Below are 72,089 nucleotides of genomic sequence, written 5' to 3'. Positions count from 1 at the left end.
TATTTCCATTATAATTGTCTTCAAAACTTTGTTCCCCATAAGTCGAATAAATTCTTCGCACGTTGTTGAAGAAAGATAACTCGTAAATCCTGAGCCTGGATTTCCATAACGTGTAATGTGTTTTGCTAAGAACGGATCGAATTCAGCGATAAGCTCTAAGGACATCAAATAATTTCCATTGTGGATTGATCCAAATTTTTCATCGTGTCCTCTGAAAGGCAAACCACGTGATGCAAGTGCTTTTACGCATGCAACTACTCTTTTCAGAATGTTTTTCCAGTAATTTATTTCTTCATCTAATTGCATTGTTAATGCGTGGTCAATGCGACCTAACACGTTACTTCGTTCTTTCATTTGCAGAACAGATAATTTGTGATTAGGCGAATTCTCATGAGATGAAACTCGATGATATGAATTTTTCCAGTCATTGAAACCTTCTTTTTTGTCGAACTGACTCTCCCCGCCATTAAAAAGTAGACAAGGACCACAATAAACACATCCAGTACTTTTGGAATAAATTAGCCACTTTCGCGGAACTTTTTCGCCATTTAGAAGCTGACGTTCGAATAAATGTCTCGACAACTGTCGCACTTTATCTTTGTAAATGCGCTCACTATTAGGAAAATCATTTTGGATGTTTTGATTGGCTCCATTCTTACAAATGTGATCACGCGTGAACTCGTCGATTGTCCATTTAGCTGGATCGTCGCTGATTTCGTAGAGCTCCTTATCCGGAGGACTGGGCTGCACTCCTACTCCTGGTACTAGTGGGACATCTTCGGCTTGTTTTTTTGATATACTTGCCACATCGACCAAAGTATTTTCACTTGAAGACACTGCAGAATCATCAGTTGACGGAGCTCCGCTACTGCTATGAACGTCGAGTGTTGGTTCAATAGTAGGATCTTTAATATCTGTAGACGGTTTTCCAAAGAAATCGTCTAATTTCCGCGTTTTTTTAATCGTATCCTTTTGCTTATCATCTTTTTCTTTAGCCCGCTTGCGATACTCTGCCCCACTTAACCTTACCCTCTTCTTTCCGTCCATATTTAACCATGCAACACAAAGTTTTTACGTAAGCGTTTACTAATTAGTATAAAACTGAATCCGTCCGCTCACTGCTATTGCTATACGCACACTGTTGACATAACTCGCAGGCGCGAGCGGGCAAGCGAGTAAGCGTGGGTGGGGGGAGAGTAGCGCGACGCACCGCACTTGACTACACGCCGTACACGCGCGTAATAACAATCGATACCTATACTTCCTAGAACACTTATATTAAACTAAAGTACAAACTATTTTATATGTATCTACGATGTATGAAAATATTTATACTTTGATATGTAAAAATAGTAATTTAGGAAAATTTTAATCATACGGTACGTGATCCATATGCAAAAACATATTACGATACTTTGCATTTGAGTTATTTCTTGTTAATCTTATTATAATGAGTGATTTATTTTGCTACGATTTGCCGCCCTTAATACCTGGCCGCCCTAGGCCCGGGCCTATTGGGCCTTAGGGCAAATCCGCCACTGGTCACCGACACTCGGCGGTCTACTGTAGTACTACGCCACTACGCGCCACAGACGCCGATTGACTACTTAACAAAACTTGTCATAACCCAACCGCTTACGCATAGGGTGAACGCAAAATACAGTATCTACGTTCACACTAGAGCTGAAATATCCTGTTTACAGTCTGACGGTAGACGACTTTACGTTAGTTGTCTACGCTTGCTAAACTTATATAATTAATTTTATGGTTAAGTCCTTTTGTTCTTGTTACCATCAATTTGACGCGGGACAGATTGTAATCTGTCAGTCAGAGAGTCTGTCTTGTCAGATTGTAATGTAACGAATTTTGTAATCTTACGGTAACATATATATGTACATCCTGTTTCCGCCAGCGACATCACCGGCGTTTAAGAGAGAGCCAGGTTAGATACAATAATAATGTATTTTTTTAATAGGTACTATAGTATGGAAATATGCCCACGATACTATTTGTCATTTGTAATGATAAGAGATTCGAACATGTATGTAGTTGAAATTTATTTAGGTATCAATAAAAATATAAAAACAATAAATAACTTAGAAATTTTATTTAATTATATATCACGATACAATGTTATTCAATATCCATTTGAGATAATAGGGGATAGAAGTATAGACACCAGGTTTTTTAATACCGCAGATGGTTGGCCCGAACGACACAACGCCCAACAAAAAGTTTTTCGGTCCATCAGGCGTGTCAAAAACCTGAAAATATTAATATCTGTAAATTTATCTTATCTTAAAGTTGAAAACGTCGAAATTTTTTGGTCTCACTCATGACAAATTTTATTGACAAAGAGCAATATTTAGGAGATATTGTTGTCTTCAGGTTTGAAGAGTAAGGAATGATAAGTATTACTGACAGTTACAATGGGGATTACCAGTAACTATAAAACGGTCAATTTGCCAGTTAGTATGAACAATTTAAACATTTAAAGCTGATCTGTATAGGACATAGATAGTCCAATACAAGAAAAAGTTACGTTTAAAGTCGGTTAATTATTTATAATATCATCCAACTTTCGGCGATGAAGAAAAACCTCGTAAGGAAACCTATATGTTAGATGACGTTATTAATATTTACTAAGCCGTACTGGAACGGCATTTTGGTGAGTTCCTAACCTTCTTTCGTATGGAGAGACATTTGTCCAGCATTGCACAATTAGAACTTTATAGTAAAGCAACATAATTGCAATATCATGTAAAACCTAATGAAGCCGATTGCGACATGTCTGGGTAACTTGTATAAGTTTCAATTTATAATGCATTACTCTCATTAAAGGTCCTCCTGAGTCACCGACGCAAGCGTCCTTGTTTCGCTCTCCTCCGGCACAGATTTGCGAAACACCCAATTTGAATCCTTTTCCGAAAAAGTCGCAAAACTCAGGTTTCACTATTGGTAACTAAAAAAGAAAAAAACAATAATTACAAAAATAGCAATGAATTGTTTATAATTTATAATAATAATAATCATAAGCAACAAATTAATAAAGATGAGCATTTTCTATTGATAATAGTCGTATTACAACTGTTCTTTAAATTGAAATTTCGGAAATAGGAGGAGGGAGATTTAATAAACCAATAGTTTCACCAAAAACTAGTATTTTGCCAAAGTAAGTTACATTTTTATCTGATTGGTGCATCTGTAAGTGATAGAAAACCACAAATAACAATAATTTGACCGATTGATTTCTTGATTGATGTTCAAATTACACATAATCATGATCAAGTATGCTCGTAGGCACTTGATCCGTTTTACATGATTAAATCAAATTTACAGTAGCTGTTCGGAATTGAAGTTTAGTTTATTTTAGTTCTAGTCTTTTATCGATTAATACGCCTTAATAACAAAGGATTTTTAACATAAAGGTATAAATTTATTAAATTAATTAATTATTATGTCCGTTTCCTATATTTTGCTACTAATATATATAAATACGGAATTTCAAAGATTGATATTTTAATATGATCTAAAATAAATAAATAGTGTCATTAGGTTAGGTCATAATACTAGAGCACAATTATCAATGATCGGGTATTACTACTGCACATTCAGATTATAAATGGGAAAACATAACGCGTAGTTTAATGAACGATGATACTTTATAAATAAACACGCTTATCAGATTCATATTGAACATGGTTTTTTTCGTTACGCATGCGTCCCTGTTTTTTTATTCGTAAAACGTAATACATTTACGTAGTTTAAATTTACCACATACCACATATGCACGAAGGTTTATAGGTAAGATTTGGGTACAATACTTCTTTATCGAATTGGAAAATAACATTAATCTTGGTTTCCCGAAAGAATGTCGATTAGTCTGTCGATTAGTCTGATGTCTTTACAATAATTTCAAGTTAAGTATGACTGTCATAAAAAACAAAATAAATGTATTTATAAAAAAAAATGTTGAAGCTCACACAGACTGGCCATTTTTATCACTCGTGTATGACCAATGATTAATGGAATTATATCGGGATCAGATTGGCACTCCAAATAATTAAAGAAAGTGTACGAATGATTCATGTTTGGACAAAATCTTTAGTGACAATTTACTCAAAATGAGTAATACGATATTACTTGATAATGAAATCAAATCAAACAATTCATTCAAGTAGGTTTTAGACAAGCAATTTGGGTTAGTCATACTACCACTGTTTTAGAATGTAGATTCTATCGATAAATACCACCAAGAACCAAGTACAAGTTACAACAAAGTTGTATTAGTTAAATACAATTAGGTATATATGTATATTATATATTCTACCTGGAAGTCAACGGTGCAATAAATGACGCGAATAATCTCTTAACAAATATTTATCACCAAATTTCAAGAGAAAATCATTCAGTCATCGCATTAGACGTGCATCATCCATCAGTCACAAGCGCTATCGCATACCATTAGCGTCGTTTTATCGTCGCAAGACAGCCTTTGAATGATAATGCACAATTCAGGAGCGTGTAATGACATTTAAGGTTGATACGATTATGGGAATTTTAGAAATCGATTAATTTTTATATATGGAACTTCAAATCTTGAGAGATTGTAAAAAATCGGATAATTTTAAATTAATAGCAAATATTAAATTAAATTTATTTATGTTAAAATTTAAAACTTTGTTATTCTAAAGGAAGACAAGCAGGCACTGCGAATCCTGATAAATTAAATAATTTAAATTAAAATAAATTAAATGAAAAGTAAAGTTATAACAGAAGATTTGCAATTACACTCTCTTTATAGACATTATTACATCCAACTATTTTTTTATATAAAACTATAAGGCATCGTTTTAGATGTTTATACCGAAACTTTTTTGGTACAGATTTGAATAGTACAAATGAATCGGCTCGGTCGATGATTTCTTACCAAAACATTGCTTAACGTAGCCAATAATATAATCATTGTATCAACTAAATAATGCCTAGTGTCTGAATATCCGCCCAATCGACGAAGTTCTTTCAGTGCCATGATCAGACTCACCAAAAATTATAACATAGATAAAAGTGTAATTATTTGCTGTGCTCTTGTATATGTCAGTAAAAAGATTTAATAATTTTCAATCCGATTACTTTATTTAAGGAATAGAATGGACATTTGGGAATTAAATGACCAGCTCATCAGTCTAATTTGTGACCTAAATGACCGTGATGGTCTGACCTAAAACAATCGCTTACTGATGCACAATAACGATTTGGCTATTATAGGAACTGGGTATGGATTAATAAATGACTAAATAACTAATCAAAGTCAATATAGATCTCAATGTACAATTACTTACCGAGACATACTGTAATATTCTAGCTTTTGCTTCCGTTGTCATGTTCGTTTTACCCCAGCCAGCTACGGTCACAAATTCACTCAACTCAGCTTTACAATGTTGGTGACTACGAGGCAAGCAAATTGGTAAAACGTAATCTACAAACAAACTTCCTTATTTCATAAAAAAAAATCATGACATGTTAAAAAACCGTTGAGTTTTCATTTACATCATCGAAGGGGCTATTTCTTCTTAACTCGTCAGCATTATTGACGGAATCTCAAATTAACGAGTTGAAGAGGATGAACTAAATATTAACGTAAGCGGGTTTTTTCTCGTAACAAAACATTTGGTACTTATTTTTCCTATACTGAATTTTTATTATTCTTCTAGCGTAATTACATGCATATTTTTCTCATTTTAATAATTTTTAATTAAATTCAAATTGGATATTAAATGAAATCATAAATGTTTTACATAATCACCATTTATCTCAACAGGAGTATCTAGCAAAATTATGGCCAGATCATTGTGGAAGGGCGGTTTGTCGTAACTCGGATGTGTTATAACTTTCTTTATCTTCCTGTCTTGTACTGGAGGTGCACATAGATACAATTGACAATCTGGATTTGTCGACGTGTCATATTCTCCTATTCGAACTAATGCCCTGCACACAAATTATCTGATTAATAAAGCCGATGTTTAATTTAAACCCAAAAGATGAAAATGAATACATTTAAGTTTTAATTAAATACTTAATTAAAGGGAAAGTAAATCAGTTGACAATTTGGACGGACATCTTGAAATTAGTTTTATTTTTTTACTTTATTATGCTTTCGCTTTCTTTTTTGCACAAATGGCTTTGCAACGCATAGATAGAAGAAGGTTTGCCGTGCATTGAAATAACCAAAAATTGTATATAGCAACAATAATTAGTTGAAAATTGTATAAATTTTGAATAAAAATCATTAATGAGCTAAATTTTCGTCTTGAAACGGCGAAGTTTGCGAGAAAAATACACAAAAATCGATACTTTAATTTTTTGACCTTGAATATTTTTTGGCAGACCTGTGGTCGTTGATATTACATTTGTAAAAGCATAAGCACCTAATATCTGTCATCAATCAATTAAGTATCAATAACTTTTAATAGCAAATAATCATTTCCAATTCAATAATTGGGTCATTTGAATAGTGGATACAATGAATCATTACATTTCAATGCACATATCAATTCATTTAAATATATTTGAATATGCCTATCAGTAGCAACCAGGATGTAGATTGTAGACACGACGATATAGCTAATATGAATTCCATGAAACTTGCTGTGACGAATTGCTAAATGTTTAATAACTCAATGAAAAGAGCTGAAGGGCACTTTTTTTGCACCGTCATCCACCTGCTGTATCTACAGTTGCCTCATTCAATAATCGTGATGCAATATTTGAAGTATTTCTGAGCATTGGGTAGTTCCATCAATCAAGAGTGAGTGTGCTTCATAATTGCTTTATGATCTGACTCAAGTAACCTCGACGGGATATACATCGCGTAAGCATGATATAGAGTCTTCTCACTTACAATTCAGAATCTTCTGCGATGTTATTAACGCAGTGAGCTGCTGTGAGCACGTAGCGGTCGGTTATGAGAGCGCCACCACATAACCATTCCGGTTCCTTCTCATCAGACACTTGAAAATATGGTATGGTAAAGTCACTTATTAAAAAAAATTATAAAGTTTTTTTTTGTTAAAGTTACGAGTATATAAAAATATGCAAATGTTTAGATACCTATATAAAAATAAATTTGATTTCATAGGTAAGATGTTTCTTGGAAATTTTGTGTTTACATAGATAAGAGACGAGTTAGCCTAGTAGTTAAAGTGCTTACACTTAACCGATGATTGCGGGTTCAAACCCAGGCAGGCACCACTGAATATTCATGTGCTTAATTTGTTTTGATAACTCATTTTGTGCTCAGCGGTGAAGGAAAACATCATGAGAAAACCTATATGTCTAATTTCATAGAAATTCTTTCACGTGTATATTGCACCAACCCACATTGGAACAGCGTGGTAGAATATGTCCCAAAATCTTCTCCTCAAAATGGAGAGGAGGCCTTAGCCCGGTGGGGTGGGCCTTAGTCAGTGGGAAGTTGAAAGACTGTTCTTGTTGTATTTTCATGGACCCCTCTCAAGTGAAAGCATCTTCCAAGGCTTTCCATTTGCCTCTGTTCTTTACTGTTATTAGCCAGTTTGTTCCCGCGATCTTTTCGTCCCCCCATGTGGAATAGGCATCGATAAACCAACACTTATTCTGGTCTTGATTTAACTCGTACCTAACTTGTTTTTTAATTTTAGAGATTCTTTAATGTTTTTTTTTGTTTTTGTTTAGTTGGAGCTGAGTAAATAATGCTCTATTTAATTTTTAACCGACTTCAAAAAAAGGAGGAGGTTCTCAATTCGTCGGGGACTTTTTTTTTTTTTTATTTTTTTTTATTTTTTATGTATGTTACCGAATTACTCGAAGATGGCTGGGCCGATTTTGACAATTCTTTTTTTGTTTGAAAGGGCATGTTTTACAGGTGGTCCCATTGTCAGGAGATCAGGATCTGATGATGGGATCCTGGAGAAATCGAGGGAACTCCTCAAATTTTATAGGCACACCTATAGTGATTTCGGTTTTATTCAAAGTGCCTTGGTCATATGCTCACGAAAAGTGACATTTGATGAAGTGGAACTGATGATGAAGACCACAACTAGTAATCAGAACCTATTAGTAAGTAACTATTTTACGGGCTTAGTTCTATTTCTTTAAGATAGTCGTCAAGCAATTGATGTTAGTAAACATGCCTATCATGAAGTCTAGCTGATGGTGGACTACCAGGAGAACTCCTCAATGATTAACGGCATTAAAGTGAATGACAAACACTACCAATTGTAATTATAAATAACAAAACAACACTGACAACACTGAAAAGCAGTAAATAAATTTTTATAAATAAAAAAAAACCGCCTTCAAAAATGAACTAAAAAGAAAAAAATAATCAGTTACATCCATATCCAATTTACGATTTTTTAATCACCTTTTGAAGGCGGTGCCAACAAAGTAAATAAATTCCTATATTGAAATCATTTGATTTGTATCGATAGTAAGGTTTGTCTAATGGTGTCATCTATACAATAAATAGATTTAGTTTTTGTATGTATGTATTATGTACCTATATGCATATATAGCAATGTTGGCACCGACTTTGAGAGGTGATTAAAAAATCGTAAATTGGATATGGATGTAACTGATTATTTTTTTCTTTTTAGTTCATTTTTGAAGGCGGTTTTTTTTTATTTATAAAAATTTATATATTCATTTTTATGTACTGTGTTAAGGTTAGTAACAATGATTGTATTGACTTCCAATATGATTCACTGATAAAGTTTTGCGCATCTGTTAACAATTTGTAATAAAATAAATATTATTTTTGCAATAACTGGTTTTTGTAATGTATTCTGTGTATATGGCGTTTTCTTTTATTAAATTTACTTATATTATCTTCGCTTTAAATATTTTTTAAGGTGTTTTATGCAACTAACAACAAAATTTAGATTGAATCAACGTTCTGCCAATGGTCATTCAATCAATGTTTGCACAAAGCCCTACCACTAATTTACTTGGTGGTAGGGCTTTGTGCAAGCCCGTCCGGGTAGGTACCACCCACTCATCAGTTATTCTACCGCCAAATAACAGTATTTAGTATTGTTGTGTTCCGGTTTGAAGGGTGAGTGAGCCAGTGTACCTACAGGCACACCGCACAAGGGTTGGTGGCACATTGACGATATAAGGAAGAGTTAATATTTCTTACAGCTTCATTGTTCATGGCTGATAGTGACCACTTACCATCAGGTGGCCTATATGCTCGTCCGCCAACCTCTACCATAAAAAAAAGGAAAATGGTCGTTGTAGCATCGTGTTTTAAAATACTTAAGTATATTTGTGTTTAGCTCAAGTATAATTGCCAATATTTGGTAGATTCGTAGACAAATTTTTATTCGATATTACGTTTTAAAGAATGAGGTAAATTAATGAGTAAAATTTATAATCATATATAATAAAAATATTTGCTTGCTTTAGCATCTAATTCTTTAGATGATAACGTCAGAAATAGAAGTCAATAGGCAAAGAAAAATCATTTATCATCGAATTCAGGCGATACCATTGATTGAGAGAGTCAATAAGTAATCCATGATATTTATTACGGATTTGAGAAGAAATGGCGAAGCGATTATAGTCACTTAGGAAGTAACATTGAAATGGATATAACTTAACAATTATTTTATACATATATTAATTATAAATAAAGATATATTAATAAAAAACTGTTAGTAGTACATAATACAGCTGATCTATAACAAATTGCATGTAATACATAAATATAGGGTACGTTTATCTTTATATCTTCTTCGATTGTAATAAGCTATAGGTATATTTACTTATTTTGAAAGTAAGAAGTGTAATTACCATTGTGTAAAGAAAATTCTATCTTCTAAAACCAAAAGATACTTTATCACGATAAGGAAAATCTGAAATAAATCGTTTTGTAATATGTTTAAAAATAGTTAGTTTAATGCGAGTTGGATACCACGCTGACGCAGACGTTGGCACGTACGCATCGGGAGATTTCATTTTTCACGAGTACCTTCCAATCTTGTGTAAGCTCTTCCTAAATAATATTATAAATTTAAAAGTAAGTTTGTTTGTTATGTTTTCACCTGATCATGAAATTGCATATACGTTGTCTGCAGTGCGGTATAATCGTTGCATATTGATAAATGTTGCAATCGATTAATCAGTATTAGTAGACCTATGCAGTAGCATAATACTCCATGTATTATGCTACTACACAGGTCCAACCTTAGTCCATGCAACCGGGAAATAGAAACTATACTAAAAATTATATAAATAATTATAATTGACTAGTTTTCGCCTGCGGCTGCACTCGCGTTTTAGTTTGTTGGTTGTCCCTTTGTCCTTCTTTGCAATTAAAATTTGCTTTATGCCAATCATAAAATTCGCTTCATTGGTGTAGCGAAGTTTTGTTAGGAGCAATTGGAAAATGGAAATATTGTTGAAACATATTTATGTATTTATTTTATAAAAGTAATATGCGGTTTTAATGCGCACAAAACGTCCTAAAAATAATAAAAACATCCCAAATTGTCGTGTTCACTGACAACTTATCGCTGTTAATGAATGTACCAGATGCCACATCTGGCTATTTGTCACATTATTATTTATAAGTTTAGAAGAAACATTCTGTTGGGTGGATTGGTATTGGTCACCTGATAGTAAGTAAGAAAGGTCACACCATCACTGGATATTAATCATCCGTACATGACATGCAACACATCACTAACCTTGGGAAGTAATATATTATGTCATATTACACTTAATTAAACTGGATCACTGACCCAACTCCGAACACAAAAATTCGTTTGGAGGCAGAGTAAATGCATAGTACAAACCCACGTGCACTAGACTAGACTTACAATTATTTTAAATATATTTTTAAAATAATTCGATCATCGTTGCCTTAAATTCGTGTGATGCGTAGAATGCAATCGTAATTCATCTTAATCTTAATTAACAAGTTCAATTCTACGAATCAATTGTTACTTGTTCGCAACCGAACGAAATCGTAGTCGCTGCCAAAAAAACGTTTTGTGTTTACTCGACCAAAAAAAGAGCGTCACGTCAAATTCTCATTAAATATATTTGAAAGTCGAACAACAGATGTTGGTTTTCCCGATTAACAAAACTGATATACATGGGAAATCCTAACTTTCACGTGGTCATAAAAACTCTTTGGTTCAGTTATTTATTTTCTGAAATATTTCTGTAAAATTCCAATTACATTTAAATAATATAAGAAATATTAACCGAAAGATCGATCCCCTTGGGCTGTTGTCATACCCACTCCTAAAACAAGTAATAACTTTAAAAGGAGGTGTAAATAGGAAAATTTCTTTATTAATTTGGCGCTTTCATTGTATTCCTTTTAAAAGAAAAATAAAATTCAAGTCAAAATGCGAGTCTGAGAATTTTATATATTTAGAGACTTGGATTCCGATTGATGCTGAGATATCTTATTATGGATTTTGTAATAAGAGTATATAATAATAAAGGTATATAATAATAATGATCAATACGGTCTCAGAGATAATTCAAGCATAGGAACAAATTTACGTGCTTTTTGAGGGACGGGAATGTAACCACGAAATTTTCCAAACTCTGGGCGGTTACTGAGTATTTCTTGAGTGAATATTTAACATATATTACTGGGTTGGCCCCGAGCTACAACTCGAGATTCCGGGCATGCTGGCTTTCAGTTGAAACTGTAATACACACACAGTACAGGCAGTCCTCGACCTACGTCACGATACGTTCAAAAATGTTTTGACACTATTGCTCAAACATACGTCAATTGTTTCGATTTCTGACATAGGAGAATTTAGTTGTCGTGAGGTCAATGCAAGAGGGAAAAAAACGAAGCAATTTAGTATGTCTCAAATTACGCCGTTTCGATTTACGTACTGTACTTTTCTAGACTCTAAAATGCCGTAAGTACGAAGAATGTCCGTAAATATCGTTGTTATATAATCCGTGTGTAAAAACACATATGGGTAATTACACTTCTCATATATCTTTAATCATTTTATTGTTTTCATATTACATAGAACATTTGCTCTATATATAAGATAACAGAATCAATTTTACACATTCGGGTTTTTCTGGCGTGTCTATTTCGTTTCAAGGAACATATGGTGGTGAAAACCCAAGATCAGCTTTATTAAAAAGCAATGTTTGAACCTGAGCCCGCATAATTTGTAACCTTATCAGTTAGTTAATCACAACACCGATGAAACCTTTAATTCGGAGTAACTATTTTTCAAACAATCGTATCTATTGGTAATTTCTCATCGGAGAAGTGTAAACATGTGCAAGTACTGGACTAAAATGTCGGTAAATTATCAAATCTTGCCAGGTATTGGTAAATATAGCGAGTTAAGTCAAGCGCCTAGCGTTCGGGGCGGGGCACGAATCAAAGTCAGAAAATTTTCACACGTATAGTATATTATGTAGGCGCTCGTAGCGTTGGGCGTTTGTTATATTCAGAACTTTAGTTATGTGAACGCTTTATATGTTACTAAAAGTCGCCCACGGCTTTGCTCATGTTTTAGGGTGTTGGTTGTCTTGTGTTAGGCAAAAAAAGTAACCTAATGTTTCCTTAGATTTCTAATTGGCTTCATACCAAATTTTATCAAATTCACTTCATTGGTTTGGTCGTGAAAGAGCGACTGATAGAGATAGACAAATAGATAGAGTTACTTTCACATTTATAATATTAATATAGAATAGATAACATTGGAATTAAATGACTTACTGTAATATCCCAACCGCGTTATCCATGGAAACTGCCCTAGAGCTGCATTCATACCTCCGATGATTCGATCAGATGCACTGAAGCCGCACTCGAATTTGTCTATTATATTCCACGCTGGATGTTGATCTACGTTACACAAGGTATCATCTGTAAATAAAGAAAAAACAATCTGACTAAACTTTGGATAGATTTTATGTGACTTGAAACAAAACGGAATTAATAGCTAGTTGAGTGCGCGTGTCATGAATAATTTCTCTGATATTACATTAAATAAGCCATTATAAATTCGTTGCGCTAGATTATCACATATTGAGATCTAGCAAATAAGTGTAAAATAAATTATAGATTAAAGTGGAACTAATAAGGTCTTATACCTTTCTATGTTAATAAGTACAACACGTGAATGGTATTTTTTTAAAATTACTAATAACTCTGCGTAAGTTCAGAACTAAAAATCACTAGATTTTATAAAGCAATCAGCAGTCCATTAACCAAGGGATAAAAGACTGATGAAAGTGTAGCTCGAGGATGTTGATACAGACATTTACAACAACATATATCATGGTGACCCATTAGTGTGACTGGAGACTGTCAAAAAAAGTGACAGAAGAAAGTTGAACAATGCTCCTTTCAAAACCTAAGAGTAGCAGTAGGAGTAGTCGGATCATTTCATTTCACTTTGGGAGTTGGAAATTTCACAGGGGATCTATGCAGAAGATCTTCTTCGGCGCTGTGGAACTCACTTTCACATCTTGTGTGGCAGACAGGACTAAGTGAATTGGATTTGACAAAGAAGGTTTAATGTCAAACTCTTTATTCTCGAGACTTGTTGGAAACATTTTCTTCCTATTAAAATAAATTAACAACATACACGACATTTTTTCTAGACCTCGTAAATGGAATATGCGGGTACTTTGCCTATCATTATCGATACCAGGGTGTTGAAATGCAAATGTCTAACAAAATTCAAATCAACGGGCTCAATGGAAGTATATTTAATAAATCAGCATATTCCATTTCATTTTCATTTCATTTATGAATTGTAGATATTTCTTATTGTGCCGATGTTGGCTATGCTCATAAACAGCCTTTGCCGATTGGATAATGATTTTTCCTTCCTTGAATATTACAATAGAAAAGAAGAATATCCTTTCTATTGTAAAATCGAAGAAGAAAAAACCCTTAACATTGGTGATAAGTATATTTTACGTCAAGCATGCTTACTCATTAAGCCAAGAATAGTTATTATTTGTATTATTATTAACCATTGTGTTCCAAGTGATAATATGATGCTAAAGGTTGGCTTGCATAACCAACAGAGTTACTACACTATTGTGGTCGCATGGTGTACTATCTTTGTTTTTGAAAACCCGCTGACGTCATAAATTTAGAACTATAAATCATCACAGTTCTAGCTCTGATAGGTATCTACAAAAAGGGGTGTAAATAGACAAGTTTGTATTAATTCATAATGAGGTTTATAACCCGAGAAGGCTAGCAGAGTAGAAGGTATGGAAATAGATCTGTGGTCTATCAAACGTAATGAGTACTAATCAGCTCGGCGCTATAGAGAGCCATAACCGTAGGCATGTTTGAATAGCCTAACTCCCCAAAAATATATTGTGCTAATTAAACAATACGACAACTGAACTATACTGAATCAGTCTAAGAAGGGACTATAAATGGCAATAATAGTTTAATGTAGGGATACAACTCGTACTGTAACGTTTTTTTAATTTAATACATAAATTATACTGAGCGACAGACAGTCATACTGTCTAAATCCGCATGATTATCATCAACAGCCTATAAATTTCCCACTGCTGGGCTAAGGGCCTCCTCTTCCCTTAAAGAGAAAGGTTTGAAACATGTGCCAACACGCTGCTCCAATGCGGGTTGGTCGAATTCACATGTAGCAGTATTTTTATGAAATTAGACATGCAGGTTTCCTCACGATCTTATCATTCACCGCCGAGCACGAGATGATAAACACAAATTAAGCACAAATATTCAGTGGTGCTTGCCTGAGTTTGAACCCGCAGTCATTGTTAACCGCTACAACTGGTCCTTGTCATCATTTGTCGTTTTTGTGTATGATTAATATAATCTGTTCCAGCATGTTATAAAGAATACTATGGTTCCTAGATACGTTAAAACTAAAGAAATAGGTACTTGTTTAGAAGTAGTACAATATTTGTATTCATATCATAGACAAAATCAACATAATATTCAAATCTCTTACCCTTATTTGTTAAAATAGTTTGTAAAATGATTATTCCATAGTGGTAGTAAAGCTTACTTGATAAAAGTATATTTTGATTTTAATTTTGATAGCTTCCTTAATCGTATTTTTTTTTAAATTAATCAAATTGTTTTTATTTTGCTATAAGTATATTGGTATTGTTAGAAATATTAATCTTTCCTCATATCACTTCTGCGCCACCAATTGTGGTAACTGGGATGTTTTATGCCCACACACCAGTGTGTGGGCATAAAACATCCCTCATTACGAATGACGAATAAGATTAGTGGCATTTACCCGGATGGGTTTTTACAAATACCTACCAGTAAGTAATACGATAAATAACTGAATTTAGACTCTTTCTCTGAAGGAAACTCTTTGAATATCCTAATCTGAATACGGGCAAGATTTTCGTATTGTAATCCTTAAATTAGGATAGTGATGGTGTTATGAAACTAAAAACTTAACTAAGGTTAATCTTGAGGCTCAAGCTAATAATTTGGAGGCAAATATCATAAATATAATTTATATACACGTGTACTCATATAACAACGAAATATCACTTGTCGATTAATCACAAAATCCTAGTTACTACTGAATAACTCGAAATTTGGCAGGATTTTCATCCGTCCCTCAGGGGCTAAGAGGGGGTTTTAAGTTTGTGTTTTATACATTTTACGCGGGTGTAGCTGCACTTTCAGCTAGTTACTATTACGATACACAATGGCAGTCTATGTCCGTAGAGATATCAAAATAAAATAAAAAAGGCTGGAACAATTCAACCATTATAAAGACAGAATACCCTCAAAATTATACCTGCTTAGTAAATAAAACTTATTCCATTAAAAAATATAAATATTCCGTAATTAAATTCTACATAATCTTGCTATTTTTATATAATTGTTTTTAGGAAACCTAACTGGTAAAATTTAATTATATACAGTGTATTATTAATTTATTGTTTTCCCCAACTAATTATTTTAAGGTACAAAAATTAAATTAATTAATATATTATTTTCATTAATATACGTATGTTATTGATCAATGAAAATATGTATTAATGGTTTAATTCGTTGTGTGACTATTTTTCAGAAGTCAAAGCATTTACTTAGTTTTTTTTTTAACTTAAAAGGCTTGTAAATCAAGCGTCTAAAACGTTCTAAGCCGGAGAAAAATAATAACATATTATAATCTCTTATGATTTTAGCACCATATGTTTGTCTGATCCAATAATTGTTTTCATAAAATTCCTATCTCGATAAACAATAATAAACGAATAAATTTAACGCCCACCTAAAACATAATATCGCATTATTTTTAATTTTCATAATGTAAGAACATTATTTTACTTACTTTATTTAATGTAAATTTTTAACCATAAATCTTTTTTTTTCCTTTTATTGGGTTGATTTGCATTGCACGTGGAACTTTTGGGGCTGTGTATATGACACGAAGTATATATTCATAATTACTCATTACATTTGATTACTATTTATACATATTATGTTTCGTCAATGCATATAGGTACATGCATATTATTAGTAGTTTGAAGACTACTTAGAACAACCTCATCCATCACTAAAATGCGACGTATTTATTTTAAAATAAATTAATTTTATTCCTATTAATGCATATTAAAAATTAATCAGGCATGAAAATTTTACAATTGTAATTATGCAACTAAATGTTATTATCGTTTCATTAATTGTTCATTGCATTCTTAGTACTGCATACAAAACATACACCTAATATAGGTGTATGTTTTGTATGCAGTACTAAGCACGCAATGAATATTAAAAAAATGCTTAAGTTTATACTCTTACATTTCATGGTACATAATATTCAATCATAAATGTCTGTCAAAAGTAAATGTAGCATTTAACAAATAATATAATAGTGCAATGAAATTAGTTTCATATGCGGTTCTAATATGTATTTGTTGGCTGTAATCATTATTATCAGAAAGTAAGTGTTCAGCGTATCGGTTATATATATATATATATACAGGGTTATTTGTAACTCGACGTATATCCGTTAGGAGGTGATAGGGGTGATTATTTGCAATAATTTTAACCCCCATATGTATAATCCAAAAGTGAACCATTTTTAGTTATCACGTTTTTTAGTTTTTATCAAAATTTGTCAAAAACGCAACTTCAAAAATTTATTTAAAAAAAAGTTTCGATTAAAATCTATTTTCTCCTTTTGTTTTATAAAAACGACTTAACACTGGATATTTGTCAATATTTAAACTATAATTATCGGTCCAAATTTAAAAATGCGAGACGGAAAACGATTTTATTTAAATATTTTTTAGTTTTTTTTCCCAAAAATGTCTTAAAAATTAAAAAAATCATTATGAAACTTGCCCTTTTAAAAACATGAACATTTTCTTAGCTTTCCAAAAATGTATAAAAAGAATGAATATTATTTCAAATCAATCGAAATTAAAAGTACCAGAAAGGACGCTAGTGGAAATTTGTAGTCGAGCATGAACGAATTCGTACTAAAGGTCGCTCTTTAAAATTCCCACAAAATTAACTAAAAATAACAACCAATGAAAAAAACTTACTTACTCACTTAACTGACTTGCTTAATACAAATTTAAAATAAAATTTAGACACAGAAACAGTTCAATAGTTAAGTTATAAATAAGACATTTTGTAATATAGCCTAAATAAAGTATTAATAAGCGAAATCGAGAAAATCTCTATAACAGAGCACAGCACACACAGCATGTTCTACAGTTAACAATGCAGAATTATATTATTACTATTATCCCCATGAAGAAGTCCCTGAAAGGAAAGTTTTTTTTTATGGTATAGGTTGGCGGACGAGCATATGGGCCACCTGATGGTAAGTGGCCACCATCACCTATAGACAATGAAGCTGTAAGAAATATTAAATATTTCTTTCATAGTCAATATGCCACCAATCTTGGGAATTAAGATGTTAAGTCCCTTGTGCCTGTTGTTACACTGGCTCACTCACCCTTCAAACCGGAACACAACAATACTGAATACTGTTATTTGGCGGTAGAATAACTGATGAGTGGGTGGTACCTACCCAGACGGACTTGCACAAAGCCCTACCACCAAGTAAGTTGCACGCTGTTGTGGATTTTCGGACATCAAGGTGGTGGAGGTGATGATGGTGGATTTCGAATTTGACAAGATTTCCGAAGGTGAAATTCAGTAGCCGGGATTAATCCGAACAATTCCTCGGAACATTCTCCGTGAAAAATTCGCTAGAAGATGCAGAAGGTTATATGTTATTCTTCCATTTTTTTATTTGTGGCTCGACCTAACTAAGATCAAGTCCTTTTTAGAACGGATGTGCATTGGCCATTTTCTTGAAATGCATGCATACGTGTGTCATGATTTGTTCATATATATTTATTTTTAGCCCGCCAAGTCAAATAAGTATGAATATTTTAAAACGCACGTATTTCCTAAGTCATTACGTCATATGTCAGACACGCGCATCTCATGACATGACACAGTCACCGTTGCATTTATAAGCGTATCTATTTATACAAGGTGGAAATTTAAAATGGAGCAGTCAGGCTACCGTATTAAGAAAAAATGCTACACTTAAATTTGTTGGTATAAGATTTGTTTTTACGAATTAAATTTATATGAGTTTTTGTAAAACGTCTGGTAAAATTATTTTTAGCATTACATTATATACAGATGAGCTAGATCACTACATAGTATATAACAAAGTCGTTTTCTCTGTCCCTATATCCCTATGTGTGCTTAAACCTTTAAAATTACCCAACGGATTTTGATGCGGTTTTTTAAAAGATAGTTTTAAGAGGAAGGTTTTTGTATATGATACATGAGCAATATAGTTAACAAACACTAATAATTTTTTTCTAATGTGATGTCAGAAATAAACAAAATCCTGTAGTACATCTAGTAGCAGTATTGCACCCGTGCGAAGCCGGGGCGGATCGCTAGATCTTGATATATAGCTTATAGGCTAGTTCAGTTCATCTCTTCCAAAGTACTTAATTCGTATAAGAAAAATATATAAAAGAGTTATTCGTTTAACGTTAAATAATTTTATGAAAGAAAAAATATTTTACTTCTTGCACTTTGAAAATCCTATAGTGAAGACAAACATCGTGAGGAAACCTGCATGTGTTTAGTTTCATAGACAATCTGCCACATGTGCACCTGCATTGGAACAGCGTGGTGGAATATGTTCCAAGCCTTCTCCTCAAAGGGAGAGGTGGCCTTAGCCCAGAGTTAAAAATTTACAGGCTGTTCTTGTTACTGTATCGTATAACAATTTATTTCAATAACTTATACAATCGAAATGAATCTAAGGACCATGCAAAAAAGAGCTGCCCAATCTTTGACAATCTTGGAGGTCTTGATACCTTTAGGAATAATTTTAACAAAATGGTTATTACACAGTTACGTCACGATATGTGTACGACAATATTTTAATATATTTACAATTATATTTTCGAAATAAACAGTGATAACTTGTATATACATATTATGACAGGAAGAATAAAAGTAACAGCTTGTTTCTGACTTTGCAAAGTAAATACTTATTCAACCTTCCTGGGATACGGTAAACGTAACTATAACTCCATATTTATTCAAAAACATTGATAAATAAGGCATATGACTAAATACGAGATAGCAATGCGCGGCGTGAGTATTTGATTTACAGACTGGTTACATATAAATCTAAGTTTAATTGATTTACATTAGATGACATTAAAATGGCGGAGAAGAGTAACTACTGAGCTTTGCAGATTTTTTTAGGTTTAATCTGGCCTCAGAACCGGTAATAATAATAACAAATATAAATAAATAAATATGAAACAACATCACATACATTACTCTGATCCCAATGTAAGTAGCTAAAGCACTTGTGTTATGGAAAATCAGAAGTAACGACGGTACCACACCGGTAATAGTTATACATTTAATTGAAAGCAGTAATATGACGATATCAAAAGATATATAAAGACACAAGTAAATGGTATTTAGGACAGTCCTGAATATTCTTCAAAAATGTTCATAAAAGCATATGACGTAATACCTATTTGACGAAATCATTATCATTACATAGTATAAAACAAAGTCGCTGACCGCTTTGATCTTTAAAATTACGCTACGATTTGGATGCGGTTTTCTTAATAGATAGATTGATGCGAGAGGAAAGTTTTTGTATATAATACATTGAAGATATAGTAATCTGACAATTTTAGAAGTTTCTAATGTGATGTCGTAAATAAACACATCTTTTGTGGTAACCCGTGCGAAGCCAGATCGGTCGCTACTAAATAATAAAATAAAACCACAATTTACTTGTATCTACAACTTTAAAGTAGAGCTAACTATAATAATCACACAAAACTACATCCTGTGTAATAGGCGCCAATAATGTTCGAGAATATAATTAAAATTATATTGTAACTTACTCATATTACTGAGAATAACAGAATTGCTTACCAGTTCTTACGTGACTCATTACAATAGCAACGAAGATATAAATTCTCTTACATAGGCACATTACAGGTATTTTCGGACAATTGAACAGTCTTATTATATACAGTGAGAGTAACGTATCTACATAAGTATGTACTCTTTGTTTGAAATGAGTATCATGACTGTAAGTGCAGTCAAATAACCGAATGCAACTAATCGAATGCGTTCAATTATGATTTGTTACGGCAGACTTGCCTTAAGCATATTATTGCTATACATAGAATTGTCAAATGTTGGATTTTTATTGTGCAAAAAATGTTACAATATTTATGAAATGATTATTTTTGCTTACGGGATGAATTGTCTAAGACCGTTAAAGCTAATGCGCACTGGATTTTTGTCATGGTGACTGTTTCGTCACTCTTGTCAAGTCCGTGAATATGTATGGAGTTGCGCGCATGTTACCACGTGACAATTGGGTGACATTTGTGTACCGCATTTGTGTATTGTGTACGCCGACCGGCGTACAAGCCCGTGACGAAACTGTCAGCATCTTTACGTTTTTTCATAGCAATGCGCGCACTAGCGACAAATTTGTCAGTCTTTAGCCATTTGCATTTTGACTGCCAAATGTGGCGCGCGCAAAATGGCGTCACCATATATTCAAAACGTAAACGTTCGTGAAGACGATATTGATAATGATGTTAATAGAATTGGAAAAGAGACCAGTTCTTTATGATAAAAAATTTAAAGAGTATTCATATATTCACGTGAACATTCTCAACTCACGAGTTCACAGAGAACCACCGTCTCTTCGAAATCCATAGTGGCAAATGACACTGCGATTTCGAAAATGTTTTGTCACTGTCTCTATAAATGAGCGCACTCCACTTTGGAAACGTGACGTGACAATGACAAACACTTTACAAGTCACCGTGACAAAAATCACCAGTGCGCGCTAGGTCTTATTTAATCGTCCATGTATTTTGTGCTGTAAATACTATAGTAATGACATATATACTGGGAACTCAATCCAACGTCATAATAGTGATGTACTTAACGAATATTTTAGCAACGTGACCGAGCTCGTAGTGATACATAAATACTCATTCCGTTTTAATTATAAATTTTATAGTACGATAGACATATTTCAACGGAACATACATATGTAGCTGTATTTATGATTAATATTGTAATGGAAATGTAACCACATTTTGTCTTTAAATATAACAGATTTAACCGATCTTTTTATTCAAACTATTTAAATCAATTTTGATGCAATATAAGGCAGTGATTTTATTTTTTGATTACGATCAAACATTTTACTTTATCTGTGGTGATTTTAATTTTTATTTGTGAATCGGCGATACATACCTATATGCTGCAATTATAAAGAGGTAAAGGTGTTTTTATGTTGTCGTAATCTCCGGAGAGAATGATCCAATTCTAGAGACAATTTCATTGGAAAAAACCTGCATTAACACTGAATGCTATAGGTTTATATATTACAGTTATAGCATATAATTTTCATTATTAATGAATTACAATCTAACGGAACTAGGGCGAGTTACTAGTCAATAGTACATACTGTAGTAATGATAATATTTGTAATGTTTTATTAATTATTGACGACATTTTAACATTAATATTTTACCAAACTAATAAAACTAAGTAAAATATAATCTATCAACCAACAATCCGTTAGTTTGGAACATAAATAAAGGTGACAGTTATTAAAAATATAACCTGATTGTAATGTTCACATGTAAGGTCGATCCCGAATAGATTAAATAGATAATATATTTAAATATCAGCTCGCTGTTCACACACACCGTCTTCATCGCGCGTCCATTTTTTATATGTATATTCTTTTTTCCCGCGCATTTGCGATATGTGTCACTCGAGATGACAGCTGCATAATTACACAGATAATATATATTTATACAATTTATTCTCTTATATTAATTCATTAATATGTTATTATAGATCTGTGTACACTACACTGATTATTATTAAAAGGCTCTATACATGACTATGTGGTGGTAGGCTCGGTGAAAGTCAATAAAAAATACTAACTATAAATTATTGTGTTATGGTTTGAAGGGGTAGTGGCCCACATCATTATAGGCAAAAATGTTTTAACATCATAATTTCAAAAAAAATTGAATTTTATAAATAGGAATGATAAATATTTTTACAAATGCCAATGTCTATGGGTTGGTGACGCGAGTTGAGTGTCTGCATTGAGATTCTATAATAAATCACTTCGTATCGCTCGTGAAATATTGACCAACAGTGATACGCCACTTTTGATACGTGTATTCTATACGTTTTATAATTATTATAGTCAATCACATTCTAACATATTAAACTCGAGAGTTTACAGAGTTCTCGAAACAGAGTTTCTTGTAAATTCCTTTTCAAGTGTCATTAAAATCAATGAGGTGATCTCTACTGTAGACCTTTAGGAGGTTTTTGTCGTGTACAAATTGTAATTTTTCTTTTAACATTATTGAATATGAATCATTAGAAAGGCTTGTTTCAACTATCTAGGCTTTCCAATTCATTTTGCCTTCCAGAATTAGTTGTGATTATGGCAAAAGTACGATTATGGTCCGAAGCTAGTTTCTTGGTGTCATTAACAGGTCCGTTCTTATTTAATCTGGAGAAAAGTGAACATGGTTATCGTAAATGTAATTCAACTTAAAATCATAATATAAATCAGACAGCGGCGTGATGATGACGTGTCTATTTGGTGATGATGGAACTCGTAGTTTAATGAAATAAATATTCCTTGATAAATAACGTAAGTGAAATACAATATAATTACGTCAATCTATGTTAATATTATAATTGTAAAAATAACTCTGTCTGACTGACTGTCAGTCTTTTACGACTAAACCAATGAACCGATTTTGATGACATTCGGTGTAAAGCAAACTTTAACTTTAAGGAAGGGCATAGGCTACGTTTTGCGTAACACATGACAATTAACCGTGGGCGACGACTAGTATATAATAATAAGAATATTGCAAATGTATGTTTACGTGTACACAAACACACACATACATGTAATGAAAGTCACGCGACTTTAAAAATATATAGTTTATTCAATACTGGAACTTCCAAACTGGATCTTCTGAGAATGTAATTGCAAGAAGCAAGGAATGCCCAGAAAAGTAGGGAATTACCCTTTCTATTAGTGCTTATTATCATTTGTTATATAATCATACATTGTGTTTAAATATGAACGTATGACTCATCTTGTTTTAATTGAAACTCATGCCGTCAAAGACCTTTTTAGAAATGAGATTCTTCGAAGGTATTTTTTTCAATTATTATAGTATTGTAATTTCTGTAAATTTCCGCTATTCGCAGTGACAATTAAGAAATCGCCTCGTATGGCAACATCGTTTCAGATCCTTGACCTTTTGCAATTACTAGGTGCACAACTGCACAGGTTTTGTATATTATGTATTTTTACTTATATTATTATATCTTTATTAACATAAGAATTTAAAAAAACTAAATGCTTGAATATATACAAATATGAACTAAAAGCATTCTAGCATTCTTGTCAACATTCCAGGCGGTCAAGATTTGTACAGTAACTAGTTTTAGTACTTTTATTATTAGTATATATAATACATTGCAGAGTTGCATGCTCGTCGCGGGTAATGATAAATAATAATCATTATCAGCTTTTGTTGTTCTGTTAATGTCGTTATCACCGCACTTGGGACTTTGGGTCTGACCATTATTGCAACGATATATTCTGCAAAATGAAAAACTGCAATGTGATTCGCGACATTGACCAATATGTTTTGTATCATCAGGCCAGTCGAGACCATTAACACCAACAACATATAAGTACCTATAATCGGAATAAAAGTAAACTGTTTTTTATTGCATACTAGTAAGCCCGCGGCTTCGCTAGCGTTTTAGATTGCTATATGTCAGGCATAAATAGTAGCCTGAGTCCTTTCTTTAAATTCAACTTTGCTTCATATTAAATTTCATCAAACTCGGTTCAGCGGTTTGGTCGCGAAAGAGTGACAGAACGACAGAGTGCCTTTCACATTTATAATATTACTAGCTGTGCCTGTGACCTTGTACGTGTTTGAATATAAAAAAAATATTGTAGCCTAAGTTACACCTTATTATAGCAGTTATCTGTCAGTGAAAGTCCCGTCAAAATCGGTCCAGCCGTTTCAGAGATTAGCCGGAACAAACAGACAGACAGACAGACCGATAAAAAATGATATTTTGTTATATGTAGGTACCGTGTATAAATACATATGCATTGAATAAAAAAGGGCTATTTTAATGTTACAAACAGACACTCCAATTTTATTATAAGTATAGAATATAGATAATAAGGCAATTATAAAAAATTCCGTAAAAGTGGAGCACCGAGTATAGCACAGCTACAGTATTGTGAAACAGTTAATTGCTTATAGTTTACTGAAATCGTAGAAGTCGTAAAGGTAAATTAACAAATTTGATAGTTATACAGTATACCTCGTATGCGAGTTACGAGGTTTACGAGACCTCGTACCTGGTTGTCCTCGTAGAAAGAACATAGTTTTAATTACGTTTGCGGAAATTTAGTAGGCGATTTTTTTCTGGTGTTTATTTTGTTTATCATAAAGGGTTAAAAAATAAATATATAAGTTTCGGTTGGTGGCGGACTACAAGGTGGCAACAATTCTACCACATTTCCTCTCTTGGCTATTCCACGAGGTCGGATAAGACTTTCCCCTGAAAGCAATCTTGACAGCGATGATTAACAGATCTTGTTCAGCGGAGGATACGAAGGTGTCTTCTAGAGGCCTTCAAAAAACTCCAATTTCAATACAGGGGCCTCAAAACATATAGTAAACCTGGAGCCTTAGACACATGATGTGGACAGTCACTTGTCACATTTGAAAAATACCTGAGGGATATGGTAGCTATCGAGTGTTTAAAGCTATGCCGAGCCACATGCGGCAGCACGGGAGGAGGTGCTAATATGAGTTTAAACGACATCGTCATAGTCTCTCCGATCTGCGTCGGAGTGGGTTATCGTACTTAGTGATTTCAGTCAGTAATAAGTCTACCTGACTTAACCTCATCACACACAAATATTTCTCTTATATTATTACTAGTTTATAAAAAAAATATTTTATTATTTTATATTTAACTAAATATAATAAATTTTTACAAGGAGAATTAGTGTGACTTTCCGAACGTCAAGCTGTCAGGTGACTTTTCATTTTTTAAATTCATTCAATTTTGGCGGGAGGCAGCGCGAAATACGGTCAGGCGTATCATTGTTGTACTATTTTATAATAACATTAGTAAACCAGATGTTGATTAAATTATTTTATTGTTAATTATTATTAATTAATATTTTTGTTTTTATATTTTATTGTTTTGTTCATACTATAATATTTTTTGCTGAGAATATTTTTACAAGACGAACATACTAACTACATACAATATAGTGATGGGTTGGTAAGTCCCATGGAAGAATCAGAAAATTCCATAGATGAATCCTGCATGAATTGTTCGTGTGCGCACGCTCGCAGATTTAAAGATTTCGAGTATTTGTTTTTGAGCGGAAGATTTCGTGTTCGCGGTGCGTGTGTGCAAATAAGAATAAGAGGATAATTTTAAATAAATGCCGCAAAAAGAGACATGTTTCCTGTTTAACTAACTATGAAATTTAGAATGAATTAAACTTCAAACAGATGTTAATTTGTAATTTTTTTGCTAACTCTATTCATAGTCATCTCACGCACACTATGACATCTTGTAAGGATGACACTCACTCACTCATACTAATGCCGATAGCAATGAGTGTTGAGTGTTAATGGACGCGCCTTAATGAAGTCTACTACATTTATAAGGAGGTAAATGTTATTTCTAATGTATTTCACAAAAAACTTGAAGTCAATATCGATCAATATTTACGTACATGACGTTCTCTTGTAAAAACATAACAGGTTTTTCGAAGTTATGACGCATGTACATCTGGAATGGAAGAAATATTTAAACTTGTTATGTTTGTTAATCAAGTTTCCGTGATTAGTTTGTGGGAAAACGCATCCACTTTTACTCAGGCTTCCAGGAAATGTTAATACATTAAATACTAGCTTTGCCTAACATAACATATATTTAAATTGTAGAAAGTATAAAGTATTTATTTGTACACATATTTGTAACATGTATATTTGATGTCATATTTGGGGTAAATTTAAAGTCTTAGGTGCCCTGGGGCTACAAAGTAGGAGATGTCCTGGAGTAAAAGGAGTTTAATTTTTACTTAAGAAATTGAATTAAGCTTTTTTATTGGTCTCAGTCAGGTTTTAAATATTTTTATTGCAGGTGCATGTATTATTAATATATTTCTTTATATTCTTCTTTTTATCAGTAACGAATAAATAATAAACCAGTAATTAATAAATCAGAATTTCGTAAAATATTTTTTTTCATACATTTCATCGACTATTGGCTCCACAGAACACTGGGGCCCTGTTCTGTGGAGACAACACAAAATTTCACAGCACACTGTTATTTTTCACGAAAACAATCTTCTACTTGTACTTTACAACTCGACACGAGAAACCCCTTCATTACAGCTTCTACAGTCTATGCCATTCAACCAATCGCTACATCAAATCATACATACATAGGCAACACACTTAATACGTCTGCTGCCTTTTAAAAAGCAAAAATTATATTTTTTTTATAATGACGTTATAATTAATAAGATAAATAAAAAAACGAAGCGTACAATTTTAAAGATTAAAAAAAAATTTATAGCATCCATTGTCATTAATATTCCTCAACCATGGTCGAAGGTCGCGTAAAGACCCACTGAGTTTTATCGCGTATTCTTAGGTCTGTTAATTATTTCCGGATCAGTGTCTTTGAACTTACATTCTCAGAATCATAATAAAATATTTAAATTACAAGTTTTAATATTAATCAGTAAAAAGTATATTCTTTGTTCATTTTCTATATTAAATCGGTTTTCATTTTAAGATACAGACGTAAAAATACCAACCTGTTAACTTCCTATTAAAACGTTTTTCAGATTGTTCAGGATTTGAACTGCCGTGCTACGCAACTGTGGGTTTTATATTAATATTATAAATGTGAAAGTAACTCTGTCGCTCTTTCACGACCAAACTGCTGAACTGCATTTGATGAAATTTGGTATGAAGCAAACTTAAACTCCAAGAAAGGACAAGGGCTTTCTTTGTGTAACGCTTGACAATCAACACACTAAAATGCGAACGAAGACTAGTTTTGAGTATGCCTGCGTTGAAATTTAATTTCGGCAGGCAGGTGTAGGTTTTCTCATGAATTTGGTGTTGCTGATAACATGAAATAAACAATAACCCCATAGAATAATAAAACTCAGTCAAACAATATATTTCATCAACAAAAATCATATTATTTTATTTAATGGACCATCTCAGCTGTTTCAGTTGTTTAAAGCATGAATACACGCGTGCAGAATCAATTAAATATAATACATTAAAAGCTTATCACAAACGATACCATTATAATTTAATAATTTATCTAATATAAAACAATTTAAAAGGGCGGCCACGCACCTGCTTGTCCTCTGGTGTTGCTTATGTCTATGAACGGCTGTAGTCATTTTCTCTACTCATGTCCTAAAAAAATACATTACTGGAATAAAACGTAAAAAAATAAATAATATCAAAATATAATTTAGTATGCGCTTTTTTTTATTATGTAAATGATTTTTTCTTTCTAGTTCATTCGCTTTATCGCGGAGGTTTTTCTGCGTATGATTTATTGATATAAACTTCACCCGATTGGTCCAAGAAACCCCAGTATCTTTCACATATTTCCCTCGCGTACAAGTGCAGTCTTATCTTTAATTTATGCGTGAGTGCATTCGTAGGAACTAATCTATTCATCGATTCTTATAAAATATTCACGCTTTTACGCTAATGATTAAAAAACGAACCGAAATTAATTCGATCCAAGTGTTTACGATTATTCCGTGTCTCGGTTCGGTGATTTTTCCGACATAACCGCTATCGGAACTGTACCTACTCACCGACGCCGTCAATATGTTTATTATTGAACCGACTACGTCAAGTTTCGACTGTAACAATTAATACATTTGAAAATAATCACGATAGATAAATAAAAAACTCGTTTATAATCAAGTGACCTCTCTTGTCTTGTTCAATATGGTCTAAAACGTCATTTCATTGACAAGACTAGCTCTGAAGAGTCATCACTTCGCTTGATCAGTCGCTTATTTGAGTACAATTCTTTAGCACACGATTGACTCGTGTTAACTGAGCTTATGTCATTCACAATTAAATCGAATTGTTTTTAATTATTTCGTTTGCAAGACTTTCTATCTGCTAGTGAAGTGGTGTGTAGATGAACCGTGATAGTTAAAAAGATATGTAAGAGTGAGACGAAAAATATTACGATGTTCAAGTGTTTGTTGTGTTTTGTTATTGCTTTTCTACCGGTCGAATGCTGTAAGTATAAATAAATTGAACTACACACCATGGACAAAGAAAATGTGATAATAATGACCGATTCTAATTCGAAAACGTAATTAAAATGAATTTTTTTTTAATAGCTTTTTAAAACGTTGAACACATGTTATCGTTCGTCAATTTGGTTTAATTGATTTCAGTGTGTTTCGAATTTCGAAATATTAATTCATACAATGAAATATATCACAAACTTAAAAGTATTATTAAAGCGCTTTTTACACGCGTAAAACAATATTAAACAATTTATTTTTACCCACTATCAAAGAGGGTAGTCGAAAGGCTACATATAACACAAGTGAATTAAATAGTATTCCATTGGTGATAAGATTGTATGATCTCGTGTGGTGTCGTTTATTAATCAAGTAATCTACCACTGATTAGCTATACTTCGTAATAGTGTTTCGAAGAGTGTGCCTGAATAGTTATAAGTACAAGAAGCGCATTATTTAATACTAAGACTAAGGTATTGGCAGTGTTAAAGGATATCCCAAGATCTTTTTATTTTATGACAAGAATTAATATTCTAATCAGAACAAACATACAAACGATATTAGTTACGAAACCGAACTGGAATTGACGTACGTATTAATTTGTGTTTCTAATGGGTTTTTCCATAAATAATAAAATTATATAAAGTTAATTTAAAAATTTATATATTAAACACAGAACCAATGAAATTAGTAAACCACAACATAATTATTAATTAAAATCAAAACTTATTATTATGTTATTTATGGTATACATGAGTCATTAATTAATAATAATTATTGATAATAAAGTATGAAAATTAATGATTGCTCGATAATTTAATTTTAATCATGTTTGCATAACAATAACGTGTCACATAATTATCGCATAAAATAAAAAATAAAAACAAAATAACTACTCTATGCCCGCGGATTCGTTAGTGCGTTTGAGGGGGAGAGGGGTTATCAGGTGTTATGTACCCCATACCCTTTTCAATACCCCTAATAAAAGCGATATCTTTACATTTATTTTAATTCTCCAACATGACGATTAGAAAGAGGTTTTATGAATCAACTCGTTTTTTTGTTTGGATTTTCTTTTAGTTTCTTTCTTTTTACAATATAGCACTGTGATCAGCTGAATAGGTAATATATGAAAGCGTTACATATAAACAAACTCATTTTCGCATTCAAAATATTTTCTAGAATTAGAAATTGACAATTATAATGAAGGATATTTTTACATATATATAATTAGGCATGTAATTATTAAGATAAACAAACACTAGAAATTATTGACACAGAATATTTCATTGCTGTATAAAATATATCGTAGAAGGTAATACCTATCTCTCATACTAAATATTTACTAGTCGACACAGCTCTGCAGCATTCGTGGTTAAAAAAACCCTGCTAACTGGTGTGGTTACGGATCGTCTGTTGTTTCTTTTTCTATAATTAATTCTTAATAGTTTTTTAATTGTCCGTCTCATGCTATTGGTTTTATAAACTTGTAAATGATTATAACTTCTAAATGTCTTAATGGAGGTATTTAAAAGACTATTCCAGAACCTTTATTATTAACTCGTAAACAGTCTGAGAACTCGTAGGTTTTTTCTAAAGCATGGAAGCAACTTTTTTTATTTTAAATAAGGAAAACGAAACGATCATGGTTATCGATCTTGACCGCAGATTTTGATAATTTAACACACTCCGCCCAAACAAAAACATTTACGGAGTAACTTTGAAATAACAATACTTTATTATTAAAAAAATCTTTTAGCAAACTAAATTTAAATGGGCTAAAATAATTACACACAACAATCGTATAAGGAAAACATATTATAAGTGAAACGGATTCCAATGGATTTAAATTATTGTCACCCGACATGTTGAAATTATTACTTCAGTTAGTACGCACGTACGCACTGTAGCTGTCATAAGACCAAGAGCCTTTTTTTTCTCGCTGGAGAAACGCTTTACGCGCTCCCCCCACGTGATGGAAAGTTGGGTGTGGGAATCCCCGGAGCCCTGGACGCCAAATGCGTCCATTTACGCCGGTTTTACCGACAAAAAAACCAGCGGTACCCCCTCCGTCTTTCGGAGGACGCCACGGGATCGCTTACGCATGCTACCGTGACGCTAAGACCAAGAGCTTCATTCAACAAAGGAACATACACTGACAGATTTTTTTTCAGAGATATCATCTCTCATATGACACCCTACAAATCTTAATCACGTTGTCTTTCTAATAAATAAGTTCGTATACGTGTAAGTTCCTAATCTCCGACATACATACGGCACAAGGAACATACCATCTTAGTTCCCAAGATTGGTGGCACATTGACGATGTAAGGAATAGTTAATATTTCTTACAGCGTCATTGTCTATGGGTGATGGTGACCACTTACCATCAGGTGGCCCATATGCTCGTCCGCCAACCTATAACATTAAAAAAAAAATGTTGGTTTATTGAGTTATTAATATCAAGAAAGATGGCTTCAAATATCAAGTCGTAGTTATCTTGTTGTTATTATAGAATGCGGACTATTTTGTCGTTAAGCTAATTGTCTTAATCGATGTCTATAATTACATTAAATGAATTTTATTTTTATTTAAGAAATAAATATGTGACGCAAGTCGCTATGTGTCCATCACGACATTATATAAATAAATTACATTTCTGTTGCGAGTTATCTAAAGGTTATGCGTATTATGAATTTTAGTGATATTTTTTCTGCCTGCTCTTCCGATATGAATGAGATACAATTACCGATAGATACATATTATATCTTCGAATGTTCGGAGATATAGTGTTGTTCTGATCTTCCGTTATCTCGAAAAATATTGCATATGTTATGATTTTATTAATCGATATTTGTTTTATCTTACGCTATTCTGATATAATAATAAATATGTGGATTTATTAATGACTATATATTATTTATTTATTATAAAACAAAGATCTCGTCGTGTTTGTTTGCAAAGAAATTAAAAAGGATAAAAGCCGGAAAGAACTAGTGTAGTATACAACCAAACAGTTTTTGTTTTTATTTTAGTCATCATGAATTCTATGCACCAGTATAATTTGAAAAAGTTTAGAATATGCGTTTAGGTTATATAAAATATAACTGTGGAGTAACAATAAATTTTAATGGGATGAAACCTCCCGGATTACTATAGTATGATAATATCGTCATTACTGATTTGGGCCACCGTGAAATCTCGAGACTAGCTAGCTAGGCAGAACATATCATACTGCGCAAGTGCAAAAACAGGAGCGCTGTCTATACTCTTCCTTAATCCGATGGAATGGCAAATGTCGGAAGAGCTCAGTAGCAGAACCTACGGCTTTTCACGCTTTCATTATACGCGGGTATTCATACTTCCAACTTCCAGTCTTCAGGCTGTTAATGTCAAATGCTCCAAGGAGATCCAATAAGTTTTCGATCCGATCTGATGTATTTATCCACTACACCAGCGAGGTGTATATGTCAGAATACAGTAAAAGAAAGTAAATTTAATGATTAATTTAGCTGCAAAGAATTAACTAATTATACCTATATTTTAATACAAGAACTCCAATTCATTGCGTCCTACGTGTTCTTCGGACGCGGCTGCTTTTAAGGAAAACAGCCAAGTTAATCGTAGGACAATGTGCTTTATTCGGTTTGTGGTATAATATTATTGTCTCGGCGCACGTAAACAAAGTCGTATCGTAAGTGTTTCAATTGTTCGAGAGAAAAAAGAAACGCACAATATAATAATTTTATTCCATTTGGTCTTCAATTAAATGACGATACTTCGTATGGATTATTGTTACTAAAATTTAGACTCATCCATTACTGCTAATCTTAGTACTATGAAAAAAATATTTATTTCATTATCGTTTTAAAAACAAGTGCTTTATTATTTATCAATGAAGGATAGTAGTTGGTAGTCAAAACCATAAGTAGTCAGTAATTAAAGAAAACTTACTTTTGCATATAATATTGCATGGCTTGGCAAATGGTCAAAAATCACCTAATAGTGAGTGGCACAAAACGCTCAAAGACCCCTGAGAAATATTAATTATTCCTAGAACACTGATGACCAACTCTGGACATTAAGATATTAAGTGCATTGTGCCTATAGTTACTCTGGCTCACTCATTCTTAACGTTGAATATTGTTGTTTGGCTGTAGAATATGTATTTAGTGGATCCTACTAAAACCGGCTTGCAGAAAAGGCTACCACCAAAGGTTGTTGTTTATGCCAGCAGTTTAAGCCCCGTCTTAAACTCATCACAAAAATGAGCCTTCAATTTTAAGTAAAGTAACAGCCTGGTAATGTTCCACTTTTGGACTAAAATTCCACTACGCTTCAATCCTGGTTGGTGGAATATTCTCGTGGCCGAATTTCATCGCAATACACGCGGGTTTCTACGTAAATTCAGTCATGCTTGTCTTTATTTGAACCTGCAATCATCGGTTATGATACACGCGTTATTTCGATTGAAACATCTCAGACCTTAATTTAAAATTGCTTTTAAGAATCATTAAACATGATGATTATTTCGAATTTTATTTATTTTGACATTTTCAGGGTATCCTGGAGAAAGTTGCTTTGCAGGCGATAGAACGGGAAGCTGTAAGCGTTTATCTAACTGTCCCAACTTAGTTAAGGAGATCAAAAATGCGGGAAATCCGATGCCAAATTACATGAGAAAGAAACTACAAAATCTGGGTTGTGGTTTCGATAATGATGAGCCACTAGTGAGTACCTGTTCAAAATGGCTGCTCGTGTTTTAAATATTTTAAAATGTTTAATTTCCATTAGACGTTAATATAAGATTTGCGTTAAATTATTTTTGGCTATAATATTTGTAAATTTGATAGTAATATTTGAGTTCCATTCCTATTTTCAAATGTATTTTTTATAACCGATTTGCTTTACTTTCCGCGGGGGAAACAGGACAATTCTGTTAACAGAATAATAAATACTCGTAGGTACCTTACTTGTTACGTAGCAGTTGGTCAGTATTAAGCTTTATCGATTTACCTTTATTGAACTAGAAATGCTTTCGTACTCTTTGAATTTTGCTTATATATAAATTGTCCTTATATTTAAACTTAAAAGTATTCAACGTTAATGTTTAAGTATTAACTAGATCCCTATAGTAGTAACTAAAAATTGGAATATAACGAAAAAATGTTTTCAGATTTGCTGTAGTTCATATTCAAATATCGATGAGGGCGAACAACAAGATCAACCGTATAACAACCCCGATCCATGGTCTTCCAGACCTGTTGACAAACCAGGTGGAAATGGAAATAACAATCCAGATCCATGGTCTTCCAGACCGGTAGACCAAACAGGTGGAAAAGGAAATAAAAATCCAGATCCATGGTCTTCCAGACCGGTTGACCAAACAAGTGGAAATGGAAATAACAATCCAGATCCATGGTCTTCCAGACCGGTAGACCAAACAGGTGGAAAAGGAAATAACAATCCCGATCCATGGTCTTCCAGACCGGTTAACAAACCTGGTCCAAATGGCAATAACAATCCACTTTCAATAAATTTTTCACACAACAGCGGGGATGAAGGTAATGATGAAAGAGGCAATGACTACAATGAATCAAGTAGACCGGTACCAAATATACGATATCACCGCAATCTCGATCTTTTGCCAAGAGACTGTGGACCGATCGAGGGTGAGAGAGTTTTTGGAGGCAACAGGACTAGACTATTCGAAATGCCGTGGATGGTTCTCTTATCTTACGATTCAGGTAAGGAGCGAATTAGCATTGACGGTTGAAATGTTTTATTATTAATCAAAGTCATTTTAAATATCACTTGTTAAATATGACCACTGGTTTAAAATCGTAGGTCCGCTATACATCTAGTCTATGAAGTCACTTCAGGTATTCCACATAACAATTAAAAGTTATTCTAAAGTAGAATGATTGTGTAATTATAGGCGGAAGGGACGTTTTTATCCGTTTTCTGTTGATTACTATTGGACTTTTTATTTAAAATCAGTTTTTTAAAACGCACCTCTACTGGACCACTTTTAAAGACAAACCATAATATATGCGTTGATTGTAATTCATATAATTATTTATTGAGGAACTTATTATATAATAGCCGGCCCGACAGCCTATTTAATCTGTTTAATTTTTCCCTCGGTCGATCGATTCGGTAACATAACGGCAATATAACAAATCATTTGAGGATGTCAATCTTTGTTTCACCTTATTTCATTCATAACATTTTAAGGCTGGTCAGCTTTTAAAATGTTATGACAGACGTACTTAATATTAAAAGTAAATAATTATAGTACGACACAACTTAGATGTAGCATCGGCAAATTCAATAAAACCGATTACTGCCGATTTACATAACCAATAGAAATAGCTCTATATCGCGCCTTTCGACGCTATTCGTCGCTATAGATTCTCGTGTCAGTTCAACCCAAGAAAGCAAGTGCATGTAAATCGGCTTGTCGTGTAAATAAATTATTACTTTTGTATAAAGATCATGTTCACATAACAAATAAATATTGATAATTTGGGATACCGTTCTTAGTTCGGATGTGATCGCCTTTACGAATTTTACAGATGTGACATCGAAGTTGCGTCGTACTATTGCGATGTCTTTTACACATACACATTTGTGCACACAAACAACTCTCACGCACACAACCTAAGTTGCGATAAACATGGACTTTCCCATTTGCGCCTTTAAATCAATTAAGTTAATCTTATTAGTTTTTTTTAATTTTGTCTTTATCGTATTCTGTAGTTTTTTTTGCTAATAAATATAGGATTTTAATACATTTCGTCAATGCGCCACTAACCTTGGGAACTAAGATAATATGTCCTTTGTCCCTGTAGTTACACGGGCTGCAATAAGTGGAATAATTTATATCATATAAATTGTTTACTTGGTGGTAGGGCTTTGTGCAAGCCCGTCTGGCTAAGTACCACCCACTTATCAGTTATTCTACCGTCAAACAACAACAGTAGATACTCAGTATTGTTGTGTTCCGGTTTGAAGGGTGAGTGACTTGCACAAAGCCCTACCAACAAGTAAACAATTTATTTGATATAAATTATTCCACTTATTGCACTGTTCAACTCGAAATTGTATCGACAATTAAGTTGTTTTCAAACAATATCCTATATATTTTTGAAGCTAGCAAGTATTCATCAATTTTAAATGACTTCCAGTTGGAAGTATTTCAAGAGGTAGTTTGTTATTTAAAGATAAACAAATAAATGTACATATATGCATCAAAGTCATAGTTTTATAGCTTTATCGTCAAATAACTATCTTATAAAATTATTATATATTCGATTTTTTTTAATTCAATTAAAAAAGTTATAATTATAAGCTACATTAAGTTATCGCAAAGTTCTAAACAATGTATCATTAAAACGTACACTTAGGTATTCTAATAATAATTTTTTAACGTAAAAATTTTCCATTATACAAATCATTTAGAATAAATTTACCTTTGTTGCGTAGTTAATGTAATTGTACGTAAAATGTTTTTTATCACAATTTCAGCTCGCGGCGTACGATTAAGCTGTGGTGGTACACTCATCACTCAGTGGTATGTGCTGACTGCAGCGCATTGTGTATCATTCTTGGGTTCAAAACTTAAGTTAAGAGAGGTCATTCTTGGAGAATATGACACGAGGAAAGACCCTGATTGTGAAAGAAACGAGGGAGAACAGTTTTGCGCACCGAGCGTACGAGTAAGTAACTTTTTAACTTTTCCGATTTATATATTTAAATATTCATCATCATCATCATCCTGTAAATTTCCCACTGCTGGGCTAAGGCCAACTCTCTCTCTGGAAAAGGATTGGAGCATATTTCATCACGATGCTCCAATGCGGGTTGATGAAACACCCATGTAGCATGATTTCTATGAATTGAATTTTCACACATGGGTGTCCTCACGATGTTTTCCTTCACCGCCGAGCACGAGCTGAATAGGCTATTTGACAATGCGAAAAATAAATTGTGAATTATTGTAATCACTGTAAATTATGAGTTTAAAAATGGTTATTTACTAACGAAAGTTGAAAATAATACTTAATTTATTCAAAAATCAATAAATAAAAATGCATTTTTTCAAACGTTTGTCACGTGACAGAAAACGCTCCTGATTGGCCGGGCTTATGATGAAGAAAAGCAAAGTTTACAAGAAAGTCTTGTAAACTTTGCTTTTCTACTATATGTACCACAGATTAAAATACAGCAAAGTGACCAGCAAAGTCACCGACCCCATTGCAGCGCCATATTGTCCAAGTAGCGTTTTTGCGCGTTATATAAATATGGAATTTTTAATATGATATTTTTCGGCAAATATGTACTATAATTAAAAAAATCAACTTTTACTCCTTAACCTCTGCTAAATAATATAAAATGGAATTTAAAAACTAGTCAAATAGCCTATTATATACACAAATTATGCACATGAATATTCAGAGGTGCTTGCCTGAGTTTGAACCCGCATTAGCCACTACTAAAATATATTTATTAATGAGGCTTATGTACACAATACAATATATAATATAAAATGATTAAAACATTTTACAGAGCCTAGTCCAATTACAGGGGGAGGTTTTGTATTAAAGGCGTTTAAACAAATTAACAGCTTTCTATTGACATGATATCATTTGACGAGATCTTAAATTCATGCTATTCATGCTATTCATTATTAAAGATAAAATCTATCTAATCCATCTATCTATTTAGATATCTTATTCGATAACTATTTGTCGTCCACAGTTTCCTACCCTTTTGAGAATTTATAAATGTGGCACAACTTCATCTTACATATTCTACATGTATTATTTAACGTACGATCTCGAGAATAATTATGAAAAAATGACTTTTTCTAAATCTATTTGGGAACGTACTGAAACCATTTTTATACTGGCAAAAGATAATTTAAAATTACTTTTTTAACTAAGTACACGGTACCAAAATCCTGTTCTCTCATTGTATTGGCACCAAAAAATTTCTCTTGATTATTTTTATGACCTAATTACGTATGTAAGCTCTTGCATAGAAACATTATATTATTATTTTTTTAAATATTAACTTAGGGCCAAACTATATCGCCCCTTAGTCATATAAGGGCACAATCCAAAAAAGTTGATTTTTGGGAAATCGCATCTAAAGTTTTTGGATTCTTACTATTGATATTTTTTTAAATAACATTTCTATTTTTTAAGTTATACATATGAAATTTGGTAGATTTGATATTTGATAAATACACTATCACTATTTATACGTATAAATAAATAATATAAAAAACAAGAAAATTACAAGCATTTGAAAAAACACTTTCAAATTAGACCCATATAGTACAGAAACCATAACGTAAATATGGAACTATTTTAGTTTACAACAAACCAATAAGGCTTGATTCCATAAATAAAATTTACACTAAAGGTGCGATACATACAGGAGATGGCCCAGAGGTTAGAACGCGTGCATCTTTACCGATGATTGCGGGTTCAAACCCAGGCAAGCACCGCTGATTCATGTGCTTAATTTGTCTTTATAATTCATCTCGTGCTCAGCGGTGAAGGAAAACATCGTGAGGAAATCTGCATGTGACAAATTTCATAGAAATTCTGCCACATGTGTATTCCACCAATCCGCATTGAAACTGCGTGGTGGAATATGTTCCAAACCTTCTTCTCAAAGGGGGAGGAGGCCTCTAGCCCTGCGGTGGGAATTTACAGACTGTTGTTGTTGTTTGCGATACATAAATTCTAATTAAAATAGTGACTGTAAAAACCATGACCACGTGGGATGGCGGTAATGAATCTAATAGACCAGCCCTCTTGTACCCAACGGAGGCAATAATCATCTTACTAATTGATGTCCATTTTTATGCAGAATGTTAGAATTGATTCCGTGATTGCGCATCCAGGATATACTCCGAAAACGTTAAGAGATGACATTGGTCTGATTCGTCTAGCAGAACCGGCAGACTTTTCATTAGGTAAGATTCAATATTAATTATTAACATGAATTGATAAATAAAACTAATACTATGGTATATTTTGGATATGTTAAAATGGATTTACGAATTTACATATATTCAAATTAAATAATATTCATATATACTTCTTCAAATAATCCAAAAAATTTTCCCGTCAAAAAGTGTAAGCTTTAACTTATTATTCACTAATTAAGTCATACTTTTAATAAGTGCTGTGTCATAAAATGATAATGATGTAGTGGATAGCACTCCACACTTCGCGTTCTCTCCACCGATTTTAACAAATTTCGAAAACTATGCAATATCTACACGACTACAAAAATTAAAGTGCAATCTCTACCGACGCAGTCGACTTCCTAAGCCTCCTGTGAAACCTGCCTCTTCGAAACCTTATGCAGTTGAATAACTTTACTACATTCTAGATGTAGATATCAATTTATTTTATATATTATACTGATTGATATAAACAAAATTATATAGATATTTTTTTGTTATTTGTGTGTGTTAGTAGGTACATAGTGAATTTTTCATTGTAACAATTCTTGGTTACCACGTACCATAGTTCCAACGTTGCAAATATATTTTATTAGTTACTTTTAAGGCTATTTTTTTCTCACATACATCAAATTATTTGCAGATAGTATGAAACCAATTTGCCTACCCAAAACTCCAGAACTCTTGTCACAGAATCTAGAAGGTTTGCGAGGAGTGGTGGCAGGTTGGGGCGCCACCGAGGATGGAGTGCAGTCTCCAGTACTACTAAGCGTCGATCTGCCCATAATCTCTAATTCGGAATGTCAGAGTATTTATAATGGGTAGGTTTTATATCATGGTAAATAAGCTCAAACTCCCTTGAATTATCATGAAATGAATTTCTTTTAATTATTCATCTAATGTGGGTTTTTTTCATAAAACATAATTGGAAATCTGCTTGTATGAAGTTATTACATAAGTGTATTTATAAACCCGTTGCTTAATAAAAATAGTTAATCAGTATTTTGATACATAAGAGCAAAAGTTTAATATACAATATTTATTAATTATGGCGTTGTAGAATTCGGATAAATTCGAGTCTTCGTAAGCGTACTTTACACATTTGCGTGAACTTATACTCTAGTCTGTCTCGATAATATGCATTTATAATATAATAATAATAGAATAACGTCACGAATATACGTTATACAGTAGATTTTTTTTTTAATTAATTTGTACTAAAATACAAATATCAATTGTTTGATATTGTAACAGCGTTATCACAAGATCTACAAACAATTTTAAATGTTATAATAATGCTTTTACTGTAAAATTATAACTAACGTGCTCCATAACTATCCGCTTGTTCATATTTAGTAACCATATCTAGATCAGTTTGATTTATTTTGATTGATGACACTTACTGTTAAATGGAAATTATTTTCTATAATGGCGTTATATGTTTATGGTTGTCAGTATTCATGATTTATTAAGTATCAAGATCGCTATAAATTATAATGGTTACTCAAAAATGAAGTACATACTTGACCGTACTATAGGTATTATAAAGAAAAATATTATATTTTGTATGGAATGGATGTTAACTCTTTTAAATATTTATATGAAAACCACTTTTTATCATGTTTTTTATAGAAGCTAGTTATAACAATTGCATCGGATAGAAGATTTGGCCTTATAGGTTACAAGCCACGTTTATTCCCTATACGGTTGGGAATTCTGAAATATCCTAAAAATAGTTTTTAGTTGTTGTTATAACCCACTTGCACGCTAAATTTGAAACCCCTAATAATTATAGTTACGGAGATAGAGCTACTTTGGTTCGAAAATATAAATCCAATTTATTCCCTATCCCGCAGGAATTTTGAGAAATCCCTTCTTAGTACACCTTTAGGACACTTAAGGCATATATGCGCCAAATTTTAAGTCTCTAGGTCCAGTGGTTTAGGCTGTGCGTTGTCTGTCAGTCACTCAGTAACGGAACAGTTTTATATATATGGATGTACAATTATGACTTGAATTGTTAGTCTTGTTTACAAGATATTTACATTTTACACTGATTATTTTCACCTACATACTACTGCCTACTGTCCAATGTTAGAGTTTCTTAATCAAAGACAATGAGATTTAAACTTTGTAAAATGTTGACAACCGACTTAAAATGTAACGTCATTTTGATACTTATATCCTTCGAATTTTCTATTTTTTATAGTTCAACATAGTACGCGGTACATATATAGAAATACGCATATATACGCATATATATAGTTATACATAAATCGCATATTCAATTCTGACAGTCCACGCTGGTCTGAGATGAGTTTTGAGATTATTTTTGCAGAATTCTGTTTCTGTTTACGATAAAATTTTCCTTTATTTATTACCATTAATTAACAACCCATACGTTCTTGTTTTTTAGTTCACCAGAGATATATGACACACAATTATGTGCGGGAGGCGTGCCTGATAAGGATTCCTGTGGTGGTGACTCCGGAGGTCCTCTCATGTACCCCGGCAAGAATAAAGGCTCAGGGGTCCGATACATTCAGCGAGGTATTGTGTCGTACGGATCAAAAAGGTGTGGAGTCGGTGGCTATCCAGGAGTGTATACAAGAGTAGTAAATTATATGGACTGGATACTAGATAATATAAGCGACTAAAAAGTATTTGACGCAATAATTTATCTATGTAACGTTCAAAGTACATAGAGATCTGCAATATAATTTAAATCTTACTTTAGGTATGTGGCTATGTTATGACTTAAACCTAGGACTAATATTGAAATTATAATAATTTTGTTTAAAAATTATTTAACAAATGAAAAGTAATTTGTATTATCTTTATAATTGAGAAAGCGAGGTAACAGGTGATCATAAGAATGTATAGTTACATGTATTGATAAAACTAGAATATTTTGACAATACTCTGAACAGGACCGGATGTAGGAGAGTTCACCAAATCTCGGAACCAAATTAGATTCTCAAAAAACATAATACCGACTAGTAACAATTTCAATGTAAATGTATGTATGATTGAAAAACTGTCTGACAAAATTATAATTATTGAAATTAAATTAAAACATAATTAGGGGCCTCCACTCCTCTGCTGCCCTAAAGCCTGCACTCCTTTCAAAGTCTCAAACGCCACTCAAAGCGTCCATAATATAAATCCGATCCTCTTCTATAACAGCAATAAGATTCATGCTGTAAAACACAGTCATCATTTGATTTCAATTTTGATGATTTATAGAACACAACTACGAACAAATAATATAAGTATTTGACAATATTATACAAAAGCATGCTTAATTTATGTAGAGCCAGTAAGGCATGCTAGTTTAGAGCAACTACCTACTGTGTGCTACATACATTTAATATGAGTATTATTTGTGAAAAGAGAATGCTTGTAAAATATATTTGTGCTAGACTGTTTGCTACGATGCTACTTAAAGATTTGTATTTGTTTAAAATTATATTCACGACAATATATGAACGACTGATATTATAGAAAAATTAAACTCTGCTATTGAAAAAAATGTATTATAATATTTAAATAAAATTTTATTCTTTCATAAAGTATTTCATTTTATTCTAAATAAGTCTACATTGTATTTAAATTGTGCTATATGTTTATTCATAATAAAGACGAAGGAAAATAATTTAAATTTTAATGCATATACCTTTAAGTAAAAGTAGAACCGAGCTACGTATGCTGAATATTGCGAAGATACAAGTGCTTGCAATGATACAGGATTTCGTGGCATCGGTAATGGGGTCAATGCTTCATTGACCATGTAAACTTTGTGCCTGTAGGTACGCTGGCGAAGACATTTTTTATGCTTGTAGTAACACTGACGCACTAACCCTTAAAATTGAAACTTTTTATTATTTAGCAATATAATGTGATGAGTGGGTGATAAATCAAATCAAATCAAAATACTCTTTATTGTACACCAGTAAATAAATCACATATACACGGTTAGATGAAAGATGTACAAGAGGCGGCCTTACCGCTAACACAGCGATCTCTTCCAGGCAACCTTAAGGTAGAGGAAAACAGATATAGAAAATGATACGAGGTGATACCTACGCCTCGTCCTAGCGAGAGCCCAGTTATAAGATGAGAGCCCAGATACGTTGACCTTCGAAGGGATTTGTCAGTCGCATGTTAACCTTGATAAAAGAGTAATTCAAAAGTGTAGTTTTGTATATGTTTATACAATAATTATCATTTATTTACAATTATTCCATTATGTAATATTGCTATTGAAAAGTTTCAGGCTCTTTTAGATTTCAATTTATTTTAATAGACTATTTTGTAGCACCTCTACAAAGTTATTCTATATAATAAAAAAGCGTTCATGAATTTTAAGTTAAGATATTATTTTTCGTAATCCGTCAGTCTTACTTTGTATGAGTAATCATCACTATATTTTAAATACAATCGAATAGTTGAGAGTCCTTCCAAAAACGATTTAGAGAACACAATAGGGATCGCTCAATATATATCTTAATGTTATTAAATGTACTTTATTGTATATCACAAACATAATATATGGAAATCTTACGAAAAAAATAACATTGGTCTGTTGCACAACAAGCTGACTCTTGTTGTGCAACCATCTCTTCCAGAAAGTGGCGGATTTACCAATAGGCTAAGTAGGCTGGAGCCTAAGGCGGCAGATTTAGAGGGGCGGCAAATTTAGCCCAAAGTTTTTATATTATCTTACAGAAATAAAAAAAAACTTATACTTATATGTATACACATTACGTCCGTATTTCGTATACTCGTCACTACATAGCGGGTTCGAAAAATAACTAAGTATAAAATAAAATAAATATAGTAACTGACAGAAATATCACTTAGTTAATCATACTAATGATTGATGTAACCGATGTAATGAAGACGATAGAACACAAATCATAAATGGTGCAAAAAAAAGTAGGGGCGGCAAAAATTGAATAGCCTACTAACTAGCCTACTGGCGGCAGATTTGTAAATCCACCACTACTTTCAGAAGAACTAAACTATGTATGTACTTAAATATTAAATAAAACATATTACCAAGCTAGACAATTAACTTATATAGATACATATTACGAAAATATATATTTTCGTCCGTTTATCTGTTATGCATTCCCCGCTAAAGACCTAAATAAGACCTTATATAATAGATACATAATACGATATGATTGTATATAAAGGAATAGCTATTTTCATAATATTGGCTCTTACTGTATATAACATTGAAAATAAAAATGTAAAATGCTACAGTCATTGAAACTGTAATATATTATTACAAAAATAGATCTGTCTCGTCTATTTTGAAGAATTAGAGCTTAAAATTTACACGTATGAGTATACTAATATTAAAATACGAAAAAAATGTGTCTTTTCGTCCGTTTATCTGTTATGCATTCCCCGCTAAAGAACTAAACCGAATTTGATAAAATTTGCTACGAAGTAAGCTTGAACCACAAGAAGGGACACAGGCTTTTTATCCCTAAAACCGACACCGCCCTCCATAGAACATGGGGGAAGCTGCAGGCGAAAATTAGTTCATAAAAACACTTCATTATATATGTTGGTTTTACATACTAATGTTCTTGATTGATAAAAACGACTCTATTGAGTGGTAATATAATATTGTAGAGCCTACTTGAATAGAATATATTTTGACTGATTTTGATAATTAAAATTTATTAATCTATAATTTGACAAAACGAGATGGCTTTGATATTTTTTATGTTTATTTTTCCACCTCTTTATTATGCTTTTATTGTTTAATTGTTGTGATTTTTTTGTATAACAACAAATTATACGTAAATTTTCCAAGTATAAGTTTAACAATATGATTTCTTGTTCTGAATAGTGACTAAAAATATCTCTGTGACGTTTAGTAAGTATGTTCAGTATAATAATAGACCGGTGGCTAGAACACCTGAATCTTTACTATTACAGTTGAAACCTGTACCAGTACCACAGCTTTTACTGAGGTTCCTGTTTATAATTGATTTTGTTTCCCTTTTTTCGATTTCCGTATTGCCTTGTAGCTCGAACATCCATCTTTAGTTTTATTAATTACAAACCGAACTGCGTGTTTTCACTCGCTGTTTCATATGTTTATATCTGCTTCAAAAGAAGTCAAGATAGCGCGTTAACACAAAGTCACATAAAACACTTCTAATAAGGATTATATATTAAATACTATGTTGTTGCAAATATTACGATTAAAAAGTATTAAAATATTTTGTGAGTCTGTTACTATAAATAACATTATTAATGAAGTCGGATGTCAAAATGTCATCAATCATTTTTACAAATTACGCCATCAACAAAACTAAAATGAATTCAACAGAGATTAAAATAGATTTCAGTTCAATAAATTGTGTAGATAATAAATAGATTAAATATGTTTAGATTAGATCCCGTGTAGCATTGTAATGAGTGTCTGCAAGCTATCTTGTACGAGGGCGAACAATGCATCAAACTCGACCCAGGAAGAAGTGGTGGAAGGATGTGTCTCGCAGAAAACAATGACTTCAGACCTGGGGTCCGTCGATACAAGATCTAGCCGTGGTTCAGACCAGATACGGTGCTCTAGACCACAATCAAATGTTAGTACGATATGTTTTACCGTACATATAAGAAAAAAATAGTCGTCTATGTTTACAAATTTTACAATAGCCTATTTCAATCACAAAAAGGGTGAACAAATATACAACGCTGGTAAAAAGATGTCGAAATATTGAATATTTTTTCATAGCTTTATAAATTCGCGAATAAGTTGCGTTTTGGTTTTGAAATTGTTATCAAAACTTTGGAAGTGAATTTAAAGTGTATATATGTATATAGTTTAGTGCTGTAGTGTGGTATGATATAAATTATACCAATCAAGAACTGTTTGTAGTGCATAACAAATAATATAAGGTTCATATAATTCTTCGATTGAAATGGGATAAATAATTGTGTTGCTGTATTAGTCGATGTTTATAATTCAACTCCCTCAAAAATGCACGTCTGTGCATAGTTGCTCTGCAATGCAATGCAATGCTCAGTGCATATTGATATCAGTAATCATGAGTACTTTTACTCCTAAGTTCTACTGCTTTGTAAGTTCCTTGTGTATCTCTAATAAGGATGAGTGACTACGAATAACTATAGGCACTGGCTAATACTGTTGTTCTCGGGGTGTACATATTGGCAGGGCTTTAAGCTAGCTACTCTGGATAAGTGCCAACAACTAATGTCATGTTCTATCACCTAATAGTATATAGGTACTTAGTACGTCTGGTTTTAATATTTGTTTAAGTGCCAATATCTATAGGCAACGATAATGGCGGGATTGCATTAGAAATTCGCATCCCGAATTTAAGGTTGGGGAAGGGGTGGCGGGTAAGGGGGGTTGGTGTAGTACCTACACCACCACTACCCCCGCGCGGAAATCATTAGTTGTTTTTTTTTTTCAATTTTTAAATTTCAATACTAAAATAATCAGAATTTGTACTGTTAGTTAAATTTTGGTAGGGGAGAGATATAAAATTCCAATTATTGGTATACAATGTGATTTCTGGCGCTGCGCCGGCCGCTGCCGCGGCACGCTCGCTTCGCTCGCTCGGCTTGCGCAGCGTTTGGTCATAAAATCTAACCTAACCTAACCTATCCTTAGCTACTATAACTATCTACTATTTTTGTTGCCGGAGTGGCTTCGCCACTCCTGTGCCCCTCACAGCTGTTAATCTTGGGTGAAAAATAGAAACAACAATTATAGGTATATTTTACAAATTTATAAGAACCATTTATCTGTATATATACTTGACTACATTTAATAATGCGATAAATGGATATTTTTTATATTTTATGTTATATTGTATTCTATTATCATGTTCGTAAAATCTTCTGGGTGATTATTATTTTCTTTACAAAAGAATCACTACACTACAAAATTAAATTAATTTTTTACACGTTTATTTTTACTATTAATTAATATAGTATTTGTAAAAAATATTACAGAAAAAAGCTAACAAACATAAAAATAATGATTTAAGGTTAATTATAATGTAAAATATCGATCCGTTACACGTAACTTTAAACGCACATTAAAAAAAAACTATGGGTTTCCGCGGGTTGGGAGTGGTAAATTTCGAGAGAGGGGAGCAACCCCTTTAAGAAACTACCCCTACTATCATCAAATTCGGGATGCGAATTTCTAATGCCGACCCATAATGGCTTATCCAGGTTGCTTATCCAATTTAAATTAAGGAAAAGAACTGCAGGTTTAAAATCTATATTAATTCTATAAATGTGGAAGTAACTCTGTCTGTCTGTCACTCTTTCACGACTAACCAATGAATCGAATTTGATGAAATTTGGTGGAAAGCAAACTTGAAATCCAAGAAAGAACATAGGCTTTTTGCCTAACATGTGATAACCAACGCTTAAAACGCAAGCGACGTCGCGGGCTATTCAACAACAGCCTGTAAAGTCCCACTGTTGGGCTAAAGGCCTCCTCTCCCTTGGAGAAGGTTTTGGAACATATTTCACCACGCTGTTCCAATGCGGGTTGGTGGAATACACATGTGGCAGAATTTCTATGAAATATGTCACACGCAGGTTTCCTCACGATGTTTTCCTTCACCGCCGAGTACGAGATGAATTATAAAGACAAATTAAGCACATGAATCAGCGGTGCTTGTCTGGGTTTGAACCCGCAATCATCAGTTAAGATGCACGCGTTCTAACCACTTTGCCATCTCGATTCGCGGGTCGATCGTCGACGTCGCGGGCGATAACTATATGTATAAAATATTAAGTAAAAAAATAGAAGTTATTTAATATGTGGTTACGCGACTTCAGTCTCTTTTGTGAGCGAAGCCAAACGGAAAACAATCCATTTGCATCTTGACGTTATTAACGGCACATTGCCAGTATCATTATTGTTGGTACCCATATGTGGCTGCCGAGCGATCGTGGGTTGTCGGGCGAAGAGAATTAAAATCACGTGTATGAGGTTTTTTTACAATATCCAATAATTATTACAACGAAATATTATCAGCAATACAATCAACTCAAGTAATGACACTCCATCAAGCAAGTTTTGTTTCTGCGACATCCCAATGGATTGTTTTCCGTATGGTTTCGCGTACAAAAGAGACTGAAAGTAAATATTAAGTATTAAAAGTTCTGTCTTTAAAAAACTGATGATGTTTTCTGTTTCAGTCACTAAGTAAGATTAAACAAAAACTTATGCACATATGGAAAAACGCTTACAATCAGTGGAAAACAAACAACGACCCATTTCACTGGCAACTCTTGAAGAGCTTCGTAATGTTCACATTGGGCCTTAAACTTTTCAATGACCTCAAGCGACATATGGACAAAAAATTTTAAACGCGCAACAAACGGAAATGATATAATCACATTTTTATTTAAAATAAATTTCATGTTATTGATTTAACATTTTAGTGTTTCATTTGTTTATTTAAGTTTTTTTTTTTTTTAAAAACAAGAAAAGCAAACGTCCTACCCCTTTCGTAATAATATTTTTTTACAAGCTGTGCCCGCGCCTTTGCATGCGTTTGCATTTAACGAAAAAAAAATATTGTAGCCTAAGTTACTTGTTATTATATAAGTTATCTGCCAGAGGTAATTTAGATAAATAAATAAATATGAGACAACATCACATGCATTACTCTGATCCCAGTGTAAGTAGCTAAAGCACTTGTTTTATGGAAAATCAGAAGTAACGACGGTACCACAAACATTCAGATCCAAGACAACATAGAAAAATAATGGTAACCTACATCGACTCGGCCGGCAATCGAACACGAGACCTCGGAGTGGCGTACCCATAAAAACCGGTGTACACACAACTCCACCACGGAGGTCGATTTAGTTAATGGTTTTTTTTATCAAGTGTTATAATTGATTTAAAGAAAATATTAAATAATGTCTTATATATTGAATACTATATTTTGTCCTTTGCTCAAAGGGTTTTTCCACAGTGAAAAAACAAATATTTTCTTTTTCGACAGCTTCTCGTCAGCAGCATTGTTGTGCAATTAATGTTTGTCCATTATATACAACAGAGTTAAGGCTTTTTTGCCCCACCCTATAAAAGATGAACTGCAATCTTGAGTATTTACATATACGAAACATTATTATCAAAACATGTCTGATGAATTTCAGCCTTAAATAAGCTTTAAAAAAAGAAATTTTTCAAAAATGTATGTATACGTTATGTATATTTTATTATATAATAAATTTGTTTAAATTATAACGTGATTATGAATACGAGATAGACACGGTGATATTGTATCCAAGAGCCAATAAAAAACCCGTTTGGAACTGTGGTCAACACTTTTATCATTTAAAAAAACGCAATAGACCAAGAGCCTGCGTCCATTTGCAAGAGGTTTTGTGTAGATTTCATACTTTTTTTATGTTATACATAAAATGCAAAAAGCAAACGAGCAGGAGGCTCACCTGATGGAAAGTGATCACCACCGCCCATGGACATCTCCAACAACGGGGAGCTTGCTGGTGCATTGCCGGCCTTTAAGGTTCCTTTGGTCCTTTTTTTGAAAGTTCCCAAAACGTATATGTTCGGAAAAACTGCCGGCAAAAGCAGATTCCACAGAGTGGAACTAGCTTTCGCCGGCGAGCGAGGTAGTAAATGTCCTAAAAATCGCGCTGTTGTGGATTTTCGGACATCAAGGTGGTGGGGGTGGAATATCGGAATTTAAAATTTTGCTACGATATTGGATTTCGATTATCACATCACAATGTCAGATTTCGAATATCGATTCGATTTTTGATACTTTTATTGGTATTTGTTATGTAGTATCGATTATTGGTTTTTCTTATTATATTTATTATTATTAAATACAAATAAAATTATATATTGGCCGCTGTGTTAACTTTAAATTCAATTTCGCAATTTTTTATAGCAAATAACAGAATAAGAATAAAGTATCAACTTGTTTGTCGAATCAATTATTCATAAATATGGAACATACAAAATAGTATCTTTCCGTTTTTTTATGCAGAATATGACATAAAAATTTCAACACATTCGAATAAAATCTGGAATGGCTGAATCAAATTTGATGAAACTTTGTACGAAGCAAACTTGAACTCCCAGAAAGGACTTAGGCCTGACACATGACAACCAACACCCTAAAACGCGACCGAAACCGTGGGCGTGGGCGAATGACTAGTATTATATAAAACCTGACAAAATTTGTCATCATTTGTATGTTTAAGATTAACGGTAGAGGAAAAAGATGACTTTGGAAGTTAATATTTTTTAGCAAAAACTCGTCATCAGACGACAGTTCCTTACTAAAGACGAAAAATAATAAATATGCATTTAAGTTGATATGATATTTATTGTACTAAAATTAAAAAATATTTATTTGTATTGAGTCAATTATCTTGCTTTCTTTAAGAATATAATAACGGCATTGAAGTATATTTATATACAATATAATAAAAAGTATTACGTAAATTGGAACAGTCTTGTTTTTTCTTCAATTAATTAAGTGGACAAAGTAAATATAAAATAAAGATAAATTAAAATCGTATTACGTCATCGATTAATAAGCCTGATGCGCTGACGTGGTGGCGATTCCAGAGACATGGTTTTATTGAATAGCTTAAGAGCTCAACTCATTTTGCTAATAAATGAGAAGTTTCTTGATATCTTAACCTAACCATACTAAAAAAACTTAGTGGCTTTTTTTTACATAAAACTTATACCTGAAGATACTGCAAGTGTTGAGAATTTTTTTAATATATTATATTATTTGATAAGTATGTATACCACACAGTTTCACTTGTTTTCAATAGTAACTTGCAGCATGGTTTACTCTATTCATTTACTTTAAAATCGAAGAAAAGACTGTCCTTAATGGATATTTATACCCGATATCACATGAGACTATATACGCAATTAAACAATGCACCACACAACCAAATCTGTCTGTCATATAATAAAAAAGCCACATATATACATGGACTGACTGAAGTCTGTAAAAATGCGATAGAATATGTCGGAAGCGTACATCACAAAGTATATGCTAACACAAGTACAATATAAAGGGATATTTCCATTCGATTCCTACTGGTTGTATAATATAAGCCTGTCACACAACTCAAAAAATACTATGGCATGAAATCATACCCGTTCTAAGCTACAGTTAGCTAGTATTTTACGATGTACTTAAATGACGATTCCCACTTTAAACAGTCAATTATATACAACCTATAATTGCATTGCAAAACTCAATTGAAAATCAACATAAGAACCATTACGACCATTACATACAAGAGGAAAAGAAACAAAAGTATAACTAGCTCTTATATTATAAGCAACGACGCGGAAAGTACAAGAAAACCTCGTGTCGTATCAGATGAGCTTAATGTCGTGTCGGTAAACCACGCTTGCTCGCTTGCACGGTTTGTCTGCAAACAGAAGTGAGAAGCCTCTTGTTATTAGTGTTGTGTTTATAGTAGTGATAACCTTTAGTGTCGAATAATAAGCAATCAGTCGCTTGGTCGGTCTCGCGTCTGACAGTACACTCGTTTATTTACACGCGTTATAACTTGTAACACAAATGGATGTCATGTGCAAAAAGATTATCTTCATATGTTCCCTCGCGGTATTGTCAAGTGTCCTCGCTAAAGGTAAATACGAATTTGTATTATTCAAATATTTGAAAATCTTTTTTCAAATAAAGATAATCCGAGAAACAGTGATATCGTTAAATAATAATGTCATTATAATTGATGAGATTGTTGTCGTGACGTCGTTTGTTTATTGAAGAATTCCAAGTATTTGTAATATTTTAAATGAATGATATGAAGCAAAATTTATCTACATATATATTGCACAGTTTTTTTATGCAGTGTGTTAATGATGAGATAAAATTGTGGTGGGATATGTATGTACGACGATACCTATTTGTTTATATTAGTATTTTAGTATTTAATATATATTTGCAGTCTATTGTTATAGATACTTGTTATAATTACAGATAATGTACGACTGAATTTTGCCTCTTTCGAAAGAATATATTTTATTTTACAATGTTTTATATAAAACAATATAAAGTAACATTACTCTACTGCTTGTAATAGATTGTTTTTCGAGTATATACTTAAAAAACAAACATAAAGTATTCTTTATAACATGAGTATAACAAAAACACTGTTTTAAATAAACATAAAATAATTTATTTATACTTGCAATTCATATAAGGAAATACTCATATTCCAGTAAATGATACTTGTAAATATCTTAAGAAACACATTTTGATTACTGCGGTTTCCACAGACTCTAAAACTATTAAAATTTGATAAAGTTATTAGTTTAATGTGCTTAAGGAAAACTTGGATATTATTGTTATTGATTTTGATGGACACAACTGTAAATAACGCTGTCTCACTCTCGTGTATGATATTAGTGAGGAAAGCAAATTATTTAGTCTTGTCAAACGATTTTAAATAAAGTTTATGAGAACACAGGAGTAAATAATGTGAAACTAAGTTTTATTATATTTATATTTAGTTCATGAATAAGACATATCTTTAGTACGTCTTCAGATTCAAGGATAGATATCAGTATTTTGTTCTTAAAACCTAACCTTATATAAATTAATTAATTTACGTAGCATCATAAGTAATTCAACATTTTCTTTTGTTTTATATAAGTACATCCTTTATTCAATCGGTGACAAAATCGATTTAGGATAAATTTACATAGTTGTACAATTGTGCGCGGGAAAAACACAGATGTAAAAAAGTAAAAACCAATCCATTTGTTATAAAAAACAGTCGTTAAACTTTATACGGGGAATTATAAATAATATTTTATATTAATGAATGAGGTCTTCCTAAATATACTACGACCATATTTATAACTGAGAAATGTGTTGGAATTTTAATGGGACAAAAATGTAAGCACACTTCCTAAAAAACACGGCCGTCGAAAATTGAGTTGCAGGTCCAACTCTTTCTCTTTTCGTGCCTTATGTGAAATTACTTTTTTTGTCCAATTTGCTGTCGAAACACTTGACCTCTGGAGTAATGGTGCAAAGAGCTTTATTAAGAGTATAACTCATCACCTCACCTCATTACCTCCACTGCTGAGAGGAGAGTAGTTCGTTTTTAGTCCAGAGAATCGGAATTGCGATACAACAACATGTTCGTGCTAGCGTTCTTGCCACCATTCCACGAGGTCAAGATTGTATAAATAGTAACTATTTTTAACTAACATTTGTATATATTAAAGCATTTAATGTTATAAATTATTTTGATAATAAAGATTTGTATAAACTAAAACAAAAAAATAGTATATTCTTGTCCTAATACAAGATTCGGATACTGGTCCACGAGGCTTAAATAAATAAAAATAAATCGGCTCAGTAGTGATTCGTTTTTAGGTAGATTACTTCGAATAAATTTTGTCTGTTGTTCAATTAACTTTAGCTAGCTAGTTGAATGTTTTACGACTAAGATGCTAATTAATTCAATGTCAATTTACTTCAGTTAAAATGGCCCAAAAACGGAAAGTTACGCGAGTCTATAATAATTCTAAAACATAAGTCATTATTATTGTAACTAGGCCCGTCTGGTTGTTACCAGCCGCTCATCATACATTCTACCGCCAATCTCATATGTATATAATTATCCTCTGAGTTTCTTTCGCCGGTTCTTCTTAGGTCAGGGTGTTTTCTTTTCCGGAGTTTTAAACAGCAATATTTAGTAATTTTCTGGTTCCATTTTAAGGCACAAGGGTCATAACATCTTTTCCTCAAGATTTGTAACAAATTGGTCATGTATTGCCAGTAGTGGACACTTATGAAATATTAAGAAGAAATATTATGCTTTAATAGTGCATTGTTTAAATATCTTTTTTAGTAGTTGTCGTAGTCGAATGTAATTGACAAAATATGTTTAATAAGTAGGTTAGTAGTGGACACGTTAACAGATAAACATACTAACATATATGTACGTACAGATATATAGACCGTACGTCGTATTCAGATAACCAGAACACTGTAAATAATAATTCGCAAATCCATAGTGAATATCATAGATTTATCCAGCTCTTGCCACCAATATCACGTCGATTTGCTGACAAAATTTGTTTATTTGGCTTTTCTCCTGTTATAGTTGGAATAGAGTATGTTTGCCTTTTTTTCACTAACAAATGCCACGCATGTGTTACAGTTTTCAAATTTGTCTAATCGGTAAATCGTAAGCCAATAATAGTATCTCTACTTGTAGTCAATTCTGCAATCCATAAGCAAAACGAATCCTTTATTATATACATAATACCTGGAAAACTGGCATGTCTAAATACTTTTTTACTATTGTAACTAACTAACTTGCAAGTAAATTGATTTTTCAAGATAAAAAATTGTGTCCCTATAATTATCTAGATAGTTTTAGAAATCATAAACTGTACATTAAAACCCTCTGAAGGACCCTTTGAATAACTCACAGTAAAGACCAAACGTCAATTATTCACTCTAAGAATATTGCTTTGTATTTTTCATTTCTAGAATATAGAGTGTGATGACTAACAATGTATTACACAAATAACAGTCCCGGACGAGGACAAACTATATGGTCAGAAGCATATAGTGATGATTAAATGGCTACTTACGTTTACAATACTCATTAAATAGTCTACCACCAAACATTAGCTCAGTATTTGGTTTGACCCAATATAACTGCAGGCTTCCCAAGGTTGGTGGCTCATTGGCGATGTAAGGTTTGGTTTATATTTATTATGGTATATTGGTGACCACTATTAGGCTGCCCATTCGTCTGTCCGCTACCAATATCATAATAGTTGAAGTAACTATGTAAGTCAAGTAGATCATGACTGAGTGATGCTGACTCAGAACTATATTGAGATTACTCAGGAATTATTTCTATTGGCATCCAAGTGATGTGGCTTCCCCTGGCTATGAGATCACAGCTGAGATCCAGGTTCAAGCTCCAGATCTGATTCGTTTTCAACTCAAATTCTCAGTAGCAAAAGCAGATAGCAAGGTACGCTACGCTTGAAAATTTTCCATTTGTGTTAGATTTGGAGTTAATTGGAAAAGCACATTTATATGCACAGGCCCACTTATTTACTGTAATGTGCTGTTGACTAGTCTCAACATTGCCTTCATGGCCAAAATGGTCGGGAGGGCATAATTAAATGGATAAGTAAAAAGTAACTATGTACAATGTACATTGCCTTGTATTATTTTTATTATTTATGATCATTGGGTCATAAGCTCCAATCACAATTCGGCCAATTGTAATCTTACAACCTACTGTCTTCAATCTAGGATGGCTATGTAGTAAACCTACACTGACACAATTCATCAGTACCTATTAAATACATGTTATTTCGTTTTAACACTATACATAAGAAAGAGATAACACTATTTATTTTCCTGACAACTTTTTTAATATATATGTTTACAACAGAATCTACACTTGAGTCTTGTGTAGGTTTATTTACTAATTCCAATGTTTTTTTATTCTGTTGATCTATTATGTTGCGGTAGGACAAGTATTTCCGTTCCTAATTAGGTGATGTAACGATTTTTCTCAGTAATTTTGATTATATAAGTGTATTACTTTTGAAATACGTTATAATATACACTGTATTGATATGGGATCGATTATAAATTACTTCGTATAGGCTTATAAGAGCATGCGTGCGAAGTACCATACCCTAAATATTGAATAGGCTATTTGACAATGCGAAAAATAAAGTGTCAATTATTGTAATCAGTGTATATTATGAGTTTAAAAATGGTCATTTACCAACGAAAGTTGTAAATAATACTTAATATATTCAAAAATCCATAAATAAAAAACCTCTGGGTTTCTCAACCTCTACTAAATAATATATAATGGATTTTAAAAACCAGTCAAATAGCCTATTCGGTTTGAATATCATGTTAAGACATTCAAATGTAGAATTGCTGGACTTGGAATATGTTCCAAACCTTCTCCTCAAAGGGAGAGAAGGCATTTAGCCCAGCAGTGGGAGTTTACAGGCTGCTGTTGTTTGTTGTGCTGGACTTAAAACCTTTTACTTTTGAGGAAATTAAGGTATAAAGGTTATAGCACCGTGCTTCACCAACGTAGAAGTTACGAGGGTTGGTTGCTTTAAGGGGGTTTCACCCGCAATCTTTTTCATATACGTAATCATATTAATCATTTGTTATTGCTGGTAGTTAAACGATACTCTAGAACACTGGAATTAGTGACTAGCGTTATCTTGTAACACATAGGGCTCTTTTAGCTACAAAATGGACATAATTGTAGGGATTTTATGGCAAAACTATACATAATAAAGCATAAGGTAAAAAAATATTTTTATCAAAAATTATAATATACTATGTATGTATATATATGTGTATATATATGTATATGTGTGTATGTGTATGTATGTGTATGTGTATATGGTATGTATATAAATAAAAAAATATATATAATTAAATGAGACATTTGGGAACAGCCTGTATTGTTTAGTTTTAATAAATAGTATATGCGAATACTTTTCTTAGCCAATACAAACCAGAAAATGGTTTAATGGCTTGTAAAATATATTAATGTGTATGTTTTATTATAAAAAGAAATAAATAAATAAAAAAAAAAAAAAAAAAAAAAAAAAAAAAAAAAAAAAAAAAAAAAAAAATTGGCAAATCCCACAGTACAAACTGGTTCATCATTGGTAAAGCACCAGGATGTATACATACTAAATATATAATATTGGTGTTAACTTGGTGTAATGTACATTCCAATAAAGTATATATATATATACTTGACTAATAGGTTTCTCATCGAATATTTAATGACATTTAAGAAAAACATTTTTAATTATTTCTTTAGGTGTATTCGTTCATACAAATTATGCAGGAATGTCATACTTATGACTATAAATAAAAGCTATATCTAATTATTATATTTATATTCATGTAATTGATGAAAAAAAAACTACCGATTTTCTTGCTGAGACTTCTGGGTATTCTGACAACAGGAATTTAAAAAAGGTCCAATAGCTTATTTAAAAATGCAATTAAGAGTATTTTTTAAATAAACTGTATTTTTCAGTGTTGGGTTACCAAACATTCGTGTACCTTAGTACACGAATCGCTAAATCGCTAATTAAATAATTATAATTCATTCTCTTCTGCTGTCATAAAACGTATGCCCTTCAATAATTTGTAAATACTTTTTTACAGTATTATTCCATTATAACTATATGGAATCAGATATTAATATTAAATATGACATTATTTACGTTACATTGTTATCTGTGGTAATAATTTCCTGTAGCATTTATAACACTTATATACACCACATATCTGTATACTTATGAACAATGTACATACTACCTACGTATTTTGAATATTACAGATGTGGTTATTGAAAAATATTACTTTTTTTCAACCGACTTCCAAAAGGAGGAGGTTATCAATTCGTCTGTATTTTTTTTTATGTTTGTTACCTCATAACTTTTTACTGGGTGGACCGATTTTGATAATTTTTTTTTGTTTGAAAGGTAGTGCTTCCCGTGGGGTCCCATTTTTTTTTATTTTTTTCCGATGATGGTATCCATATGAAAACGACATAAGTCTTAATTTTGCATTATGTATATGCGCGACATATAGGTGAATAACTGAAAATCACGTTAACCAATTTTGATAATTCTTTTTTTATTATAAAATATATACTTCAAGGGTAATTTGGTGAAAGTTTGGTAAGGTTCTGAGCACAGGATCCATGACAAAGTAACGGAACGGAAGGGAACGGAACAATTCTGAGGAGCACGTTAGCGATACTCAGTCGAATCTTTTATTTATAGGTTATTTGGATATTTGAGTCACCTTCCGTAATGTGGTTACGTTTATGTAATTATCATAGTTGAATATTATAATCAACTAGCTAACTAACTAACTAGCAACCCCGGCTTCGCACCGGTGCAATACTGATACTAAATATACTACAGAATTTGTTTATTTACGACATCACATCGCAAACTTCTAAAATTATCAGTGTTTCTTTACTATATTGTTCATGTATTATATACACAAACCTTCCCCTTGAATCTATCTTTTAAAAAAACCGCATCAGAATCTGTTGCGTAGATTTAAAGATATAGGGACAGAGAAAGCGACTTTGTTTTATACTATGTAGTGATGGAACTCCTATACGGCTCGCAGTTAGGGTGCGATATGGGGCAGAATTTCTTACTATCTTTAATCAAATTTTGTGTGTGTGATGTGATGTCATATGATGTACGAAATATAGTTGGTCTTTTTCAAAGTTTTTTTGCTGAGTTCGATTACAGCTCTTTCGAGGGATCCTTGTAGTTTACGCCGCGTGACGTATTAAATCCGCATTTTCGAAAGTCTATTTTTGCTTTATTCGCAAGTTTCCTTTGAAATTGTCCTCGAAGTAGTTTCTGACTCATATAAACGGAACGCTTAATCTATCCACATTAAAAAAAATTAGTTAGTAAACATCAGCTTCACTTAAAATCAAAAAATAAATAAAAATTTTAACAAAAAGAAAAACCGACTTCAAACAAAACACTATTTTAAAACAAATGAATATGCACGAAAAAGTAATAAAAATAATTGCGTATTCAACATATTTTTTAGTCTTCCTAAGTTAAATGAAATGAAAAATTTTAGACTACTTAAAAGTCGATTAACGATTATGTCATGTATTTATAATTATTGTTATATTTGGAGTCGGTGTCAGCCAATAAAACCCTACAGTATATCTATCAAAAAACAATACGAGAATACTTTAACAAATATGTTTTTTACAAATTACCTTTTACACAATAATATACTGGATCAATCAAGGGGCTCGTATCGTTTCTTTCTTTTGATTGTTGGGACAAGGGCACCGTGGCTGACACCGGCTCCAAATATACCAATAACTATAACTACATGATATAATCGTTAATCGACTTTTAAGTAGTCTAAAATTTTTCATTTCATTTAACTTAGGAAGACTCTAAAAAATATGTTGAATACGCAATTATTTTTATTATTTTTTCGTGCATATTCATTTGTTTTAAAATAGTGTTTTGTTTGAAGTCGGTTTTTCTTTTTGTTAAAATTTTTATTTATTAAGTAGTGAAACTGACATACGACGAAATACCAAATAAATAAAATTAGTTTAAATTAACACTAAGTTGGATTGAACCGAAATATTTGTAACAAGCTTAACTACACTAAAAACCTTTGTCTGTTATATATATAAAACTAGCTTTCGCCTGCGGCTTTGCTCGCGTTAAATATGGTTATAAATAACTTAACAGAGTAATTTAAAATATTACGTTACTTGCGGGTTCAAACCCTGGCAAGCACCGCTGATTCATGTGCTTAATTTGTCTTTAAAATTCATCTCGTGCTCAGCGGTGAAGGAAAACATCGTGAGGAAACCTGCATTTTTTCAAATTTCATTGAAATTCTGCCACATGTGTATTCGACCAACCCGCATTGGAACAGCATGGTGGAATATGTTCCAAACCTTCTCCTCAAAGGGAGAGGAGACCTTTAGCCCAGCAGTGGGAATTTACAGGCTGTTGTTGTTGTTGCTGTTGTTAAGACAAATTTGTAAAGAACACTGGTCGTTCATCCATTTCCCTGCAGTCTTTTGTAAATATTTGATTTTATGCTTTGTTAATTAACTTAAAGTGCTGTAAACTGTACTCTATTTAACTGAATCAGGACTTAGTCAGGACTTGTTATTTATATATACAGAGATAACATGTCTTTATTGGCTGATTCATCATCGCCAAGCGTAAAGTATTAAAGTTAGAGCCATTAAATCTGGTGAGTAGGATCATATAATTAAATAGACACCCACTAAGGAAGGAATTTTGGAAATTCGACCCCTAAGGGGCTGAAATTTGAGTTTTAAAAACATGAAATCAAAACTCATCAATGTAGTACAAAGAGATAAATATATTCAACTACAACGCGCGTATAGTAGAGGGTAACTGCTAGTATAACATGTGACGTCATACAAGCAAAACAAAATATACATATTATTTTACTCAGTATTGTTTGTTTCATTGTATTTAATTTACTGGGGCTTAGATCCGTCTAGGTGACTTAAATTCATTCACCGATTATTCAAACCCCAAACCGTAACACTTTATATTGTTGTTCAAGTATGACAGAACATTATACCCTTTTCAACCGACTTCAAAAAGGAGGAGGTTATCAATTCGTCTGTATTTTTTTTACATATTGCCTATTTGAAGTTCGGTTTATATTGGCAGTGTGAACATTGCTATATATTATCTGTGGGGACATTATGTGGCCTAATGACGGGCTCATTTAGTCAGGGATATGATTAATTAAAAAAAAGTACAACTCGTGTTTCGATATATATCTGTATAATTGTTTATAAATATCATATATTTACTTTCTCATACGTCTTGATTATGTTTAGTGTCAAATAACCGGCTTATTCGAGGTTACAATATGAGGAAAATTTCAGAATTATCAACAACATTTGTCTGTTTTATAATTAATATAAATGGTTAAATATCTTTTAATGACCAAAGTAAGAATTATATACTCATTACTAGTTACACTGTCTAAAAACAATATTTTTTTTTTAAATATCTATGTTATACTAGACACGAAAAGAATATTTACAGTAAATAATACAACGTATATTACACAAGTCTTATTTGGTGGTAACTGGTAGGGTATTGTAATACCCAGTATGAGTAAGCCCCAACCACTCATCGCATAATATACCGCCAAACAATAATACCTTAATAGTTCTGTCGGTAAATTCACAGTCGTTTTATTTACAAGACTTTGTTTTCCCAAAATCGCTGTGAATGATTTGTAATAAACCCAACCTGTACTTTGAAAACCTACTAACCCTTTATCTCTTTATATGACTTAGGATTCTACAATATACTGAATTTCTCTGTGTAAAAAAAGGATCCTACGCACTACTTGTTAAGGAACGATAGAACAGTTGAGCAATTTCAAGGTGAAGCTGTGATTCGACAAAGTTACCTTTCTCTCTCACGGTTTGTAGGGCTAGTTAAACTATTGGAACAATTAACGTGTAACATAGCTATGTAAGGTATGGATAATATTAACACCAGTGCCTATGGGCGATGATACCATAAGATGGCTAATTATCCAACGTTCCTACCGATTAAATAAAAAACAAATCTATGAGAAAGATTTACGTAATCTACTCGATCCTTGTCTATTCGGAATTGATTTGTTGCTAACAAAGAATAAACCATTTATCAATGTAATATATGTTCCATGTGTGTGTATATATTTTATACTATTATATTCAAATGTCAAAATTATATTTTATTTATCTTTTTCAGATATTTGCAAAAGCGATGCAAGCTGCATACCCCTGGAAGAATGCACCGACCTGTATAACAGGTTACAGCGTGAACATGATGAATTAATAATAAACCTTTTAAAAAAATTACATTGTGGCTTTGACGCTGCCAAAAAACCACAGGTAACTAATTGACTTACTAAACTACTTAAAATAAAGTAGGGCTCATCTAGTTATGTGGCTGTATTTATCTGGTCTTTTTTGATAGATGTGTTTGTAATAGGTGACTAGAAAAAATAAATAAATGGCAAAATTAATGGCAAAGTATAAAAATTTCGATAATGCTATTTATTGTCAAGTGAATAATTGACGCATGTTAAGATTTGTAGCGAACACTTAAAAAACTTTCCATTTAATAAATAATATTTTCTTCTGGATTTACGCTCCCAGACTTTTAAGGCCTCTAAGATTTTTTGTAGGCTCTTCGTCTTGAGATTATTCTTATCTATCGATCCCCTAAATGTTCGATAGGGTTTTGAGGAGACCACTGTAAAACGCTAATGGTTGTGTCAGAAATTACTCTCTATATATGAAAAGCGGTATGTGTCCGAGCATTTTCTTGAAAAAAGATGAAGTTTTCACCTACTTTTTGTAATTGGCAGTTATAGTAGCTTCTTACAGAATTTCCAACTCCATTTTAAGCTTATTGGCTTATTGCAAAGTTATTGGCCCTAAACGGTATATTCCGTGAATGCCGAGTAACGAAAACGGTTCACCCACTGTTTCGCGCGCACGCGTTGATTATTATCACTTATTTTTAACTTTAGCTTCATCCGTAAACAGCACAGATGTCCGGTTATTATTAACAGTATCACTAGTCCAAGTAATCACGAACGAAGGCATTGTAAATGGCATTAAAGTTCTAGATTCAAATCTTGGTAAGGTGTCCTAAAACATTTCAGGAATGTGTTGAAATTCTTTACTTCGATAATCAAACTTCGGGGGTGCCTTTTGTGTTTTGAATAGTTTATTTTGGCTTCATTTCAAAATCAAAATAAACTTTATTCAAGTAGGCTTTTACAGGCAATTTTGAACCGTCATTTAACAATTAAGTGAAGCTACGAAAGAAAGTAGATACTACCGAGAAGAATCGGCAAGAAACTCAGTAGTTTTTCTTTTTCAACATTTAAGAAATACAGACATGTTAGTTAAATACAATTATATATTTATGTAATATATCCTGCCTTTATATCTCGACTACTATAGTTATTCTAACTTGTGATTTACATAATGAATAAATATATGAATAAAAACGTCGTTTACATACGATTATGTTTGAGTTATTCGTCTGCTTTTTGGTAAAAACTAACTTTGTCTCTCTCATGAAAGATTTAAAACAAACAAAGGGAGCGCTGTTAAAGCAAATAATTAAAATTTTATTATTATAATCAAAGTTTTATATTACTTTATGATATTTTTATCGAGTCCATACAGAATTATCATAAAAACACTTATACTCTCAATATTTATATTCTTTAAGGTATGCTGTCCACCGCATTTTAGAAACATACAAACAATGTCCAGACTCCCTGAAGTCAATTTTAATCCAATGGAATTAATACCCGATTGGAAAACATGTGGTATTCAAAATAATGATCGGATTGTTGGTGGAACTGAAACGGAACTTGACGAGCATCCTTGGATGGCATTGTTGCGATACGACAAACGTAAGTTATTGTTTTTAGACCATCTCAACACTGATATTAGGGAACTACTTATAGTACGAAACTACTTAGATGCAGCATCTGCAAAATTCGTAAAAACGATCACATTCGAAATAAGTATACTAAGACACAACTTAAATATAGCATCGGCAAATTTAATAAAACCGATTACTGCCGATTTACACAACCAATAGAAATAGCTTCCTATTTTTCCGCTTTTCGTCGCTATTCGTAGCTATAGATTCTCGCGTCAGTCAACTCGTCAAATTGACGAATATATTACTAAATATATATTAAAAGTTGTTACGTTTGTGTAAAGGTCATATTCACATAAGAAATAAATATTGATAATTTGGGATAGCATACTTAATTCGGGTGTTATCGGTTTTACGAATTTAACCGATAATACATCTTAGTTACGTCGTACTATACTTGCGAGGTAAATATAGAGGAATAATATTCTTTTCCTCATCTTCATTATTTTAACGTGTAAAATCGTGTTTACAATAATGTATCACCGCATGAGTAGGTATTAACTAAATAACAAAATGTTCATAGATAATATGTATTTTTCCTGCTATTTTAATGATGTTTACACGTAATGTATATCGTCTAAAAATATGTATTGCAGCTAAGGGAAGCGGTTTCTACTGTGGTGGCGTTTTGATATCTTCGAAATATGTTTTGACGGCCGCGCACTGCATAAAAGGGGCTGATCTACCGAAAAACTGGAAACTGTAAGTCTATAACACACTGTTTAGAAAGCCTATTAAAAATATGAAACTGTTAGACATAATACGTTATTCGATGTAGATGTCTGTATGCACCAACCTACGTACCTATTAAAACTATGCAAGTTATCTTTGAAAAATTTAGTATAAATACCCTTTCTAAATTATTAGCATTATTTTATTGTTTTAATTGAATCGACTAGATCCAATGCCAAAAGTATTTTTGCTGGGTTTCCTAAGATTTGGTAATTGGTATTCCTATTCTTTGTTCATACTCGTAGCTCATACTCGGACTATAATGAGCCAATATCATGTCTTTAGAGCTAGAATAACCCGATTGAGGTAGAACTTAGGATGGAGTCTTCTGGTAATTTGCAGGGTAATGTTTCGATTTCATAAAGCAAGACTTTTTAGTTGAACACCAAGCTGCAGCAGCAATTTTTAGTTCAGCAAAGCTTGTTTTTGGATGAGCTCTATGAGCTCTAATGATCCATACATCAAAACTTATAATGAGATGGCCTATTTTTTTTTCTATTTCCCCGCTAAACGCTAAGTGTAACAAATACATTGCCGAAGAAACAGATCGTAATTCTTAACTACAAAAGCCTGATACGATGACTGTCTATAAAAGCCTGTAATTCATGTCTACATCTGATATCTTCTAATCACATACTAATAACGCATAATGTTTTAAATCATAATGTATTGATATATAACATCGATTTTAATTCAAATAAAATTACAGGTCTCAAGTTAGACTCGGCGAGTGGAACGTGACTAGCAAGAAAGACTGTTATTTAGACGACTGCAGCCCGCCTGTTCTCGATATTCCCGTAGAAGAGGTTATTGCCCACGAAGGCTACACCGCCGATGACAATCACCAGCAAAACGATATCGCTTTGCTTCGATTGGCCACCAAAGTTGAGTTCAATGGTACGTAAACTTATAATATCGATATATTTTTGTAAAATAGTCTTCCTCTTTTCAAATACATGTTTGCAGATATGCTTTTATTTTAGTTTCTTTTTAAATAATGTAGCAAACGTGTGATTTGCAATCAATTTTTTAATATTGTCTACTTTCAGATTTTGTTAAGCCCATATGCCTTCCAATTACTCCAGAATTGCGTAATAATTTATTTGATGGCTACTATATGGAGGTGGCCGGATGGGGTAAAACGGAAACAAGTAAGTACTTCACCTAAAAAATAAACTTTTTCCAATTGCCATATAAGTTACGACGATCTCAGAAACTACGTTCTGATACAATATCTACATTTGAATTATGAAGTTTATAGCATTCACGTTGCAATTACCGGTACATTGTATATTCTACCGCCAAACAGTAACAGTTAGTAATGTATTCCGGTTTGGAGATCATAATCGTAACATCTTATACCATTTGGTGGCGCATTAATGATATGGGGCACTAATAATATTTTTTTGATGACGACTTACCAGATTCAGGGGGCCCATTTACATCCGTTAATTTGTACTCCTAGAAGTTCTAGAAGTATACTCTTAAGTTATTATCGTATTGTTTTCAGGATCAACTTCGAATATTAAATTGAAAGTTCGAGTGCCAGTAATAAATCGAACGGACTGTCAGAATATCTACAACAGAGCGGGACGTACGATCACAGAAAATCAACTTTGCGCTGGTGGCCTGCAAGGCCAGGACTCTTGTCGAGGAGACTCTGGTGGTCCACTTATGGGGCAATTGTCTTCAATGGAGAATTGGATGGCAGTAGGCGTCGTATCTTACGGTCCATCGCCTTGTGGTACCCAGGGCTGGCCCGGCGTCTACACGCGCGTATCCGCTTACGTCGACTGGATACTTGCCAAAATCCGACCATAACTTATTTTTTATTTAATAATACGAACTTATATTTGAGTTAAAATTGTTCGTTGACTGGTTGACTTCTTCTAAAAATAAACTAAGCCTTTAATAATTCTAAAATAAAAAAAAAATTGAATCCATGTTCCTTTCCTTTATATAATTTAAAGTTTTTATTTTTTATAAATATAATAATGAAATATGACAATTGTAAAAAACATACATTTTATATATTGAATTTTATATAATAAGTCATTTCCGACTGAAGAAATAAAAAATATTCAATTTATATTAAAGTTATTGATTTTAATATGCCATAATGTGATATTTATTTAGAACTGATGTTATATTTTGTGGAAAGACTAATATATTTTTGATCAAACATATGAAAATACTCACAACCATGTGCCATGACATGTATAAATAAATTTTATAAAACAAATACTAATTTTAATAAAACTGTTATTTCCTTTGAGTATTCACGTAATAACATTACGACATTATTACATTTATTTTTATAATTATAAAAATTTGACTCTGCACTTATATACATTAAATAATATGTCTGAACTGTATATGATATATTGCATATAAATTTATACTCACTAGCATTCACTGTTATATATTAAATGTAATCATCATTGAATGTTTGAGAAAATACCATGACTTGACTATGATTTGTTTTTTTACGGAATAAAATCTTTTGCAAAAAAAGTGCTGAACTACATTACTTATATTCGTTGTATCGATTATTCGGATATAAATTCGATATATTCGATTCAAGATCCAATATTTCTACTTCGTCGGCTATATTTGTCATACAAATTAAAAGCAACACTGCCAACATTACGCTTAGGATTTATGTTATTCAATTTGTCGTATAATTTCCGTCATTCTTTCATTCGTTCTTTTATTATCATTATGTACATATTTAAAATGTACACAGATACAGTTCATATTAGTAGGATAATAATTATAAATATAAAATAAAACACTAATTTATATTCACGACATATATTTAATTTTAATATGTATATGTATGATTTCATGAATATCAAATGCCTTTCTCTTCACATTGCTAAGCATCAGCACCTTTCTATCACTCGAACCGCTTCACAATTTTCTTTTCACCTTAATATCTTATATTTTAATAATAATAAAAAAATCACTATGCGTATAAAGGAATACAAAATCTTGGCACTATATTGTATTGTTTGTACTCATTTCTTTTAGGTCTTTGGAACTGAAGTTTGTTTTATAGCTTATCGGTTTTCATTTATCAACAGATATAAATAATATGTTTATCTTGTAAATAATTAAACCAAATTAGAAGGCAGTTTACAATGTTATATCGATTTCAGCTCCAGTATATTTTTACAAATGCAAAACTGTATTCACAACAATCTGTAGCGGAATACATGCCTAATTCAGATTTTACTTTTCAATAAGCTTTACAAATAATTCTATAACATTTATTCCATAAAACAAAAGCTAAAAAGTATGGTATATGGTAACAATTTGTGCTTTTTGAATTATTTTTCTGCTATGAAAAAATAAAATTTAGCAAATCTTTGATTTGTTGTTCACAATATGGAAAATTCCTTTGATTTGTAACAATTTGGGAGAAAGTAAAATACAACCATTGTTTACTTATATATCACAAAGAGTATATTATAAATATATTTTGATTATGATTATTATTTAATACATAAAAATGTATCAATATGTTTATATTAATATCTAAATACTGATATATATATTATAATGGAAGAAAGATATGATTTATATGAGATTCTAAACCTGTAGGAAATTGCTAAAATAGCTAGTGGAATGCTCTAAATATGGAATGTTATAGACATCAATTCTTATACCTAATAGTTTAAATTAATAAAATTTCATCCTTATTTTAACAACAAATAAGATCTAAAATTCAGGTACAAAGGTACCAAAGTATATTTACTTACAAAACATGCCTCACTGATAAATGGCATTTTTTCTATAGTTATATGAAAAAATATTTTTACTATAAAAAATAAATAAAATAATACTATGAAAGTATCGGAATCAATTCTTGTGGATTTTAGGAGGCGGCAGCAATTTCTACATTGCTATTCTCCTGCGAAACAGCTAGTGTTTCACTGTTTTCGTTACTACCAGACTCGATTAGGTCTTCCTCAGGCTGAGCATTTTCTATCGTAAAATGCAACTTATGTTCTTCATCGAGGTCACCATTCAACTTGAAACCATTCACAAGTGCATCTTGCAGCTTGATACCGAATTCTGCATCAATTTCAGATACAGCTTTTACAAGTCTATCCCGTTCTTCTTCTGCCCAGGTAGGAAACCACTCATTAAACAATTTTATCTGAAAATATATGATATAATAACATTATAATTATAATTAGTAAACATGCATATTTATCCTCAGTAATGATGAGAATGATGGGTTTTGCAATAACACATCTTTCTTTATAACAAAAAGTAATCATAGACCAAAAAGTAATGTTAGTTTTTGTTTGATAATGAAAGAGCAGATGTGCAATAATTTGATAACTATTAATATCTCTCTGCCCATAGAAATTGTCATCATAAGAGCCATCTTCACATTAAAAGTTATAATCTTTCACATAATTACTTATTCACTTTATTTTTATCAATTTATTTTTACTTTCCATGGTCCTATTACTACTTCATTGATTTTAGATTTGCCAATAAAACCACTTTGGTTTTATTGGCAAATCTATAATTATGTATACCAATTATTCAAAGATTTGGCAATTCAGGTGATATTGCATTAATTTAATGACCAATCTATTAATATTTTTCTCTTATAGAGGCTATATATATTTTTTTAACTTAGCTTCAATTATTAAGATTATAATTATTTGTTAGTAAACTCACACGACATTGAAACAAGCTCACAGGCTTATCGTCACAGGAAAGAGCTGCTAGCGTACTAGCTAACTGGTCTGGCTTGCCTCCATGTGCAGCTGCCAATACTGGTAGAAAATCTTCCCGCTGCAGCTCACTGAACTCCCCAAACCATTGTAGAATGTATCGGAGTTGGGCTTCTGATGTTAATCCTGGGTTCGACATACTGCGAGGAAGTTGACGATATTCTCTGCCTGCAAGTTGTTAGAAATGAACATATAGTTTACAATATATTAAGAAAATTAAGCTGTACTGAAAGTTTAAAATTTCATTTCATTTTGTTTAAAAAAATTGAAGATTTAGTATTCAATTTTAATAGAATAAGGCTGTCTTTTTTTTATATTAAAGTAAAAACAACATATGGCATTCATTTAAAAATATAAAATTACATACACAGCAATCTTTTTATTATCATTATTTTGAAAAATGTTTATATTCAGTTTCGGGTTGAAGATTCAGTAAATTATTTAATCCTTTTATTTATTTATTTATTTTAATTAGTTCAGATTATTTACAAAAACGTTCCAACAAATAAAGTGTTATTTTTATTTTAATAATTAATATGAATACTTACTTTCAGCAGCGATTGATAAACAAACTGTAGTTTCAAGTAAAAATGCCATTGAATGTAATATTTTATAAAAGAAAACAAAAAAATTAAATACGATCGCTAAGAACGAACTCCGTAGAGAAACTAGCTAGTAACTATTCATCGAGTTTACAACAACTTTCCAACACCTAGCATTGGTCCGCGCAAGGTTAAATAATCGTTGTAATTTCACCTTTCCAGAAGATTATATCATAACACCAGCAACTTTCTATATTATAAAATTAACATTTTATTTATTGATAAATGGTAATTTTATGTCAAAATGCAAATATTTATAGGGAAATACTTACACCAATAACTTTTATCACGACTGTTATGTGGTTAGGTATCGTATACAGATGGTTTTGTAGCTTCCAGGATAACAAGAGTTAGTATTTTGATAAGAATGGTTTTTGGTAAAGCAAATTTTATGTCAATTGTAATTTGTATTTATTTTATCTTTGTGATAAAAAAAAAAACTTGAATAAAATTCAAACATTGAATGAGATTTGAAGTTGAGTCAGTTCACAGTTCGGATGCCATTTGAATGAGTCTGAATGATAACGATTCCAGATTATAAAATATTATCTTAGTATTAATTGCCATACGTAATATACTTGCGTCAAACTAATAATTTTATTATTGTACATTTATGATGCATTAAAGTTAAACTTAGAAGGCAATCTTTACTAAAATGTAAATTTTATTTGCTATTTATATTAAAATAGCTTATACATGCTATTTTAATTGAGAGATTTTTCTGCATCGTTTAGACATACCTCTATGACGAGTTTTACTGACACAAATGTAACATAATCTGGTTTTGGTTCGTTTAATGAAAAATATTATATTATATTTTTTTGCAATAAAATGAAATGGAGGCACAGGTTATTTTTTTTAATGTGTAATTTGTATTGATTCCACGTGACCTTACTATAAATTGTAATCAATTTTGTAACAACCTGTGTACATACTTTTAGTATGCGCTAGAAACCGTAGACTGGCTTAAATTTAAATTTCTCAACCTTCAATTGAAGCGGCTTATTCGGACGATGTATCCATATCAGTTTATATGTGTTGTCTATGATCCATTTTTATGGTTACGAAACTTTTATTTTAAAAGACTAATAATATTCGTCATAAAAATCAAATGCAGAAACAGTTAAATCAATCGCAAATGAAAAAAAATAAAACAAGTAGAATTAATTTCAAACTTTAATAACACACAAATTAGAGACGAATTTGGAAAAGTGAAAATATATGTTTTATTTTCACTTTTCCAGGTATAATTTTATTATATTATCATTTTTTTCTAATGATGAATGAAGAGTTTGAACATTTTAATTTAGCGTGATCCAAAAATTATGCAGTGTCAATTATAGTAATCAGTATCATATATACTGATTACTATAATTTGAGTTTAAAAATGGTTATTTATTAAAAAAAGTTGAGAACAATACTAAATTTATTCAAAAATCTTTATAATATCATTTTTTTTAAACGTCTATCACGTGACACAAAACGCTTCTGATTGGCCGGCCTTTGATAAAGTCACTTGCTTGTTAACCTTGTTTGCCTACTATATGTACCACAAATTAAAATACAGGCAAGTGACGTCACTTGCAGCGCCATTTTGTCCAAGTAGCGTTTTCGCGCTTTTAAATATGGACTTTTTAATATAATTTTTTTCGGCTAATATGTATTAGATATAAAAAAATAACTTTTACTGGGTTACTTAACCTCTACTAAATAGTATTAAAGATATTTTAAAAACCAGTCAAACAGCCTATTTTGAATACAATAACTCATAAGGGTACGGGGTAGGATATGGTTAATAATGAACAATAGCAATATTTAATTTAAAGCCAAATCCAGCAAATATAATAAATGTAAATATATTAACACGCAATTATTGCAATCACATACAGACTTAATACATAAATATATCAATTCAATATCAATTTAAGCGCTAGTTCCAAAACAAAGTCAAATTGACTTTTGAATGAAGTTCAGAAGGAATGATATCAAGGTTTAATCTTCTAGTAGATGTGTCAGCTGCATCAAACACACGAGATAGGTAACTGCTAGTGAAACGTAATGCAGTGGTAGTCGGGAGTCTACGGGGATTGCCCGGAAAATACAATACTCCAATGGTTTCTCTCGAAAATATCTTAACAATTGACGTAGATTTACACGTCGCCTTTCATCTGAAATATTTTGATGATTATTACATTTAATCCTACCTTTTTTGACTGAATATAAAAATGAATAGTCACGTTGCCATAACGTATATTACAACATTGTTAATATTTATTTCGAATACAAGCCATGGACCAGTAAGTTCATTATAAACTACGGATATTTAGGTTTTATTATGAACTGTTCATAATAAAATAAATATCTAATATCATACAATATTTTGATGAACCGATGGAGATCTACCGAAATATACCACTGTTGGGCTAAGGCTTTTTCGCTCTTTTGAGGACATGATTTGTGGCTTATTGGACCACGAAGCCCCACTTCACGTTGGCGCATGCCGCATACATACGTGCCACATTTCGGAGAATTAGATTTCCTCGAGATGTTTCCTTCGCCGCGATTTACGAGATGAATTATAAACACAAGTTTGCTACTATTTTAATTGGAAGCCCTAAACGCTGGCCTGGCCATACTCGACCAGCTGGAGGATACGCATTCGAGATAAATACTCGCCCATTGTTATAAAAAAATTGAAAACCTATTGAATACTCAATAAATTTCAAATGAATTTAGTAAAATTAAAAATATGACATTTTTTTCACTTACCAGTACACGTTATCACTCTATTGGCTATATCGATTTTCAAGATATTTATTTGTTCAGATATCATTTCCATTATTATTGACGGAAAAAATAATACAGCATAGTAATAAATCAAGTGAGCTATTCCAAATGATA

At 32.1% G+C, this 72,089-nt stretch overlaps 4 protein-coding genes across 6 annotated transcripts; 2 read left to right on the top strand and 2 right to left on the bottom strand.

The window, feature by feature from the left end:
• Positions 1-2,098: 2,098 nt before the first annotated feature.
• Positions 2,099-20,662, bottom strand: LOC124538366 (melanization protease 1-like). Its single transcript, XM_047115410.1, has 7 exons — positions 20,477-20,662; positions 12,758-12,904; positions 6,902-7,010; positions 5,807-5,988; positions 5,343-5,479; positions 2,831-2,962; positions 2,099-2,264 (listed from the first exon to the last, which is right to left on the bottom strand). The coding sequence occupies exons 1-7, from the start codon at positions 20,535-20,537 to the stop codon at positions 2,121-2,123; spliced, it is 912 nt and encodes a 303-aa protein (XP_046971366.1). The 5' UTR covers positions 20,538-20,662; the 3' UTR covers positions 2,099-2,120.
• A 7,659-nt stretch (positions 20,663-28,321) lies between these two features.
• LOC124538184 (CLIP domain-containing serine protease HP8-like) lies at positions 28,322-42,316 on the top strand. Of its 2 annotated transcripts, none has more exons than XM_047115149.1 (7): positions 28,322-28,974; positions 33,546-33,715; positions 34,162-34,732; positions 36,516-36,706; positions 38,871-38,976; positions 39,614-39,791; positions 41,387-42,316. In XM_047115149.1, the coding sequence occupies exons 1-7, from the start codon at positions 28,923-28,925 to the stop codon at positions 41,625-41,627; spliced, it is 1,509 nt and encodes a 502-aa protein (XP_046971105.1). In that variant the 5' UTR covers positions 28,322-28,922; the 3' UTR covers positions 41,628-42,316. The 2 variants fall into 2 exon arrangements, with proteins under 2 accessions (XP_046971105.1, XP_046971106.1); XM_047115150.1 differs by lacking the exon at positions 28,322-28,974 and adding an exon at positions 29,477-29,573.
• A 9,049-nt stretch (positions 42,317-51,365) lies between these two features.
• Positions 51,366-66,071, top strand: LOC124538185 (CLIP domain-containing serine protease HP8-like). Its single transcript, XM_047115152.1, has 7 exons — positions 51,366-51,654; positions 61,379-61,521; positions 62,879-63,065; positions 63,694-63,799; positions 64,539-64,726; positions 64,879-64,980; positions 65,340-66,071. Exons 1-7 carry the CDS (start codon positions 51,585-51,587, stop codon positions 65,648-65,650), a joined length of 1,107 nt encoding a protein of 368 aa, XP_046971108.1. The 5' UTR covers positions 51,366-51,584; the 3' UTR covers positions 65,651-66,071.
• A 556-nt stretch (positions 66,072-66,627) lies between these two features.
• On the bottom strand, positions 66,628-69,685 carry LOC124538186 (uncharacterized protein C14orf119). 2 transcript variants are annotated; one of them, XM_047115154.1, is made up of 3 exons: positions 69,461-69,685; positions 68,531-68,754; positions 66,628-67,994 (listed from the first exon to the last, which is right to left on the bottom strand). In XM_047115154.1, the coding sequence occupies exons 2-3, from the start codon at positions 68,723-68,725 to the stop codon at positions 67,710-67,712; spliced, it is 480 nt and encodes a 159-aa protein (XP_046971110.1). In that variant the 5' UTR covers positions 68,726-68,754; positions 69,461-69,685; the 3' UTR covers positions 66,628-67,709. The 2 variants fall into 2 exon arrangements, with proteins under 2 accessions (XP_046971110.1, XP_046971109.1); XM_047115153.1 differs by lacking the exon at positions 69,461-69,685 and adding an exon at positions 69,135-69,375.
• Between the last annotated feature and the right edge of the window lie 2,404 nt (positions 69,686-72,089).

This window comes from Vanessa cardui, chromosome 20 (assembly GCF_905220365.1).
Source record: "Vanessa cardui chromosome 20, ilVanCard2.1, whole genome shotgun sequence".
NCBI classification, from domain to species: Eukaryota; Metazoa; Arthropoda; class Insecta; order Lepidoptera; family Nymphalidae; genus Vanessa; species Vanessa cardui.
The sequence above is the reverse complement of the archived record's forward strand: the minus strand, read 5'-3'. Positions and strand labels throughout refer to the sequence as shown.

Coding starts and splice junctions, on each gene's coding strand:
- LOC124538366 (XM_047115410.1), bottom strand. CDS start 20,537: ATGTGCCTATGTAAGAGAATTTATATCTTCGTTGCTATTGTAATGAGT. Junction 12,905..20,476: donor AATGAGTCACGTAAGAACTG/GTAAGCAATTCT, acceptor CTTTATTTACAG/ATGATACCTTGTGTAACGTA. Junction 5,480..5,806: donor TACTCCTGTTGAGATAAATG/GTGATTATGTAA, acceptor GTTTGTTTGTAG/ATTACGTTTTACCAATTTGC.
- LOC124538184 (XM_047115149.1), top strand. CDS start 28,923: ATGTTCAAGTGTTTGTTGTGTTTTGTTATTGCTTTTCTACCGGTCGAA. Junction 34,733..36,515: donor TCTCTTATCTTACGATTCAG/GTAAGGAGCGAA, acceptor TCACAATTTCAG/CTCGCGGCGTACGATTAAGC. Junction 36,707..38,870: donor TTTGCGCACCGAGCGTACGA/GTAAGTAACTTT, acceptor ATTTTTATGCAG/AATGTTAGAATTGATTCCGT.
- LOC124538185 (XM_047115152.1), top strand. CDS start 51,585: ATGGATGTCATGTGCAAAAAGATTATCTTCATATGTTCCCTCGCGGTA. Junction 63,800..64,538: donor CTACCGAAAAACTGGAAACT/GTAAGTCTATAA, acceptor ATAAAATTACAG/GTCTCAAGTTAGACTCGGCG. Junction 64,727..64,878: donor CACCAAAGTTGAGTTCAATG/GTACGTAAACTT, acceptor GTCTACTTTCAG/ATTTTGTTAAGCCCATATGC.
- LOC124538186 (XM_047115153.1), bottom strand. CDS start 69,183: ATGGCATTTTTACTTGAAACTACAGTTTGTTTATCAATCGCTGCTGAA. Junction 68,755..69,134: donor TTTATCAATCGCTGCTGAAA/GTAAGTATTCAT, acceptor AACAACTTGCAG/GCAGAGAATATCGTCAACTT. Junction 67,995..68,530: donor TGAGCTTGTTTCAATGTCGT/GTGAGTTTACTA, acceptor ATATATTTTCAG/ATAAAATTGTTTAATGAGTG.